Source organism: Ranitomeya imitator, chromosome 1, assembly GCF_032444005.1.
Source record: "Ranitomeya imitator isolate aRanImi1 chromosome 1, aRanImi1.pri, whole genome shotgun sequence".
NCBI lineage: Eukaryota > Metazoa > Chordata > Amphibia > Anura > Dendrobatidae > Ranitomeya > Ranitomeya imitator.
This window is the reverse complement of record NC_091282.1, coordinates 643,958,176-644,030,264: the sequence shown is the minus strand read 5'-3', so window position 1 is coordinate 644,030,264 and position 72,089 is coordinate 643,958,176. Positions and strand designations below refer to the sequence as shown.

The 72,089-nt window shown below is 45.3% G+C and overlaps 1 protein-coding gene across 4 annotated transcripts; it reads left to right on the top strand.

Moving 5' to 3' along the window:
- The first annotated feature begins 27,846 nt into the window (after positions 1-27,846).
- LOC138638506 (neuropeptide Y receptor type 4-2-like) lies at positions 27,847-52,304 on the top strand. 4 transcript variants are annotated; one of them, XM_069727883.1, is made up of 3 exons: positions 27,861-27,912; positions 28,767-28,915; positions 49,673-52,304. In XM_069727883.1, exon 3 carries the CDS (start codon positions 49,686-49,688, stop codon positions 50,790-50,792), a length of 1,107 nt encoding a protein of 368 aa, XP_069583984.1. In that variant the 5' UTR covers positions 27,861-27,912; positions 28,767-28,915; positions 49,673-49,685; the 3' UTR covers positions 50,793-52,304. The 4 variants fall into 4 exon arrangements, with proteins under 4 accessions (XP_069583976.1, XP_069583984.1, XP_069583993.1 ...); XM_069727875.1 differs by lacking the exon at positions 28,767-28,915 and having other exon boundaries at positions 27,847-27,912; XM_069727892.1 differs by lacking the exons at positions 27,861-27,912; positions 28,767-28,915 and adding an exon at positions 27,980-27,991.
- The last annotated feature ends 19,785 nt before the right edge of the window (positions 52,305-72,089 follow it).

The window sequence follows — 72,089 nt, the reverse complement described above, 5'->3', positions numbered from 1 at the left end:
CAGGCCACTGCTGGCCGTGTTCCCCTGGAACCAATTTAAAATTGCCTACAGCCATCTGTTATTATGTTAGGCCTTCGATGCCTGTCTGCGGTCACTCCTTCCACTAGGCCTCCACTGACCAGACCACTGCTGCCCGTGTTCCCCTGGAACCAATTTAAAATTGCCTACAGCCAGCCCAATTTTTTTATGTTAGGCCTTCGAAGCCTGTCTGCGGTCCGTTCTTTCTACTACTACTACACTGACCAGGCCACTGCTGCCCGTGTTCCCCTGGAACCAATTTAAAATTGCCTACAGCCATCTGTTATTATGTTAGGCCTTCGATGCCTGTCTGCGGTCACTCCTTCCACTAGGCCTCCACTGACCAGACCACTGCTGCCCGTGTTCCCCTGGAACCAATTTAAAATTGCCTACAGCCAGCCCAATTTTTTTATGTTAGGCCTTCGAAGCCTGTCTGCGGTCCGTTCTTTCTACTACTACTACACTGACCAGGCCACTGCTGCCCGTGTTCCCCTGGAACCAATTTAAAATTGCCTACAGCCAACCCAATTTTTTTATGTTAGGCCTTCGAAGCCTGTCTGCGGTCCGTTCTTTCTACTACTACTACACTGACCAGGCCACTGCTGCCCGTGTTCCCCTGGAACCAATTTAAAATTGCCTACAGCCATCTGTTATTATGTTAGGCCTTCGATGCCTGTCTGCGGTCACTCCTTCCACTAGGCCTCCACTGACCAGACCACTGCTGCCCGTGTTCCCCTGGAACCAATTTAAAATTGCCTACAGCCAGCCCAATTTTTTTAATGTTAGGCATTCGAAGCCTGTCTGCGGTCCGTTCTTTCAACTACTACTACACTGACCAGGCCACTGCTGCCCGTTTTCCCCTGGAACCAATTTAAAATTGCCTACAGCCATCTGTTATTATGTTAGGCCTTCGATGCCTGTCTGCGGTCACTCCTTCCACTAGGCCTCCACTGACCAGACCACTGCTGCCCGTGTTCCCCTGGAACCAATTTAAAATTGCCTACAGCCATCTGTTATTATGTTAGGCCTTCGATGCCTGTCTGTGGTCACTCCTTCCACTAGGCCTCCACTGACCAGACCACTGCTGCCCGTGTACCCCTGGAACCAATTTAAAATTGCCTACAGCTAGCCCAATTTTTTTATGTCAGGCCTTCGAAGCCTGTCTGCGGTCCGTTCTTTCTACTACTACTACACTGACCAGGCCACTGCTGGCCGTGTTCCCCTGGAACCAATTTAAAATTGCCTACAGCCATCTGTTATTATGTTAGGCCTTCGATGCCTGTCTGCGGTCACTCCTTCCACTAGGCCTCCAATGACCAGACCACTGCTGCCCGTGTTCCCCTGGAACCAATTTAAAATTGCCTACAGCCAGCCCAATTTTTTTATGTTAGGCCTTCGAAGCCTGTCTGCGGTCCGTTCTTTCTACTACTACTACACTGACCAGGCCACTGCTGCCCGTGTTCCCCTGGAACCAATTTAAAATTGCCTACAGCCATCTGTTATTATGTTAGGCCTTCGATGCCTGTCTGCGGTCACTCCTTCCACTAGGCCTCCACTGACCATACCACTGCTGCCCGTGTTCACCTGGAACCAATTTAAAATTGCCTACAGCCAGCCCAATTTTTTTATGTTAGGACTTCGAAGCCTGTCTGCGGTCCGTTCTTTCTACTACTACTACACTGACCAGGCCACTGCTGCCCGTGTTCCCCTGGAACCTATTTAAAATTGCCTACAGCCATCTGTTATTATGTTAGGCCTTCGATGCCTGTCTGCGGTCACTCCTTCCACTAGGCCTCCACTGACCAGACCACTGCTGCCCGTGTTCCCCTGGAACCAATTTAAAATTGCCTACAGCCAGCCCAATTTTTTTATGTTAGGCCTTCGAAGCCTGTCTGCGGTCCGTTCTTTCTACTACTACTACACTGACCAGGCCACTGCTGCCCGTGTTCCCCTGGAACCTATTTAAAATTGCCTACAGCCATCTGTTATTATGTTAGGCCTTCGATGCCTGTCTGCGGTCACTCCTTCCACTAGGCCTAAAATGACCAGACCACTGCTGCCCGTGTTCCCCTGGAACCAATTTAAAATTGCCTACAGCCAGCCCAATTTTTTTATGTTAGGCCTTCGAAGCCTGTCTGCGGTCCGTTCTTTCTACTACTACTACACTGACCAGGCCACTGCTGGCCGTGTTCCCCTGGAACCAATTTAAAATTGCCTACAGCCATCTGTTATTATGTTAGGCCTTCGATGCCTGTCTGCGGTCAGTCCTTCCACTAGGCCTCCACTGACCAGACCACTGCTGCCCGTGTTCCCCTGGAACCAATTTAAAATTCCCTACAGCCAGCCCAATTTTTTTATGTTAGGCCTTCGAAGCCTGTCTGCGGTCCGTTCTTTCTACTACTACTACACTGACCAGGCCACTGCTGCCCGTGTTCCCCTGGAACCAATTTAAAATTGCCTACAGCCATCTGTTATTATGTTAGGCCTTCGATGCCTGTCTGCGGTCACTCCTTCCACTAGGCCTCCACTGACCAGACCACTGCTGCCCGTGTTCCACCGGAACCAATTTAAAATTGCCTACAGCCATCTGTTATTATGTTAGGCCTTCGATGCCTGTCTGCGGTCACTCCTTCCACTAGGCCTCCACTGACCAGACCACTGCTGCCCGTGTTCCCCTGGAACCAATTTAAAATTCCCTACAGCCAGCCCAATTTTTTTATGTTAGGCCTTCGAAGCCTGTCTGCGGTCCGTTCTTTCTACTACTACTACACTGACCAGGCCACTGCTGCCCGTGTTCCCCTGGAACCAATTTAAAATTGCCTACAGCCATCTGTTATTATGTTAGGCCTTCGATGCCTGTCTGCGGTCACTCCTTCCACTAGGCCTCCACTGACCAGACCACTGCTGCCCGTGTTCCCCTGGAACCAATTTAAAATTGCCTACAGCCAGCCCAATTTTTTTAATGTTAGGCATTCGAAGCCTGTCTGCGGTCCGTTCTTTCAACTACTACTACACTGACCAGGCCACTGCTGCCCGTTTTCCCCTGGAACCAATTTAAAATTGCCTACAGCCATCTGTTATTATGTTAGGCCTTCGATGCCTGTCTGCGGTCACTCCTTCCACTAGGCCTCCACTGACCAGACCACTGCTGCCCGTGTTCCCCTGGAACCAATTTAAAATTGCCTACAGCCATCTGTTATTATGTTAGGCCTTCGATGCCTGTCTGTGGTCACTCCTTCCACTAGGCCTCCACTGACCAGACCACTGCTGCCCGTGTACCCCTGGAACCAATTTAAAATTGCCTACAGCTAGCCCAATTTTTTTATGTCAGGCCTTCGAAGCCTGTCTGCGGTCCGTTCTTTCTACTACTACTACACTGACCAGGCCACTGCTGGCCGTGTTCCCCTGGAACCAATTTAAAATTGCCTACAGCCATCTGTTATTATGTTAGGCCTTCGATGCCTGTCTGCGGTCACTCCTTCCACTAGGCCTCCAATGACCAGACCACTGCTGCCCGTGTTCCCCTGGAACCAATTTAAAATTGCCTACAGCCAGCCCAATTTTTTTATGTTAGGCCTTCGAAGCCTGTCTGCGGTCCGTTCTTTCTACTACTACTACACTGACCAGGCCACTGCTGCCCGTGTTCCCCTGGAACCAATTTAAAATTGCCTACAGCCATCTGTTATTATGTTAGGCCTTCGATGCCTGTCTGCGGTCACTCCTTCCACTAGGCCTCCACTGACCATACCACTGCTGCCCGTGTTCACCTGGAACCAATTTAAAATTGCCTACAGCCAGCCCAATTTTTTTATGTTAGGACTTCGAAGCCTGTCTGCGGTCCGTTCTTTCTACTACTACTACACTGACCAGGCCACTGCTGCCCGTGTTCCCCTGGAACCTATTTAAAATTGCCTACAGCCATCTGTTATTATGTTAGGCCTTCGATGCCTGTCTGCGGTCACTCCTTCCACTAGGCCTCCACTGACCAGACCACTGCTGCCCGTGTTCCCCTGGAACCAATTTAAAATTGCCTACAGCCAGCCCAATTTTTTTATGTTAGGCCTTCGAAGCCTGTCTGCGGTCCGTTCTTTCTACTACTACTACACTGACCAGGCCACTGCTGCCCGTGTTCCCCTGGAACCTATTTAAAATTGCCTACAGCCATCTGTTATTATGTTAGGCCTTCGATGCCTGTCTGCGGTCACTCCTTCCACTAGGCCTCCAATGACCAGACCACTGCTGCCCGTGTTCCCCTGGAACCAATTTAAAATTGCCTACAGCCAGCCCAATTTTTTTATGTTAGGCCTTCGAAGCCTGTCTGCGGTCCGTTCTTTCTACTACTACTACACTGACCAGGCCACTGCTGGCCGTGTTCCCCTGGAACCAATTTAAAATTGCCTACAGCCATCTGTTATTATGTTAGGCCTTCGATGCCTGTCTGCGGTCACTCCTTCCACTAGGCCTCCACTGACCAGACCACTGCTGCCCGTGTTCCCCTGGAACCAATTTAAAATTCCCTACAGCCAGCCCAATTTTTTTATGTTAGGCCTTCGAAGCCTGTCTGCGGTCCGTTCTTTCTACTACTACTACACTGACCAGGCCACTGCTGCCCATGTTCCCCTGGAACCAATTTAAAATTGCCTACAGCCATCTGTTATTATGTTAGGCCTTCGATGCCTGTCTGCGGTCACTCCTTCCACTAGGCCTCCACTGACCAGACCACTGCTGCCCGTGTTCCCCTGGAACCAATTTAAAATTGCCTACAGCCATCTGTTATTATGTTAGGCCTTCGATGCCTGTCTGCGGTCACTCCTTCCACTAGGCCTCCACTGACCAGACCACTGCTGCCCGTGTTCCCCTGGAACCAATTTAAAATTGCCTACAGCCAGCCCAATTTTTTTATGTCAGGCCTTCGAAGCCTGTCTGCGGTCCGTTCTTTCTACTACTACTACACTGACCAGGCCACTGCTGGCCGTGTTCCCCTGGAACCAATTTAAAATTGCCTACAGCCATCTGTTATTATGTTAGGCCTTCGATGCCTGTCTGCGGTCACTCCTTCCACTAGGCCTCCACTGACCAGACCACTGCTGCCCGTGTTCCCCTGGAACCAATTTAAAATTGCCTACAGCCAGCTCAATTTTTTTATGTTAGGCCTTCGAAGCCTGTCTGCGGTCCGTTCTTTCTACTACTACTACACTGACCAGGCCACTGCTGCCCGTGTTCCCCTGGAACCAATTTAAAATTGCCTACAGCCATCTGTTATTATGTTAGGCCTTCGATGCCTGTCTGCGGTCACTCCTTCCACTAGGCCTCCACTGACCAGACCACTGCTGCCCGTGTTCCCCTGGAACCAATTTAAAATTGCCTACAGCCAGCCCAATTTTTTTATGTTAGGCCTTCGAAGCCTGTCTGCGGTCCGTTCTTTCTACTACTACTACACTGACCAGGCCACTGCTGCCCGTGTTCCCCTGGAACCAATTTAAAATTGCCTACAGCCATCTGTTATTATGTTAGGCCTTCGATGCCTGTCTGCGGTCACTCCTTCCACTAGGCCTCCACTGACCAGACCACTGCTGCCCGTGTACCCCTGGAACCAATTTAAAATTGCCTAAAGCCAGCCCAATTTATTTATGTTAGGCCTTCGAAGCCTGTCTGCGGTCCGTTCTTTCTACTACTTCTACACTGACCAGGCCACTGCTGCCCGTGTTCCCCTGGAACCAATTTAAAATTGCCTACAGCCATCTGTTATTATGTTAGGCCTTCGATGCCTGTCTGCGGTCACTCCTTCCACTAGGTCTCCACTGACCAGACCACTGCTGCCCGTGATCCCCTGGAACCAATTTAAAATTGCCTACAGCCATCTGTTATTATGTTAGGCCTTCGATGCCTGTCTGCGGTCACTCCTTCCACTAGGCCTCCACTGACCAGACCACTGCTGCCCGTGTACCCCTGGAACCAATTTAAAATTGCCTACAGCCAGCCCAATTTTTTTATGTCAGGCCTCCGAAGCCTGTCTGCGGTCCGTTCTTTCTACTACTACTACACTGACCAGGCCACTGCTGCCCGTGTTCCCCTGGAATCAATTTAAAATTGCCTACAGCCATCTGTTATTATGTTAGGCCTTCGATGCCTGTCTGCGGTCACTCCTTCCACTAGGCCTCCACTGACCAGGCCACTGCTGCCCGTGTTCCCCTGGAACCAATTTAAAATTGCCTACAGCCATCTGTTATTATGTTAGGCCTTCGATGCCTGTCTGCGGTCACTCCTTCCACTAGGCCTCCACTGACCAGACCACTGCTGCCCGTGTTCCCCTGGAACCAATTTAAAATTGCCTACAGCCAGCCCAATTTTTTTATGTTAGGCCTTCGAAGCCTGTCTGCGGTCCGTTCTTTCTACTACTACTACACTGACCAGGCCACTGCTGCCCGTGTTCCCCTGGAACCAATTTAAAATTGCCTACAGCCATCTGTTATTATGTTAGGCCTTCGATGCCTGTCTGCGGTCACTCCTTCCACTAGGCCTCCACTGACCATACCACTGCTGCCCGTGTTCACCTGGAACCAATTTAAAATTGCCTACAGCCAGCCCAATTTTTTTATGTTAGGACTTCGAAGCCTGTCTGCGGTCCGTTCTTTCTACTACTACTACACTGACCAGGCCACTGCTGCCCGTGTTCCCCTGGAACCTATTTAAAATTGCCTACAGCCATCTGTTATTATGTTAGGCCTTCGATGCCTGTCTGCGGTCACTCCTTCCACTAGGCCTCCACTGACCAGACCACTGCTGCCCGTGTTCCCCTGGAACCAATTTAAAATTGCCTACAGCCAGCCCAATTTTTTTATGTTAGGCCTTCGAAGCCTGTCTGCGGTCCGTTCTTTCTACTACTACTACACTGACCAGGCCACTGCTGCCCGTGTTCCCCTGGAACCTATTTAAAATTGCCTACAGCCATCTGTTATTATGTTAGGCCTTCGATGCCTGTCTGCGGTCACTCCTTCCACTAGGCCTCCAATGACCAGACCACTGCTGCCCGTGTTCCCCTGGAACCAATTTAAAATTGCCTACAGCCAGCCCAATTTTTTTATGTTAGGCCTTCGAAGCCTGTCTGCGGTCCGTTCTTTCTACTACTACTACACTGACCAGGCCACTGCTGGCCGTGTTCCCCTGGAACCAATTTAAAATTGCCTACAGCCATCTGTTATTATGTTAGGCCTTCGATGCCTGTCTGCGGTCACTCCTTCCACTAGGCCTCCACTGACCAGACCACTGCTGCCCGTGTTCCCCTGGAACCAATTTAAAATTCCCTACAGCCAGCCCAATTTTTTTATGTTAGGCCTTCGAAGCCTGTCTGCGGTCCGTTCTTTCTACTACTACTACACTGACCAGGCCACTGCTGCCCGTGTTCCCCTGGAACCAATTTAAAATTGCCTACAGCCATCTGTTATTATGTTAGGCCTTCGATGCCTGTCTGCGGTCACTCCTTCCACTAGGCCTCCACTGACCAGACCACTGCTGGCCGTGTTCCCCTGGAACCAATTTAAAATTGCCTACAGCCATCTGTTATTATGTTAGGCCTTCGATGCCTGTCTGCGGTCACTCCTTCCACTAGGCCTCCACTGACCAGACCACTGCTGCCCGTGTTCCCCTGGAACCAATTTAAAATTGCCTACAGCCAGCCCAATTTTTTTATGTCAGGCCTTCGAAGCCTGTCTGCGGTCCGTTCTTTCTACTACTACTACACTGACCAGGCCACTGCTGGCCGTGTTCCCCTGGAACCAATTTAAAATTGCCTACAGCCATCTGTTATTATGTTAGGCCTTCGATGCCTGTCTGCGGTCACTCCTTCCACTAGGCCTCCACTGACCAGACCACTGCTGCCCGTGTTCCCCTGGAACCAATTTAAAATTGCCTACAGCCAGCTCAATTTTTTTATGTTAGGCCTTCGAAGCCTGTCTGCGGTCCGTTCTTTCTACTACTACTACACTGACCAGGCCACTGCTGCCCGTGTTCCCCTGGAACCAATTTAAAATTGCCTACAGCCATCTGTTATTATGTTAGGCCTTCGATGCCTGTCTGCGGTCACTCCTTCCACTAGGCCTCCACTGACCAGACCACTGCTGCCCGTGTTCCCCTGGAACCAATTTAAAATTGCCTACAGCCAGCCCAATTTTTTTATGTTAGGCCTTCGAAGCCTGTCTGCGGTCCGTTCTTTCTACTACTACTACACTGACCAGGCCACTGCTGCCCGTGTTCCCCTGGAACCAATTTAAAATTGCCTACAGCCATCTGTTATTATGTTAGGCCTTCGATGCCTGTCTGCGGTCACTCCTTCCACTAGGCCTCCACTGACCAGACCACTGCTGCCCGTGTACCCCTGGAACCAATTTAAAATTGCCTAAAGCCAGCCCAATTTATTTATGTTAGGCCTTCGAAGCCTGTCTGCGGTCCGTTCTTTCTACTACTTCTACACTGACCAGGCCACTGCTGCCCGTGTTCCCCTGGAACCAATTTAAAATTGCCTACAGCCATCTGTTATTATGTTAGGCCTTCGATGCCTGTCTGCGGTCACTCCTTCCACTAGGTCTCCACTGACCAGACCACTGCTGCCCGTGATCCCCTGGAACCAATTTAAAATTGCCTACAGCCATCTGTTATTATGTTAGGCCTTCGATGCCTGTCTGCGGTCACTCCTTCCACTAGGCCTCCACTGACCAGACCACTGCTGCCCGTGTACCCCTGGAACCAATTTAAAATTGCCTACAGCCAGCCCAATTTTTTTATGTCAGGCCTCCGAAGCCTGTCTGCGGTCCGTTCTTTCTACTACTACTACACTGACCAGGCCACTGCTGCCCGTGTTCCCCTGGAATCAATTTAAAATTGCCTACAGCCATCTGTTATTATGTTAGGCCTTCGATGCCTGTCTGCGGTCACTCCTTCCACTAGGCCTCCACTGACCAGGCCACTGCTGCCCGTGTTCCCCTGGAACCAATTTAAAATTGCCTACAGCCATCTGTTATTATGTTAGGCCTTCGATGCCTGTCTGCGGTCACTCCTTCCACTAGGCCTCCACTGACCAGACCACTGCTGCCCGTGTTCCCCTGGAACCAATTTAAAATTGCCTACAGCCAGCCCAATTTTTTTATGTTAGGCCTTCGAAGCCTGTCTGCGGTCCGTTCTTTCTACTACTACTACACTGACCAGGCCACTGCTGCCCGTGTTCCCCTGGAACCAATTTAAAATTGCCTACAGCCATCTGTTATTATGTTAGGCCTTCGATGCCTGTCTGCGGTCACTCCTTCCACTAGGCCTCCAATGACCAGACCACTGCTGCCCGTGTTCCCCTGGAACCAATTTAAAATTGCCTACAGCCAGCCCAATTTTTTTATGTTAGGCCTTCGAAGCCTGTCTGCGGTCCGTTCTTTCTACTACTACTACACTGACCAGGCCACTGCTGGCCGTGTTCCCCTGGAACCAATTTAAAATTGCCTACAGCCATCTGTTATTATGTTAGGCCTTCGATGCCTGTCTGCGGTCACTCCTTCCACTAGGCCTCCACTGACCAGACCACTGCTGCCCGTGTTCCCCTGGAACCAATTTAAAATTGCCTACAGCCAGCCCAATTTTTTTATGTTAGGCCTTCGAAGCCTGTCTGCGGTCCGTTCTTTCTACTACTACTACACTGACCAGGCCACTGCTGCCCGTGTTCCCCTGGAACCAATTTAAAATTGCCTACAGCCATCTGTTATTATGTTAGGCCTTCGATGCCTGTCTGCGGTCACTCCTTCCACTAGGCCTCCACTGACCAGACCACTGCTGCCCGTGTTCCCCTGGAACCAATTTAAAATTGCCTACAGCCATCTGTTATTATGTTAGGCCTTCGATGCCTGTCTGCGGTCACTCCTTCCACTAGGCCTCCACTGACCAGACCACTGCTGCCCGTGTTCCCCTGGAACCAATTTAAAATTGCCTACAGCCAGCCCAATTTTTTTATGTCAGGCCTTCGAAGCCTGTCTGCGGTCCGTTCTTTCTACTACTACTACACTGACCAGGCCACTGCTGGCCGTGTTCCCCTGGAACCAATTTAAAATTGCCTACAGCCATCTGTTATTATGTTAGGCCTTCGATGCCTGTCTGCGGTCACTCCTTCCACTAGGCCTCCAATGACCAGACCACTGCTGCCCGTGTTCCCCTGGAACCAATTTAAAATTGCCTACAGCCAGCCCAAATTTTTTATGTTAGGCCTTCGAAGCCTGTCTGCGGTCCGTTCTTTCTACTACTACTACACTGACCAGGCCACTGCTGCCCGTGTTTCCCTGGAACCAATTTAAAATTGCCTACAGCCATCTGTTATTATGTTAGGCCTTCGATGACTGTCTGCGGTCACTCCTTCCACTAGGCCTCCACTGACCATACCACTGCTGCCCGTGTTCCCCTGGAACCAATTTAAAATTGCCTACAGCCAGCCCAATTTTTTTATGTTAGGCCTTCGAAGCCTGTCTGCGGTCCGTTCTTTCTACTACTACTACACTGACCAGGCCACTGCTGCCCGTGTTCCCCTGGAACCTATTTAAAATTGCCTACAGCCATCTGTTATTATGTTAGGCCTTCGATGCCTGTCTGCGGTCACTCCTTCCACAAGGCCTCCACTGACCAGACCACTGCTGCCCGTGTTCCCCTGGAACCAATTTAAAATTGCCTACAGCCAGCCCAATTTTTTTATGTTAGGCCTTCGAAGCCTGTCTGCGGTCCGTTCTTTCTACTACTACTACACTGACCAGGCCACTGCTGCCCGTGTTCCCCTGGAACCAATTTAAAATTGCCTACAGCCATCTGTTATTATGTTAGGCCTTCGATGCCTGTCTGCGGTCACTCCTTCCACTAGGCCTCCACTGACCAGACCACTGCTGCCCGTGTTCCCCTGGAACCAATTTAAAATTGCCTACAGCCAGCCCAATTTTTTTATGTTAGGCCTTCGAAGCCTGTCTGCGGTCCGTTCTTTCTACTACTACTACACTGACCAGGCCACTGCTGCCCGTGTTCCCCTGGAACCAATTTAAAATTGCCTACAGCCATCTGTTATTATGTTAGGCCTTCGATACCTGTCTGCGGTCACTCCTTCCACTAGGCCTCCACTGACCAGACCACTGCTGCCCGTGTACCCCTGGAACCAATTTAAAATTGCCTACAGCCAGCCCAATTTATTTATGTTAGGCCTTCGAAGCCTGTCTGCGGTCCGTTCTTTCTACTACTACTACACTGACCAGGCCACTGCTGCCCGTGTTCCCCTGGAACCAATTTAAAATTGCCTACAGCCATCTGTTATTATGTTAGGCCTTCGATGCCTGTCTGCGGTCACTCCTTCCACTAGGTCTCCACTGACCAGACCACTGCTGCCCGTGATCCCCTGGAACCAATTTAAAATTGCCTACAGCCATCTGTTATTATGTTAGGCCTTCGATGCCTGTCTGCGGTCACTCCTTCCACTTGGCCTCCACTGACCAGACCACTGCTGCCCGTGTACCCCTGGAACCAATTTAAAATTGCCTACAGCCAGCCCAATTTTTTTATGTCAGGCCTCCGAAGCCTGTCTGCGGTCCGTTCTTTCTACTACTACTACACTGACCAGGCCACTGCTGCCCGTGTTCCCCTGGAACCAATTTAAAATTGCCTACAGCCATCTGTTATTATGTTAGGCCTTCGATGCCTGTCTGCGGTCACTCCTTCCACTAGGCCTCCACTGACCAGGCCACTGCTGCCCGTGTTCCCCTGGAACCAATTTAAAATTGCCTACAGCCATCTGTTATTATGTAAGGCCTTCGATGCCTGTCTGCGGTCACTCCTTCCACTAGGCCTCCACTGACCAGACCACTGCTGCCCGTGTTCCCCTGGAACCAATTTAAAATTGCCTACAGCCAGCCCAATTTTTTTATGTTAGGCCTTCGAAGCCTGTCTGCGGTCCGTTCTTTCTACTACTACTACACTGACCAGGCCACTGCTGCCCGTGTTCCCCTGGAACCAATTTAAAATTGCCTACAGCCATCTGTTATTATGTTAGGCCTTCGATGCCTGTCTGCGGTCACTCCTTCCACTAGGCCTCCAATGACCAGACCACTGCTGCCCGTGTTCCCCTGGAACCAATTTAAAATTGCCTACAGCCAGCCCAATTTTTTTATGTTAGGCCTTCGAAGCCTGTCTGCGGTCCGTTCTTTCTACTACTACTACACTGACCAGGCCACTGCTGGCCGTGTTCCCCTGGAACCAATTTAAAATTGCCTACAGCCATCTGTTATTATGTTAGGCCTTCGATGCCTGTCTGCGGTCCCTCCTTCCACTAGGCCTCCACTGACCAGACCACTGCTGCCCGTGTTCCCCTGGAACCAATTTAAAATTGCCTACAGCCAGCCCAATTTTTTTATGTTAGGCCTTCGAAGCCTGTCTGCGGTCCGTTCTTTCTACTACTACTACACTGACCAGGCCACTGCTGCCCGTGTTCCCCTGGAACCAATTTAAAATTGCCTACAGCCATCTGTTATTATGTTAGGCCTTCGATGCCTGTCTGCGGTCACTCCTTCCACTAGGCCTCCACTGACCAGACCACTGCTGCCCGTGTTCCCCTGGAACCAATTTAAAATTGCCTACAGCCATCTGTTATTATGTTAGGCCTTCGATGCCTCTCTGCGGTCACTCCTTCCACTAGGCCTCCACTGACCAGACCACTGCTGCCCGTGTTCCCCTGGAACCAATTTAAAATTGCCTACAGCCAGCCCAATTGTTTTATGTCAGGCCTTCGAAGCCTGTCTGCGGTCCGTTCTTTCTACTACTACTACACTGACCAGGCCACTGCTGGCCGTGTTCCCCTGGAACCAATTTAAAATTGCCTACAGCCATCTGTTATTATGTTAGGCCTTCGATGCCTGTCTGCGGTCACTCCTTCCACTAGGCCTCCAATGACCAGACCACTGCTGCCCGTGTTCCCCTGGAACCAATTTAAAATTGCCTACAGCCAGCCCAATTTTTTTATGTTAGGCCTTCGAAGCCTGTCTGCGGTCCGTTCTTTCTACTACTACTACACTGACCAGGCCACTGCTGGCCGTGTTCCCCTGGAACCAATTTAAAATTGCCTACAGCCATCTGTTATTATGTTAGGCCTTCGATGCCTGTCTGCGGTCACTCCTTCCACTAGGCCTCCACTGACCATACCACTGCTGCCCGTGTTCCCCTGGAACCAATTTAAAATTGCCTACAGCCAGCCCAATTTTTTTATGTTAGGCCTTCGAAGCCTGTCTGCGGTCCGTTCTTTCTACTACTACTACACTGACCAGGCCACTGCTGCCCGTGTTCCCCTGGAACCAATTTAAAATTGCCTACAGCCATCTGTTATTATGTTAGGCCTTCGATGCCTGTCTGCGGTCAGTCCTTCCACTAGGCCTCCACTGACCAGACCACTGCTGCCCGTGTTCCCCTGGAACCAATTTAAAATTGCCTACAGCCAGCCCAATTTTTTTATGTTAGGCCTTCGAAGCCTGTCTGCGGTCCGTTCTTTCTACTACTACTACACTGACCAGGCCACTGCTGCCCGTGTTCCCCTGGAACCAATTTAAAATTGCCTACAGCCATCGGTTATTATGTTAGGCCTTCGATGCCTGTCTGCGGTCACTCCTTCCACTGGGCCTCCACTGACCAGACCACTGCTGCCCGTGTTCCCCTGGAACCAATTTAAAATTGCCTACAGTCAGCCCAATTTTTTTATGTTAGGCCTTCGAAGCCTGTCTGCGGTCCGTTCTTTCTACTACTACTACACTAACCAGGCCACTGCTGCCCGTGTTCCCCTGGAACCAATTTAAAATTGCCTACAGCCATCTGTTATTATGTTAGGCCTTCGATGCCTGTCTGCGGTCACTCCTTCCACTAGGCCTCCACTGACCAGACCACTGCTGCCCGTGTACCCCTGGAACCAATTTAAAATTGCCTACAGCCAGCCCAATTTATTTATGTTAGGCCTTCGAAGCCTGTCTGCGGTCCGTTCTTTCTACTACTACTACACTGACCAGGCCACTGCTGCCCGTGTTCCCCTGGAACCAATTTAAAATTGCCTACAGCCATCTGTTATTATGTTAGGCCTTCGATGCCTGTCTGCGGTCACTCCTTCCACTAGGTCTCCACTGACCACACCACTGCTGCCCGTGATCCCCTGGAACCAATTTAAAATTGCCTGCAGCCATCTGTTATTATGTTAGGCCTTCGATGCCTGTCTGCGGTCACTCCTTCCACTAGGCCTCCACTGACCAGACCACTGCTGCCCGTGTACCCCTGGAACCAATTTAAAATTGCCTACAGCCAGCCCAATTTTTTTATGTCAGGCCTCCGAAGCCTGTCTGCGGTCCGTTCTTTCTACTACTACTACACTGACCAGGCCACTGCTGCCCGTGTTCCCCTGGAACCAATTTAAAATTGCCTACAGCCATCTGTTATTATGTTAGGCCTTCGATGCCTGTCTGCGGTCACTCCTTCCACTAGGCCTCCACTGACCAGGCCACTGCTGCCCGTGTTCCCCTGGAACCAATTTAAAATTGCCTACAGCCATCTGTTATTATATTAGGCCTTCGATGCCTGTCTGCGGTCACTCCTTCCACTAGGCCTCCACTGACCAGACCACTGCTGCCCGTGTTCCCCTGGAACCAATTTAAAATTGCCTACAGCCATCTGTTATTATGTTAGGCCTTCGATGCCTGTCTGCGGTCACTCCTTCCACTAGGCCTCCACTGACCAGACCACTGCTGCCCGTGTTCCCCTGGAACCAATTTAAAATTGCCTACAGCCATCTGTTATTATGTTAGGCCTTCGATGCCTGTCTGCGGTCACTCCTTCCACTAGGCCTCCACTGACCAGACCACTGCTGCCCGTGTTCCCCTGGAACCAATTTAAAATTGCCTACAGCCAGCCCAATTTTTTTATGTCAGGCCTTCGAAGCCTGTCTGCGGTCCGTTCTTTCTACTACTACTACACTGACCAGGCCACTGCTGGCCGTGTTCCCCTGGAACCAATTTAAAATTGCCTACAGCCATCTGTTATTATGTTAGGCCTTCGATGCCTGTCTGCGGTCACTCCTTCCACTAGGCCTCCAATGACCAGACCACTGCTGCCCGTGTTCCCCTGGAACCAATTTAAAATTGCCTACAGCCAGCCCAATTTTTTTATGTTAGGCCTTCGAAGCCTGTCTGCGGTCCGTTCTTTCTACTACTACTACACTGACCAGGCCACTGCTGCCCGTGTTCCCCTGGAACCAATTTAAAATTGCCTACAGCCATGTGTTATTATGTTAGGCCTTCGATGCCTGTCTGCGGTCACTCCTTCCACTAGGCCTCCACTGACCAGACCACTGCTGCCCGTGTTCCCCTGGAACCAATTTAAAATTGCCTACAGCCAGCCCAATTTTTTTATGTTAGGCCTTCGAAGCCTGTCTGCGGTCCATTCTTTCTACTACTACTACACTGACCAGGCCACTGCTGCCCGTGTTCCCCTGGAACCAATTTAAAATTGCCTACAACCATCTGTTATTATGTTAGGCCTTCGATGCCTGTCTGCGGTCACTCCTTCCACTAGGCCTCCACTGACCAGACCACTGCTGCCCGTGTTCCCCTGGAACCAATTTAAAATTGCCTACAGCCATCTGTTATTATGTTAGGCCTTCGATGCCTGTCTGCGGTCACTCCTTCCACTAGGCCTCCACTGACCAGACCACTGCTGCCCGTGTTCCCCTGGAACCAATTTAAAATTGCCTACAGCCAGCCCAATTTTTTTATGTCAGGCCTTCGAAGCCTGTCTGCGGTCCGTTCTTTCTACTACTACTACACTGACCAGGCCACTGCTGGCCGTGTTCCCCTGGAACCAATTTAAAATTGCCTACAGCCATCTGTTATTATGTTAGGCCTTCGATGCCTGTCTGCGGTCACTCCTTCCACTAGGCCTCCAATGACCAGACCACTGCTGCCCGTGTTCCCCTGGAACCAATTTAAAATTGCCTACAGCCAGCCCAATTTTTTTATGTTAGGCCTTCGAAGCCTGTCTGCGGTCCGTTCTTTCTACTACTACTACACTGACCAGGCCACTGCTGCCCGTGTTCCCCTGGAACCAATTTAAAATTGCCTACAGCCATGTGTTATTATGTTAGGCCTTCGATGCCTGTCTGCGGTCACTCCTTCCACTAGGCCTCCACTGACCAGACCACTGCTGCCCGTGTTCCCCTGGAACCAATTTAAAATTGCCTACAGCCAGCCCAATTTTTTTATGTTAGGCCTTCGAAGCCTGTCTGCGGTCCATTCTTTCTACTACTACTACACTGACCAGGCCACTGCTGCCCGTGTTCCCCTGGAACCAATTTAAAATTGCCTACAACCATCTGTTATTATGTTAGGCCTTCGATGCCTGTCTGCGGTCACTCCTTCCACTAGGCCTCCACTGACCAGACCACTGCTGCCCGTGTTCCCCTGGAACCAATTTAAAATTGCCTACAGCCATCTGTTATTATGTTAGGCCTTCGATGCCTGTCTGCGGTCACTCCTTCCACTAGGCCTCCACTGACCAGACCACTGCTGCCCGTGTTCCCCTGGAACCAATTTAAAATTGCCTACAGCCAGCCCAATTTTTTTATGTCAGGCCTTCGAAGCCTGTCTGCGGTCCGTTCTTTCTACTACTACTACACTGACCAGGCCACTGCTGCCCGTGTTCCCCTGGAACCAATTTAAAATTGCCTACAGCCATCTGTTATTATGTTAGGCCTTCGATGCCTGTCTGCGGTCACTCCTTCCACTAGGCCTCCAATGACCAGACCACTGCTGCCCGTGTTCCCCTGGAACCAATTTAAAATTGCCTACAGCCAGCCCAATTTTTTTATGTTAGGCCTTCGAAGCCTGTCTGCGGTCCGTTCTTTCTACTACTACTACTACACTGACCAGGCCACTGCTGCCCGTGTTCCCCTGGAACCAATTTAAAATTGCCTATAGCCAACCCAATTTTTTTATGTTAGGCCTTCGAAGCCTGTCTGCGGTCCGTTCTTTCTACTACTACTACACTGACCAGGCCACTGCTGCCCGTGTTCCCCTGGAACCAATTTAAAATTGCCTACAGCCATCTGTTATTATGTTAGGCCTTCGATGCCTGTCTGCGGTCACTCCTTCCACTAGGCCTCCAATGACCAGACCACTGCTGCCCGTGTTCCCCTGGAACCAATTTAAAATTGCCTACAGCCAGCCCAATTTTTTTATGTTAGGCCTTCGAAGCCTGTCTGCGGTCCGTTCTTTCTACTACTACTACACTGACCAGGCCACTGCTGGCCGTGTTCCCCTGGAACCAATTTAAAATTGCCTACAGCCATCTGTTATTATGTTAGGCCTTCGATGCCTGTCTGCGGTCACTCCTTCCACTAGGCCTCCAATGACCAGACCACTGCTGCCCGTGTTCCCCTGGAACCAATTTAAAATTGCCTACAGCCAGCCCAATTTTTTTATGTTAGGCCTTCGAAGCCTGTCTGCGGTCCGTTCTTTCTACTACTACTACACTGACCAGGCCACTGCTGCCCGTGTTCCCCTGGAACCAATTTAAAATTGCCTACAGCCATCTGTTATTATGTTAGGCCTTCGATGCCTGTCTGCGGTCACTCCTTCCACTAGGCCTCCACTGACCAGACCACTGCTGCCCGTGTACCCCTGGAACCAATTTAAAATTGCCTACAGCCAGCCCAATTTTTTTATGTTAGGCCTTCGAAGCTTGTCTGCGGTCCGTTCTTTCTACTACTACTACACTGACCAGGCCACTGCTGCCCGTGTTCCCCTGGAACCAATTTAAAATTGCCTACAGCCATCTGTTATTATGTTAGGCCTTCGATGCCTGTCTGCGGTCACTCCTTCCACTAGGCCTCCACTGACCAGACCACTGCTGCCCGTGTTCCCCTGGAACCAATTTAAATTGCCTACAGCCATCTGTTATTATGTTAGGCCTTCGATGCCTGTCTGCGGTCACTCCTTCCACTAGGCCTCCACTGACCAGACCACTGCTGCCCGTGTACCCCTGGAACCAATTTAAAATTGCCTACAGCCAGCCCAATTTTTTTATGTCAGGCCTTCGAAGCCTGTCTGCGGTCCGTTCTTTCTACTACTACTACACTGACCAGACCACTGCTGCCCGTGTTCCCCTGGAACCAATTTAAAATTGCCTACAGCCATCTGTTATTATGTTAGGCCTTCGATGCCTGTCTGCGGTCACTCCTTCCACTAGGCCTCCACTGACCAGACCACTGCTGCCCGTGTACCCCTGGAACCAATTTAAAATTGCCTACAGCCAGCCCAATTTTTTTATGTTAGGCCTTTGAAGCCTGTCTGCGGTCCGTTCTTTCTACTACTACTACACTGACCAGGCCACTGCTGCCCGTGTTCCCCTGGAACCAATTTAAAATTGCCTACAGCCATCTGTTATTATGTTAGGCCTTCGATGCCTGTCTGCGGTCACTCCTTCCACTAGGCCTCCACTGACCAGACCACTGCTGCCCGTGTTCCCCTGGAACCAATTTAAAATTGCCTACAGCCATCTGTTATTATGTTAGGCCTTCGATGCCTGTCTGCGGTCACTCCTTCCACTAGGCCTCCACTGACCAGACCACTGCTGCCCGTGTACCCCTGGAACCAATTTAAAATTGCCTACAGCCAGCCCAATTTTTTTATGTTAGGCCTTCGAAGCCTGTCTGCGGTCCGTTCTTTCTACTACTTCTACACTGACCAGGCCACTGCTGCCCGTGTTCCCCTGGAACCAATTATAAAGTGCCTACAGCCCAATTTTTTTATGTTAGGCCTTCGAAGCCTGTCTGCGGTCCTTCCTTCCAATAGTTCTCCACTGACCAGACCAATGCTGGCCGTGTACCCCTGGAACCCAGCTGAAAGTGCATGAAGCCTCCTTTTTTTCTTTGTTTTATATTTAGAAAGCCCAGATGAACTACGCAGTACGGGTCAAGCTACCCAGTCGACATTTTTTTTGCGAGAAAAGCCATTCCAGCCCTCCAGCGGCATGAAAAAGTCTGCATTGTCATAGCACTCAGGCAATCAAACAGTAGAAAGGTGCACCTGACAAGAGACGCATGGACCAGTAGGCATGTCCACAAAAAGTTACGTGTCCATTACGGCGCACTGGGTTAATGTGTTGGATGCATGGTCCACAGGGGACAGCCTACAAAGTCTGTCTGCAGTCCCTAATTCAAATTTTCCTCCGCTGACCACACCACTGCTGCCCGTGTACCCCTGGAACCAATTTTAAAGTGTCTACAACCTAATTTTGTTATGTTAGGCCTACTAGGCCTGTCTGCGGTCCCTCCTTCCAATACTCGTCCACTGACCAGACCACTGCTGCCCGTGGACCCCTGGAACCTATTTTTAATTGCATAGAGCATCCTTATTTTAATAGTAGGCGTACAAAGTCTGTCTGCGGTCCACTATTGAAATTGTCCTCCACTGCCCAGAGCAATGCTGCCTGTGTACCCCTGTAACTTTTTTAAGCTGCAGTGAGCCACATTTTTGGTTTAAGGCCTACTACCTGTGTCTGTCTGCGCCACTCAATTCAGCTATGTTCCTTTGAAAAAAGCTGAGCGTCAATAGTCTTGTTTTCAGCCTCTAGGAATTTTAAAACTGTATTGGGGGTACAACTTTGGTAGGGCCTACTAACGGTGTCTGCCGCCCCAAGGTGTGCCCCAGGTTTCGTCCACATTGCTTCGGTCTTCCGACTCTCGTTTAGTAGTTGTAGAAAACTACACTGCAATAGGCCTACAAATTGGGTATGGGGTGTAGAGAGATGGTGTGTTCCACTCCAAGGTGTTCCCCAGGTTTCCTCTCCATTGCTTCGATCTTCATGCTCTCGTTTAGTAGTTGTTGGAAACTACGCTGCATTAGGCCTACAAATTGGGTATGGGGTGTAGAGACGGTGTGTTCCACTCCAAGGTGTTCTCCAGGTTGCCTTTCCTGAGCTTCTATCTTCAGGCTCTTGTTAAATAGTGGTTAAAAGAAACAACTGCATTTGGCGTACTAGTTGGTTTGGGGCCTACTAACAGTGTCTGCCGCTCCTTGCTGTTCTCCTGGTTTCCTGTCCTGAAATTCCATTTTCAGGCTCTCGTTAAGTAGTTGTTAATGTTAGACTGCATTTGGCCTACTAGTTGGGTTGGGGCCTACTATCGGTGTCTGCCACTCCTTGCTATTCTCCTCCACTGAACAAAGCTGTGCCGCCTGTTTACTACGGTTGCCAATTTTGAACTGCATTTCGACTACTTACTGATTTGGGCCTACTCTCTGTGTCAGCCTCTGATTCCAGTTGTCCTCCACTGCAATGCCCCCTGGTTAGTCCTGTGTTACCAATTTTGAACTGCATTTAGCCCACTTTATTCTTTGGGCCTATATCTGTGTTTCCTCCTCATCCTGCCCATTGCCCAGCCAGTGATAGATGAGTCTGCTGGTACATTGACCCATAACGCAACATTCCCCGTGCACGCTACACAGCAAGATTGTGACCCTGCTGAAAGTCAGGTTCCTCTTCCCGCATACCATACCACCTTACACGGGGACAAAGAGGAAGGTGCAGATGAAAGTGCAGGTTCCTTCATCAGGTGGGGGGAGGAATACTAGTTGGTGACGTCACTGGCACAGGGCCTCTCATAGTACGCAAAAGTGTTGCTGCCGGTGGGAGGCGCCCCCGCCGTGCAAACACACCGCTGTACTTTGAGGGGCCCTGTGCCAGTGCCAATGCCAACTAGTGGGCCCCCCCTGCTTGCTCAGGATCACAGCACTTGCAAAGTTTAAATACTTACCTCTCCCTGCTCCACTGCCGTGACGTGTTCCAGATTTCCTGGGCCCACTAATTACTTGAACCAGCCCTACCCCCCACAACTTTAGCCAAATGACCCCCAATTTCAAATGCCTTCCAATTATTATAAGGTAAATTACGATTGACAAGCTTCAGTAACAAGAATGGATGTTTTTGCCATTAAAATGGGCAGTGTAGATGTTTTCCTGGCCTCCACTCACTGCCGACTATGCTCCCCCATTGACTTGCATTGGGTTTCGTGTTTCGGGCGATACCCGACTTTTTGCGATAATCGGCCGATTCCACTCGACTCGACTTCTAAGATAGTCGGGTTTCGCGAAACACGGCTCGACTCCAAAATGGTCAAGGTCGCTCAACCCTAGCTTCCACTCATTGTCTTTCTGCTCGGCTATTTATGCCTGGCTCTTCCCATCAGCCAGTGCCACTTGTCAATGGTTCCTGGTTGGATCCACATCTCTCTTGGATTTCCCTGATATCCTGACCAGTTCAGCAAAGATAAGTCCTTGCTTTGCTCGTCTCTGTCCACATGTTGTGGACTTATTCGTTCTGTGCATTCTATGTTTTGTCCAGCTTGTCAGTATGGATTAATTCAGTTAAGCTGGAAGCTCTGGGAAGCAGATTTACCCTCCACACCTTTAGTCAGGTGTGGAGATTTTTGTAAACTCTGTGTGGATTTTTGTAGTTTTTAATACTGACCGCACTGTATTCTATCCTGTCCTATCTATCTAGCTAGACTGGCCTCCTGTGCTACATCCTGGTTTCATCCTGTGTATGTCTTTTCCCTCTCCACTCACAGTCATTACTTGTGGGGGCTATCTATCCTTTGGGGATTTTCTCTGAGGCAAGATAGTTTTCCTGTTTCTATCTTTAGGGGTAGTTAGTTCTCAGGCTGTGACGAGGTACCTAGGGAGTGACAGGAGCATCCCACGGCTACTTCTAGTGTTGTCTTGAGCTTAGGGACTGTGGTCAGTACAGGTACCACCTCCTTCAGAGCTCGTCCCATGTTGCTCCTAAACCACCAGTTCATAACAGTAGAAGTGGCCAAAAATGAAATAAATGCATCTCAAACGAAGGAAAAAAAAATTCTGAGCCATTTTTTTGTCTGTGCTCTGTTTTGTCTTTTTTTTCCTCTTGATCTCTGGGTGGTTCAGGATTTATGCTCTGGCATGGATGTTCAGGGTTTGTTTTCTCGTGTGGATCAACTTGCTGCAAGAGTACAGAGTATCCAAGATTATGTTGTCCAGACTCCGGCTTTGGAGCCTAAAATTCCTACTCCTGATTTGTTTTTTGGGGACAGATCCAAGTTTTTGAACTTTAAAAATAACTGCAAATTGTTTTTTGCTTTGAAACCCCGTTCTTCTGGTGATCCCATTCAGCAAGTTAAAATCATCATATCCTTGCTGCGTGGTGACCCTCAGGACTGGGCATTCTCCCTTGAATCAGGGGATCCGGCATTGCTGAATGTAGACGCATTTTTTCAAGTGCTTGGATTATTGTATGACGAACCTAATTCTGTGGATCATGCAGAAAAAACCCTGTTGGCCCTGTGTCAAGGTGAGGAAGCGGCAGAATTATACTGCCAGAAATTTAGGAAATGGTCTGTGCTCACTAAATGGAATGAGGATGCTCTGGCTGCTATTTTCAGAAAGGTCTTTCTGAAGCCCTTAAAGATGTTATGGTGGGCTTCCCTACGCCTGCTGGTTTGAGCGAATCTATGTCTCTAGCCATTCAGATTGATCGGCGTCTGCGCGAGCGCAGAGTTGTGCACCATATGGCAGTGTCCTCTGAGCAGAGTCCTGAGCCTATGCAATGTGATAGGATTTTGACTAGAACAGAACGGCAGGAATTCAGACGTCAGAATAGGCTGTGTTTTTACTGTGGTGATTCTGCTCATGTTATTTCTGATTGCCCTAAGCGTACTAGGAGGGTCGCTAGGTCTGTTACCATCAGTACTGTACAGCCTAAATTTCTTTTATCTGTGACCCTGATTTGCTCATTGTCGTCCTTTTCTGTCATGGCATTTGTGGTTTCAGGCGCTGCCCTGAACTTAATGGACTTAGAATTCGCCAGGTGCTGTGGTTTTTCGTTGCAGCCTTTGCAGAGCCCTATTCCTTTGAGGGGCATTGATGCTACACCATTGGCCAAGGATAAACCTCAGTACTGGACGCAGATGACCATGTACATGGCTCCAGCACATCAGGAAGATTGCCGTTTTCCGGTGTTGCATAACCTGCATGATGTTGTTGTACTGGGTTTTCCATGGTTACAGGAACATAATTCGGTGCTGGATTGGAAAACTATGTCTGTGACTAGTTGGGGTTGTCAAGTGGTACATAGTGATGTTCCTTTGATGTCAATTTCCTCTTCCCCCTCTTCTGAGGTCCCTGAGTTTTTGTCGGATTTCCAGGATGTATTTGATGAGCCCAAGTCCAGTTCCCTTCCTCCACATAGGGACTGTGATTGTGCTATTAACTTGATTCCAGGTTGTAAGTTCCCTAAGGGCCGACTTTTCAATCTGTCTGTGCCAGAGCATGCCGCCATGCGGAGTTATGTTAAGGAATCTTTGGAGAAGGGGCATATTCGGCCGTCTTCGTCACCATTGGGAGCAGGTTTTTTTTTTGTTGCTAAGAAGGATGGCTCCTTGAGACCCTGTATAGATTATTGTCTTCTTAATAAGATCACGGTCAAATTCTAATACCCCTTGCCTTTGCTTTCTGATTTGTTTGCTCAGATTAAGGGGGCTAGTTGGTTTACTAAGATTGACCTTCGAGGGGCATATAATCTTGTTCGTATTAAGCAGGGGGACGAATGGAAAACTGCATTTAATACGCCCGAAGGCCATTTTGAATACCTCGTGATGCCATTCGGGCTCTCTAATGCTCCATCTGTGTTCCAATCTTTCATGCATGATATTTTCCGCAATTATCTTGATAAATTCATGGTTGTATATTTGGATGATATTTTGATTTTTTCCGATGATTGGGAGTCTCATGTGAAGCAGGTCAGGATGGTATTCCGGATCCTTCGTGATAATGCTTTATTTGTGAAGGGGTCTAAGTGCCTATTCGGAGTTCAGAAGGTCTCTTTTTTGGGTTTTATTTTTTCTCCCTCGTCTATGGAAATGGATCCTGTTAAGGTCCAAGCTATTCATGACTGGATTCAACCCACATCTGTGAAGAGCCTTCAAAAATTTTTGGGCTTTGCTAATTTCTATCGCCGTTTCATTGCCAACTTTTCCAGTGTGGTTAAGCCCCTTACTGATTTGACGAAGAAAGGCGCTGATGTGACGAATTGGTCCTCTGCGGCTGTTGAGGCCTTTCGGGAGCTTAAACGCCGATTTACTTCTGCCCCTGTGTTGCGTCAGCCAGATGTTTCTCTTCCTTTTCAGGTTGAGGTTGACGCTTCTGAGATTGGGGCAGGGGTCGTTTTGTCTCAGAGGGATTCTGATGGTTCTTTGATGAAACCGTGTGCTTTTTTTTTCCCAGAAAGTTTTCGCCTGCGGAACGCAATTATGATGTCAGCAATCGGGAGTTGTTGGCTATGAAGTGGGCGTTTGAGGAGTGGCGACATTGGCTTGAGGGAGCTAAGCACCGCATGGTGGTCTTGATTGATCATAAGAATCTGATTTACCTCGAGTCGGCCAAGCGGCTGAATCCTAGACAGGCTCAATGGTCCCTGTTTTTCTCCCGTTTTTATTTTGTGGTCTCGTATCTTCCGGGATCTAAGAATGTTAAGGCTGATGCCCTCTCTAGGAGTTTTTTGCCTGATTCTCTTGGAGTCCTTGAGCCGGTTGGCATTCTTAAGGAAGGGGTGATTCTTTCTGCCATCTCCCCTGATTTGAGGCGGGTGCTTCGGGAATTTCAGGCTGATAAGCCTGACCGCTGTCCAGTGGGGAAGCTGTTTGTTCCTGATAGATGGACAAGTAAGGTAATTTCTGAGGTTCATTGTTCAGTGTTGGCTGGTCATCCTGGGATTTTTGGTACCAGAGGTTTGGTTGCTAGGTCCTTTTGGTGGCCTTCCTTGTCGCGCGATGTGTGTGCTTTTGTGCAGTCCTGTGGGACTTGCGCCCGGGCCAAGCCTTGCTGTTCCCGCGCTAGTGGGTTGTTTTTGCCTTTGCCGGTCCCTGAGAGGCCCTGGACGCATATTTCCATGGATTTTATTTCAGATCTTCCTGTTTCCCAGAAGATGTCTGTTATCTGGGTTGTTTGTGACCGGTTCTCTAAAATGGTCCATCTGGTACCTTTGCCTATGTTGTCTTCCTCCTCAGATTTGGTTCCATTGTTTTTCAGCATGTGGTTCGTTTGCATGGCATTCCGGAGAATATTGTGTCTGACAGAGGTTCTCAGTTTGTCTCTAGGTTTTGGCGGGCCTTTTGTGCTAGGATGGGCATTGATTTGTCTTTTTCTTCGGCGTTTCATCCTCAGACTAATGGCCAAACTGAGCGAACTAATCAGACCTTGGAAACCTATTTGAGATGCTTTGTGTCTGCTGATCAGGATGATTGGTTGGCTTTCTTACCGTTGGCCGAGTTTGCCCTTAATAATAGGGCTAGTTCGGCTACTTTGGTTTCACCTTTCTTTTGTAATTTTGGTTTTCATCCTCGTTTTTCTTCGGGGCAGGTTGAGCCTTCTGATTGTCCTGGTGTGGATTCTGTGGTGGACAGGCTGCAGCAGATTTGGACTCATGTGGTGGACAATTTGACGTTGTCTCAGGAAAAGGCTCAACGTTTTGCTAACCGCCAACCGCCGTCGGTGTGTTGGTCCCCGGCTGTGGGGGATTTGGTTTGGTTGTCTTCTCGTCACGTTCCTATGAAGGTTTCTTCCCCTAAGTTTAAGCCTCGGTTTATTGGTCCTTATAAGATTTCTGAAATTATCAATCCGGTGTCTTTTCGTTTGGCTCTTCCAGCCTCTTTTGCCATTCATAATGTTTTCCATAGATCTTTGTTGCGGAGATATGTGGTGCCCGTTGTTCCCTCGGTTGATCCTCCTGCCCCGGTGTTGGTTGAGGGAGAGTTGGAATATGAGGTTGAGAAAATTTTGGATTCTCGTTTTTCGAGGTTGAGGCTTCAGTATCTTGTCAAGTGGAAGGGTTATGGCCAGGAGGATAATTCTTGGGTTGTTGCCTCCGATGTCCATGCCGCCGATTTGGTTCGTGCTTTTCACTTGGCTCGTCCTGATCGGCCTGGGGGCTCTGGTGAGGGTTCGGTGACCCCTCCTCAAGGGGGGGTACTGTTGTGAATTCCGCTCTTGGGCTCCCTCTGGTGGTTGTAAGTGGCACTTTTGTGAGTTCTGCTCTTGGGCTCCCTCCGGTGGTTTTAAGTGGAATGGCTGCTCCTTGGATTTAGCTGTCTGCAGCAGCTTCCACTGATTGTCTTTCTGCTCGGCTATTTTTGACTGGCTTTTCCCTTCAGCCAGTGCCACTTGTCAATGGTTCCTGGTTGGATCCACATCTCTCTTGGATTTCCCTGATATCCTGACCAGTTCAGCAAAGATAAGTCCTTGCTTTGCTCGTTTCTGTCCACATGTTGTGGACTTATTCGTTCTGTGCATTCTATGTTTTGTCCAGCTTTTCAGTATGGATTAATTCAGTTAAGCTGGAAGCTCTGGGAAGCAGATTTACCCTCCACACCTTTAGTCAGGTGTGGAGATTTTTGTAAACTCTGTGTGGATTTTTGTAGTTTTTAATACTGACCGCATAGTATTCTATCCTGTCCTATCTATCTAGTGTATGTCTTTTCCCTCTCCACTCACAGTCATTACTTGTGGGGGGCTATCTATCCTTTGGGGATTTTCTCTGAGGCAAGATAGTTTTCCTGTTTCTATCTTTAGGGGTAGTTAGTTCTCAGGCTGTGACGAGGTACCTAGGGAGTGACAGGAGCATCCCACGGCTACTTCTAGTGTTGTGTTGAGCTTAGGGACTGCGGTCAGTACAGGTACCACCTCCTTCAGAGCTCGTCCCATGTTGCTCCTAAACCACCAGTTCATAACAGAGGAATGAGTGTGGGCCTCTACACTGTATGGAGTGTCACTATACTGTATGGAGGGTCATCATACTCTATGGAGGGCTGTGTAGGCTCTATCATATTGTGTAGAGGGCAGTGTCAAGGTCATCATACTGTGTGTGGGGGATTATGGGAGCCATCATACTGTGCTGGGGTCTCTGTGTTAATATCATACATTGTGGGGGGTACTGTAGGGTCATCAATTAAAGGGCATCAATACGGGCTAAATTACTTTGAAGGGCTGCACATGCTTTTCCATAACAGAGCCAAATATATATATATATATATATATATATATATATATATATCTTTTTTTTTTGGGGGGGTGCTCCAATTAGGACTTCTGCTATGGTGTATGTGATTGCTACTGGGGGTCTTACATTTGTGACTGGGGGGTGGTCCTGTGGTAGTTGCTTGATACTGAGTATTTTTTGTCTATTGCAGTTATAAGGAGAGTGCGGTTAAGTAAGGTGGCTGTGAATTAGGTTGTCCTGACAAAACGATTTGACATTTTGGAGTACAAATTCTCCCAGAACTGTTGTACACTGCACGTGCGACTCTAAATCACAGGTGCACAATGGGATAAAGTGCACAGATCCTTGGGTTGTAGTAAGTTTGAAAGGTTTATGAACAAATAGTCACAGTATTATCAGGAACTGAGTGGATTAACATGCTGGTAGCTTGAACCAATATTTGACTTGTACATTGTATTCAATATCCTATACCTTCATCCTGCGGATCAATACAGTCAGTGCACCTGCTAGGAAATCCGGGAAAGGTACAGCCTGCCACCCACACATAGAATATCTAGTTATGCAGCAAGGTCAGATTTATCCTTATATGCTTGTACACACCAAGAATATGATACAGTGTGGCTCTCCACCAACAGAGAGAGCTGTGGGACCGTGGAGAAGGGAATGAGGGTGGTAGGACAACCAGCTCTACGCCCACTTGGACTCTATAAACAAACACACAAGCAAAGAGTCAGCACACAGCCCTCTCCAGATCTCTACTACTGAGGGATATTCTTCTGTAAGGTAAGGATTCCCAGGACATGACATCCATCTAGTACGCAACAACCGAGGGGCTCGTGGGACAAGAGGAGGCGCAGCGCCGGTGGGCAGTATGGAAGTTTCAGAAATACCTGTAACGATTAGAAGTGATGAACAACGTAATATAGCTATACATAGGGTGACATGGAAATATTATCTGGATATGTCCATTCAATTGTTTCAGATTTGCTAGGTGCTTGTATCATTACTGAGGTTTAATTATTTTAACCCCCTTAGTGACCAGGGCAAATTTTTCAAATCTGACCAGTGTCAATTTATGAGGCAATAACTTTGGAATGTTTCTACATATCCAAGTGATTCTGAGACCGTTTTTTCGTGACGCATTATATTTTGTGATAATGGTAAATTTACTTCGATAACATGTTTTTGCGTTCATTTGCAAAAATATCAAAAATTTTACAAATTTCAAAAAATTAGCCATTTTTAAACTTTGAATGATTATCCTTTTAATCGAGATCGCAACACACAAAACAGTTAATAACATTTCCCACATTTCTGCTTGACATCAGCACCGTCTGTAAAATATCCTTTTATTTTGCTAGGATGTTAGAAGCTCTAAAATTGTAGCAGTTATTTGTAGAATTTTAAAAAGCGTATTTTTTTTAGGGACCTGTTCAGTTTTGAAATGACTTTGGGGGGTCATGTATATTGGAAATCCCCAAAAGTGATACCAATCTAAAAATAGTGCCCCTCATCATATTCAGAACTGCTGTCAAGTAGTTTATTAACCCTTCAGGTGATTTTCAGGAATTCATACAAAGTGGTAGGATGGGAAAGAAAAATGTTATTTTTATTTTTACCACCTAACTTCTGAACAGGTCATTGAATTTTCCATGCCAACCATCAGGACCACACAATCATGATCTCATGGTGCCGATGGGATAAACAAGGAGCCGCCACACTCTGTTAACCATCTATATGCCGTAGTCACTATTGACAGCAGCATCTAAGGAGTTAAACTGCCACAGTTGGCGCCAACACCTATCTATCTATCTATCTATCTATCTATCTATCTATCTATCTATCTATCATCTTTTATCTATCTGTCTATTTATCTACTATTTATCTATCAATCATTAATCTACGTATTTATCTATCATCTATGTATCTATTTGTCTGTCCCATAGCTATATATCTTTCTATATACTGTATCTATCTATCCATCTATTATCTATCTATCTATCTAACATCTATCTGTCTCTTTATCTATTATTTATCTATCAATCATATATCTACGTATTTATCTCTTATTATCTATGTATCTATTTGTCTATCCCATATCTATTATCTATCTGTCTATCTATCATCTATCTATTAGTCTATTTATCTATCTGTCTATTTATCTATTATTTATCTATCAATCATATATCTACGTATTTATCTATTATCTATGTATCTATTTGTCTATCCCATATCTATATATCTATCTATATACCATATCTATCTATCTATATACACGGAGGACTGTGAGAACAAGGACAACCTACAAAATAGTCCTCCAAAAACAAGATCATATAAAAGTAATTTTTTATTGAGCAGTATTAAAACATGATTAAAAAAGGGATGACATTTGTACAAAAAGGACAATCAAACATTGGGCAGAAATATGCACAAGGTCCAACAGTAATAATATTCAATAATGAGCCATCATAGATAAATAGCACAATGCTAGAGAGTAAAACAAGTGATAGAGTGCATATGCATTTGGACCCATAGCAAAACAAAGATCAGGGTACAACTATTTCAGTAATGAAATACAGTATATAATGAGCACAGTTGCTTAGACATCCTATATGGAGATATTCCTCTGCACATCATAATCATATATGGACTAGAGTAAGAAAAGAGTATTTAAGCTAATGAAAAACCATATTTACCCACGATCCAGACTGCCACAACGTACCCCCTGACGCGCGTTTCGAGAATCTCTTCCTCAGAAGGGGTGCATGGAGGCACAACCAAGAAGATCATCCATTTAAACCCCCTTCATAATCTAAAGAGTAGCATCACCTGTAAATTGCCGCTGTCCGCAGTGAACCGGAAGTGTAAACCACCATTGTAAGGTCATAATAACCTATTATCGTGCGCATATTACCGAGCGGTGCCGATCTGAACCGGAAGTGTAAGCTGCCATTGTAAGGTCATAATAACCTATTATCGTGCGCATATTACCGAGGGGTGCTGATCTGAACCGGAAGTGTAAGCTGCCATTGTAAGGTCATAATAACCTATTATCGTGCGCATATTACCGAGCGGTGCTGATCTGAACCGGAAGTGTAAGCTGCCATTGTAAGGTCATAATAATCTATTATCGTGCGTATATTACCGAGCGGTGCCGATCTGAACCGGAAGTTTAAGCTGCCATTGTAAGGTCATAATAACCTATTATCGTGCGCATATTACCAAGCGGTGCCAGTCTGAATCGGAAGTGTAAGCCGCCATTGTAAGGTCATAATGACAAGCTATCGTGCGCATATTCCCGAGTGGCGCCAGTCGGAGATCACGTGACCACGCGCGTCACCAGTGCACACAACCCTTATCTGATTGGTTATTGGGGTGTCATGTGACCGCGCGCGTAAGCAGAGTATGATGGATACCTCCCTTATGAACGCCCCTTATCTCACGTCAGCCAAGTTAGGCTACAGGGAGACAGAAGCGCCCGTCAGAGGCAAGATAGATGAAGTGGATACCTCCACTCGTCATAAATTAGAAACATCCACAGTATGGTGTGCGATCTAGGACAACCCAGACCCCATCTTATTGGAATTCTATAAATGATCTTACCTATACATATAGAGGCCATGGAGTGTTGCATGCGGGCCCACATGCAACACTCACAAAACAAGGCACACAAATAGCCACAATTAAAGGCACACAAATAATCTAAAAATACCAAATATTTTTAAGAAAGAAAAATGAAAAAATAAAAATAAAAATGGAAAAATAAATACAAAAATAAAAATAAAAATATGCTGAAAATGAAAAATAAAAATAAATGAAAAAATAAAAAAAATAAAAAATAAAAATAAAAAACCTGAAAGGAAATAATCAAGATTAAATTATATAGAGGCGACTACTGCTATGGTCAAAAGAAAAATGACCACACGTGTTATGTGGAATTGAAAAAGTGCACAGTGCCGAGCTCAATTAAAGCTGACCCATATAAATGGCCAACAAGATTAAAAGTGCAAACGGTATATTTATTATTGCAACTAAAGTGCATATAATAGTGCGTGACAGATTGAAAAGTCTCAATGTGCAATGAGAACATAAGTGAGAAAAGAGATACATGTAAATAGCAAACAGGACTGGAGAATAAAGTGAAAAAACAGCAAACAATAGGTTTGCTGTTATAACCAAAGTGCATATGATCTACTATATAATTGTCTAAAGGTCACCTCCAAGTCAGAAGAACAGCGCTCCAGGAGCGCTGTTCTTCTGACTTGGAGTATCTACATTACCCAGGACATGGAACGGGCGCCCTAATAAGTGAGTGCTGTCAGCCACTTTTTTACTGTATATAAGGGTCACTTCCGTCTGTCTGTCTGTCTCGGATATTCATTGGCCTCTGTCTGTGATGGAAATCCAAGTCGCTGATTGGTCTCGCCAGCTGCCTGTCATGGCTGCCACGACCAATCAGTGATGGCCACAGTCCGAATAGTCCCTCCCTACTCCCCTGCAGTCATTGCCCGGCGCCTGCTCCATACTCCCTGCAGTCAGTGCCCGGCGCCCACTCCATACTCCCCGCAGTCAGTGCCCGGCGCCTGCTCCATACTCCCCGCAGTCAGCGCCCGCTGCATACTCCCCTCCGGTCACCACTCACACAGGGTTAATGCCAGCGGTAACGGACTGCGTTATGCCATGGGTAACTCACTCCGTTACCGCCGCTATTAACCCTGTGTGACCAAGTTTTTACTATTGATGCTGCCTATGCACCAGGGCACCATAGCAAAAGTTCTATTTGGGTCCCCACACCTCTAAAAATATATAAATGTATATGTCTCCATTAGAATTCAGTTGTGCTGGGCTCAACCATGTATATATCATATTAAATTATATGCCTGGTATCTATATCATCTGGTTTCTGATAAAGGAATATTCCCCAAATAAATCAAGCTATCCTCAATCCCGATGATAAGAATAGGACTCTGCAGCTCAGGCATGAATGGCTTGGAGGGGCGCATGCTTGACTTCTGCTCTATCCATTGACTACGGAACTGATGGAAATAGCCGAGCACAGCGCTTAGCAGCTCTATAGATAATGAAGAGAGCAGAGGCCAAGTATGCACAACTCTGCTCCATCCAGGACAAGTCTGCAGACCCCTGTTCTCAGAATCTCCCTTTAAATAACCCTTTAACCCCTTAACCCCCGAGGGTGGTTTGCACGGTAATGACTGGGCCAATTTTTACAATTCTGACTACTGTCCCTTTATGAGGTAATCACTCTGGAACGCTTCATCGGATCTTGGCGATTCTGATACTGTTTTCTCGTGACATATTGTACTTCATGTTGGTGGTAATATTTCTTTGATATAGCTTGCATTTATTTGTGTAAAAAACGGAAATTTGCAATTTTCAAATTTTGAATTTTTATGCCCTTAAAACAGAGAAAAATGTCACACAAAACAGTTAATAAATAACATTTCCCACATGTCTACTTTACATCAGCACAATTTTGGAAACAATTTTTTTTGTTAGGAAGTTATAAGGGTTAAAAGTTGATCAAAATTTTAAAAAACTTTTCTTTAGGGACCACCTCACATTTGAGGTCACTTTGAGGGGTCTATATGGCAGAAAATACACAAAAGTGACACCATTCTTAAAACTGCACCACTCAAGCTGATCAAAACCACATTCAAGAAGTTTAATAACCCTTCAGGTGCTTCACAGAAATTAATTGAATGTGAAAGGAATAAACATTTACCTTTTTTTCAAATGTAACTTTAGACAATTTTTTTTTTAATTTCACAAGGGTGACAGGAAAAAATTAAGCTCAAAAATTTATAATGCAATGTTTCCTGAACATGACAATACCCTATATATGGGGAAAAATCACTGTTTATGCGTATGGCAGAGTTTGGAAGAGAAGGAGCGCCGTTTGACTTTTTCAACGCAAAATTGGCTGGAATTGAGATCGGACTCCATGTTGCGTTTGGAGAGCCCTGATGTGCCTAAACAGTGGAAACCCCCCACCAGTGACCCCATTTTGTAAACTAAACCCCCCAAGGAACTTATTTAGATGTGTGGTGAGCACTTTGAACCCCTAAATTCTTCACAGAAGTTTATACCATAGAGCCGTGAAAATAAAAAATCATATTTTTTCCACAAAAATGATATTTTAGTCCCCAAATTTTTATTTTCCCAAGGGTAACAGGAGAATTTGGACCCCAAAAGTTGTTCTCAAAATTGTCCTGAGTACGCTGATACACCATAAGTTGGGGTAACCACTGTTTGGGTGCATGGCAGAGCTCGGAAGGGAATGAGCACCGTTTGACTTTTTCAAACCAAAATTGGCTGGAATTGAGATCGGATGCCATGTCATGTTTGGAGAGCCCCTGATGTGCCTAAACAGTGGAACCCCCTACAAGTGACCCCATTTTGGAAGCTAGACCCCCAAGGAACTTATCTAGATGTGCGGTGAGCACTTTGAACCAACAAGTGTTTCACTAAAGTTTATAACTCCCAGCCATGAAAATAAAAAAATTATTTTCTTTCCACAAAAATGATCTTTTAGTCCCCAATTTTTTTATTTTCTCAAGGGCAAAGGAGAAATTGGACCCCAAAAGTTGTTGTGCAATTTGTCCTGAGTACGCTGATACCCCATTTGTGGGGGGGGGGGAAACCACTGTTTGGGCACATGGCAGAGCTCGGATGGGAAGGAGCGCCGTTTGACTTTTTCAAACCAAAATTGTCTGGAATTGAGTTTGGATGCCATGTCCATTTGGAGAGCCCCTGATGTGCCTAAGCAGTCAAAACCCCCCAAAAGTGACCCTATTTTGGAAACTAGACTCCCCCAAGGAACTTATCTAGATGTGTGGTGAGAACTTTGAACCCCCAAGAGTTTCACTAAAGTTTATAACGCCCGGCCGTGAAAATAAAAAATCATATTTTCTACCACAAAAATGATGTTTTAGTCCCAATTTTTTTATTTTTCCAAGGGTAACAGGAGAAATTGGACCCCAAAAGTTTTTTCCAATTTGTCCTGAGTTCGCTGATACCCCATATGTGGGAGAAAACTACTGTTTGGGCACATGTCGGGGCTCGGAAGGGAAGTATTGATGTTTTGGAATGTAGACTTTGATGGATTGGTCTGTGGGCATCATGTTGCATTTGCAGAGCCCCTGATGTGCCTAAACAGTGGAAATGCCCCACAAGTGACCCCATTTTGGAAACTACACCCCCAAGGAACTTATCTAGATGTGCCTAAACAGTGGCAATGCCCAACAAGTGCCCCCTTTTTGGAGCTAATCTACTGTTTCCTTGTATGTGAATTTTTTAATGTAGTGGCATAAATGAGCAGTTGCAGGGTTAAAGTGCTGGGAGTGGTGCGGGACTGCTCCTGGAACTGAGTGACACATGTCAGCTGTCAGAATTAGCTGACTCCCTGCTGTAATTGCACACACACAGCCTCCGTGTGCAAAGAATCACAGGAACGTATTCATATGTCCCAGGTCAATAAGTACCAGTTCAAGGAGACCAAGGGCGCCGCTATCATGGGGCAAGTTGAGCCCTTTGCTTCAGGGGGCAGTCGTCACTGAAAGACAGGGGGCGGCAGAGCGGCGGTCAGAACACCTGGTGCCAACTCGCCATAATCCCTGACATCTGCTGTCACTAGAGCAGTGCGCGCGCTCCTGCTCACAACCCACGGTGTGCAAGATCAGCTGGTTATCCCTGCACCCGCAGAGCAGACCTCATATTGGCTGCTCTGTGCAAACAGGACCTGTGATGAGGTCACAGGAAGGGAGGAGTCACGGGTCACGTGATCGGGACCTCCATGGATTGCAGGACTTTGCTGTGCTGGTTGCAATGGTAAGTGTGTGTACGAGGTGTATGGAGCGGAGCCATGTATGTATGGGGTGTATGGAGTGGAGCCATGTATGTACAAGGTGTATGGAGCAGAGCCGTGTGTGTATGGAGCGGAGCCGTGTGTGTACGAGGTGTACGGAGCAGAGCTGAATGTGTATGAGGTGTATGGAGCAGAGCCATGTGTGTATGAGGTGTATGGAGTGGAGCCGTGTGTGTACGAGGTGTACGGAGCAGAGCTGAATGTGTATGAGGTGTATGAAGCGGAGCCGTGTGTGTACGAGGTGTATGGAGCGGAGCCGTGTGTGTACGAGGTGTATGGAGCGGAGCCATGTGTATGAGGTGTACGGAGCGGAGCCGTGTGTGTATGAAGTGTATGGAGTGGAGCCGTGTGTGTACGAGGTGTGTGGAGCGGAGCCGTGTGTATGAGGTGTATGGAGCAGAGCAGTGTGTATGGGGTGTATGGTAGCGGAGCCGTGTGTGTACGAGGTGTACGGAGCAGAGCTGAATATGTACAAGGTGTATGGAGCGGAGCCGTGTGTGTACGAGGTGTATGGAGCAGAGCCGTAAGTGTACGAGGTGTATGGAGCGGGGCCATGTGTATGAGGTGTATGGAGCGGAGCCGTGTGTGTTTGAGGTATATGGAGCAGAGCCGTGTGTGTATGAGGTGTATGGTAGCGGAGCCGTGTCTATACGAGGTGTATGGAGCGGAGCAGTGTGTGTATGAGGTGTATGGAGCGGAGCCGTGTGTGTACGGGGTGTATGGAGCGAAGCCATGTGTAGAGGTGTATGGAGCGGAGCCAGGTGTGTATGACGTGTATGGAGCGGAGCAGTGTGTGTACGAGGTGTACAGAGCGGAGCCGTGTGTGTACGAGGTGTACGGAGCAGAGCTGAATGTGTATGAGGTGTATGGAGCAGAGCCGTGTGTGTATGAGGTGTATGGAGTGGAGCCGTGTGTGTACGAGGTGTATGTAGCAGAGCTGAATGTGTATGAGGTGTATGGAACGGAGTCGTGTATGTACGAGGTGTATGGAGCGGAGCCGTGTGTGTACGAGGTGTATGGAGCGGAGCCATGTGTATGAGGTGTACGGAGTGGAGCCGTGTGTGTATGAAGTCTATGGAGTGGAGCCGTGTGTGTACGAGGTGTGTGGAGCGAAACCGTGTTTATGAGGTGTATGGAGCAGAGCAGTGTGTATGAGGTGTACGGAGCGGAGCTGAATATGTACAAGGTGTATGGAGCGGAGCCGTGTGTGTACGAGGTGTATGGAGCGGAGCCGTGTGTGTACGAGGTGTATGGAGCGGAGCCGTAAGTGTACGAGGTGTATGGGGCGGAGCCATGTGTATGAGGTGTATGGAGCGGAGCCGTGTGTGTTTGAGGCATATGGAGCAGAGCCGTGTGTGTATGAGGTGTATGGTAGCGGAGCCGTGTCTGTACGAGGTGTATGGAGCGGAGCAGTGTGTGTACGAGGTGTATGGAGCGAAGCCATGTGTAGAGGTGTATGGAGCGGAGCCAGGTGTGTATGACGTGTATGGAGCGGAGCAGTGTGTGTACGAGGTGTACAGAGCGGAGCCGTGTGTGTACGAGGTGTACGGAGCAGAGCTGAATGTGTATGAGGTGTATGGAGCAGAGCCGTGTGTGTATGAGGTGTATGGAGTGGAGCCGTGTGTATACGAGGTGTACGGAGCAGAGCTGAATGTGTATGAGGTGTATGGAACGGAGCCGTGTATGTATGAGGTGTATGGAGCGGAGCCGTGTGTGTACGAGGTGTATGGAGCGGAGCCATGTGTATGAGGTGTACGGAGCGGAGCCGTGTGTGTATGAAGTGTATGGAGTGGAGCCGTGTGTGTACGAGGTGTGTGGAGCGGAGCCGTGTTTATGAGGTGTATGGAGCAGAGCAGTGTGTATGGGGTGTATGGTAGCGGAGCCGTGTGTGTACGAGGTGTACGGAGTGGAGCTGAATATGTACAAGGTGTATGGAGCGGAGCCGTGTGTGTACGAGGTGTATGGAGCGGAGCCGTAAGTGTACGAGGTGTATGGAGCGGAGCCATGTGTATGAGGTGTATGGAGCGGAGCCGTGTGTGTTTGAGGTATATGGAGCAGAGCCGTGTGTGTATGAGGTGTATGGTAGCGGAGCCGTGTGTGTATGAGGTCGACGGAGTGGAGCTGAATGTGTACGAGGTGTATGGAGCGGAGCCGTGTGTGTACGAGGTGTATGGAGCGGAGCAGTGTGTGTATGAGGTGTATGGAGCGGAGCCGTGTGTGTACAAGGTGTATCGAGCGAAGCCATGTGTAGGGGTGTATGGAGCGGAGCCAGGTGTGTATGACGTGTACGGAGCGGAGCCGTGTGTGTACGAGGTGTATGGAGCGGAGCCGAATGTGTACGAGATGTACGGAGCGGAGCCGTGGTGTGTACGAGGTGTACGGAGCGGAGCTGGGTGTGTACGAGGTGTACGGAGCGGAGCCGTGTGTGTATGAGGTGTACGGAGAGGAGCCGGGTGTGTATGCAGTGTACGGAGCGAGCTGCATGTGTATGAGGTGTATGGAGCGGAGCCAGGTGTGTATGAGGTGTATGGAGCAGAGCCGGGTGTGTGCGAGGTGTATGGAGCGGAGCCGCGTGAGTACGGAGTGGAGCCGTGTGTGCAAGGTGTATGGAGCGCAGCCACGTGTGTAGGGGTAACTATGTGTGACCATTATATAGTACTAGATGGCAGCCCGATTCTAAAGAATCTGGAGTCTAGAATCCATATATACTTTATTTATTCAAATGTAAGAATAATACAATTAATAAATAATAGTAAGAAAGAACAAAAATAATAGGCAATATATGGAGAAAACACCAAACAAAAGTTCAAAATTGGTGTGAAAATGTCACTGAACCACTTCACAACTAAATATATATAGTTTTGGTAAATGGTATTATCATTTTTTTGACGAAATTCGGCAGGAGCTTGAAGAGCAACGTCACTGGGCCCGCCTCCACGCAGTAGAAACTTGCTGTGAGGTAAAAATTCAAAAATCACACCAAAATGGCGGGCGGAGTGTGTCACAGTACGGCACGTTTCTGATAGGTCGCTCGCAGCAGGCGGCAACCAATCAGACACTGGACACTGTTGACGTCACTTATCTCCGAACATTAGCTCCGGACATTAGCTCCGGACATTAGCTCCGGACATTAGCTCCGGACAAAGCCACGGAAGTTGGCACAAATTGCAGGAAGTAGTATTCTAGGCAATTATATATTAGATGGAGCATCATGTGGGCCCATTAAACAGTATGGAGCATTATGTGTGGCCATTATACAGTATGGAGCATTATGTGTGGCCATTATACAGTATGGAGCACTGTGTGGCCATTATACAGTATGGAGCATCATGTGTGGTCATTATACAGTATGGAGCATCATGTGTGGCCATTATATAGTATGGAGCACTTTGTGGCCATTATACAGTATGGAGCATCATATGTGGCCATTATACAGTATGGAGCATCATGTGTGGCCATTATACAGTATGGAGCATCATATGTGGCCATTATACAGTATAGAGCACTGTGTGGCCATTATACAGTATGGAGCATCATGTGGGGCTCATTATACTGTATGGAGCAATATATGGGGCTCATTATTCTGTATGGAGCATTGTGGTGCCCAGAATACTGTACTATAGAGGACTATACTGTCTGATTTATGACCTATTGTAGAATGTACAAGAGTTATCACTCATGTAATGTATGGGGGGACTGTATATGAGATGGGAGCCCTATACGGGGGCTGTACTGTATATGTGTTTGGAGGGGGGCGCCGTTTTGAAGTTCGCCTCAGGCAGCAGTGTGGCTAGGTTCACCCCTGACGGGGACGCATGGATACGTCTCGGGTGGTAAAAGGGGTTAAATATTTTTACAATTTTTTTTAACTTTTTCATTTTGTCCAAATATGAGACTTTGACTTTCACAGCTCTGATCGCAGTTACACAGCATAGCAATGCAGGAGCACTGCATTGCACTGCTCACGATCTAACTACGGTAATTTGCTAGAGCCTGGTGACCCAGATGTCGTCATGATGACATTGGGTCACGATGGCAATGATCGACCCCTCGCAATGACCACTGCTTGCCTTCTAAATGCTGCGACTGATATCGATCACAACATTTAGAGCATTAAACTGCCCACACCACTCCTGGCAATGAGTGCTGGCTGTCAGCTGAACACCTGGCGACAATCACTATCAAAATCGCCTGGATGTATTCATACATCTAAGGTCAGTAAGTACTTACCAACATAGACGTATCGATACGTTTAAGGTCATTAACGGGTAAAAAGTGCTCATTTCCAAATCTGCTCTGTTCTCCAAAGGGCTTCAGTTACTACTACAATAAGATCTATTATTATGTCTCTTTTTCTTCCGGGACATTCTTAACTAAGAACAAATTTTATTGAGCATCAATTTTCACTACGATTATAGTAATTAAGAATGTTATTACTCGACAATATTTATTCTTAGTTCGGAATGTTCCAGAAGAAAAAGAAGCTGCTAATAATATAACTAAAGAGGAGGTGCATTTTCACGTGTCACTGGTGTAGTGGTGTAATCTGCGAGTTTGTACAGAACACAAGGGAACATGTATTCCATGTTGATAACAGAATAACACAATTAATATAACCGGATTACTGTGTCAACAATCAATTCAGATGTATTACTCAATGAATGATAGCCGAGCTATTGCTACCTAATTGGTAGAAAACCCCGTCAGGCAAACACATCCAAACACTGATTCCCATCACATGTATAGTCTTCTTCATCAACCGGGCGGCCGGAAAATAGACATGAAGTGCGACTCACATAAAAATTACACAAACATTTGTTTAAGACAAAGCCAATGTAAATGGGTAACGCTCTCGTTCCAAATGTCTGGAAGCCTTACCGTCTTTGAACTCCATGATATATGTTGGGTGGGGAGCAGATGTGTGTGGAGAGAAACTAAAATACAGCAATATTCATTTTTCTTCAAGAGGTATATGTAAAGGCGTTTCTCAGGTACACGTATCATTGCATAGTTTGATATTAGCAAGTCAATTATTAGTAACATAGTAACATAGTAACATAGTTAGTAAGGCCGAAAAAAGACATTTGGCCATCCAGTTCAGCCTATATTCCATCATAATAAATACCCAGATCTACGTCCTTCTACAGAACCTAATAATTGTATGATACAATATTGTTCTGCTCCAGGAAGACATCCAGGCCTCTCTTGAACCCCTCGACTGAGTTCGCCATCACCACCTCCTCAGGCAATTATTATTACCTAATTTATGTTGAAGAAACAGAAACATTAGGCACGTTACAGTACAAGCTCAGAGTTTAAACGCTTCAGATCTAACACTGTACGAGTCCCACCTACATCTCCAAACTATATGTAACTGGTAATATTAATAATACCTCAGTTGAGAAAGTCTGTATGCATCGAAGAGTTCCATATGTCCCATACATTATTAAACTTCTGAGGACATCCTCTGTTATCCTCTATTATGATGCAATGTTTTCTCATACGGTATGTGATTATTGTGTTTACGAAATCAACGAAGACCCTTAACGTGGGGGGAGAATTACACATCCATCGTGTAGCAGTCAATTTCCTGGCAAGAAATAAAGTTTCCCTTAGAAAGATTCTGGTATGATGACTCCATATTTGTAGCCCAAATAAAGATATGTTTGTTGGGGCTGGCAGAACGCACAGAGTAAATAGTGAGATGATATTTTGTGCGTTCGCAGCCCGGGGTCCACCGTGCAGGAGAGAACCTGCTGCTGGCAAATGGCGACACTACATGGCAGTAGAAGCGAACTCTGTTACATCACAGAGTCGCCTATAAAGAAAGTCCTGTGTCCTGTTTAGCTCACAGGAGTACACAGCAACTGCCAAGCAGATAGCAGTTTGTGGTCACGCAGTCAAAGAGGCAAACATACAATCTCCTCACTAGAGGAGCTGGTATTCTAGTGGCTTATTTCACCCGGGGCCATGAATGCCAACACACAATCTCCTCACCGGAGGTGCCGGTATTCTAGTGGCTTATTTCACCCGGGGCCCTGAATACACACATGAATGACCACACTGGCACAAAACTCATGACATGAATTGATTCTAGCACATGGCCGTGTGGTCATGCGAACCTTTTATAGCTGCAGCAAGTACAGGACCTTCCCAGAAGGACCAATGGAAGGCTGCCACATAAGTTGAGCACCTTCAGGACCTTCCTAGAGGACCAATGGGATTTGCTGCAGTATCTAAGCATGTGACCCTTGACCTCCAATGAGAGATCTTACCCTGGGCATGATCAGAAGGGGAAAAGTAGGACTTAGTCCCAAAAACGTCTGCTCACCGCTGCTCAGTACTAGCTACAATGGCAGAAGCTGGAAAGGCAGCAGTAACCCTTTGCACAGAGTCAGACTGAGTGAGACGCTGGGACTGACGTCTCCGCTGAGCAGGCTCCACTGCGGCAGGAGAACAATGGGAGACCACAGTGGAGATGGCCTGAGATTCCCCCTGTGCAGAGACGGGAACTCGACCCCTAACAATGTTAGGATCTAGTGGGTCGGAAATGGATATCAAAGAAGATAGGAAGGTGACCATACTATGCCAGGAGAGAATAGTTGGACAAGCCCAAACCATGTGCCAGAAATCTGCATGTAAGGTATGACATTGTTATCGTTCCAAAAAATGGTAATTTACCCATCCGGTACAACTTGGATGGGTTAGGCAGGATTGGTGAATTATATATACTTGAGTCATTTTATTGTTGACTGAAGGGGAGACATAAAGGGGGGGATTTCAAGATCACTTCCCAGTCCTCTCCATTAATAATGGAGAGCAATCTTAATTGAAGATATCTAAAACAAAATTGTGATCTCGGCATACCATACTTATTCTTCACCTTTTGTAGGCTTTATTTTTTAACGTGTTTTCTGGGCTGAGAAAAAAATTAATCCAATGTAACTGCAGACGGCTCAATCGTGACAATGTGCGGTTATATGACCACATGAATGCATTTATTATCCCTGAAAAATATTGCAATTACAAATGTTTTCTTATACACATATTTATTTAAAAAGCAGAGAGAAAAAGGAAAATTAGACCAAATTTTATGCAAAAGCCGCAAATGGTCCAGATAAAGTGTTGGCACCCTCAACTTAATATTTGGTTGCACACCCTTTGGAATAAATAACTGCAATCAATCGCATCCTATAACCATCAACAAGCTTCTTACTCTCAACTGGAATTTTGGACCTCTTCTTTTGCATACTGCTCCAGATCTCATTTGAAGGGTGCCTCCTCCCAACAGCAATTTTAAGATCTCTCTCTGCAGGTGTTGACTGTATGAATACATATAAAGGGCAAATGGAGTAACAGATATCACCCACCAGTTTATACAATAATATATTTTTTTATTTAGATTATTATTGAAAAAAATTTATAAAATGATAAGATGTCAAAATGGAGGGTATCAAGGCAAAAAGGAAGGATATTGTCATCATAGCAAAAAATTGGATTACATCAATAAATAAATAAATCATACTCTAAACATATAACAGCAATAGTGTTTTTCCAAAAACACATGATTAAACGCATACCCCAAATTTGATTCTTACATGATTTGTTGTTCTAAATTGAATAACAACAAGAACTTTGGAGAGATATTATTGCATGATGAATAATGTGCTGACTCCCTGAAAAATAGTCACATATAACAGTAAGACCCGGCTCACATTTATCCTGAGCTCTATGCTGAGTGCTCACATCCTGGTTTCTGTGTAAATCTCTAAAATGTGTGATTCAGATGGAACCCCAGGTGCAAGATTCTTCATAATGAGGCAGATGGAGACACTGTAGATGCTCTCTGGCTTATGATCCAGCTGTGTCCATCTTTTTAAGCTTGCATAAAAGCATGATCAACGACAGTTTTACTCAGCTTTGAAAAGAAGGACAACGCTAAACAGAGGTCAGACACAATCCAGAGTAACTCTGCTGTCACATTAAAGATACATCATTCAGAGATTTACATGGAAACCCCGATGTAAGTGCTCATCATAGATCACAAGATAAACGTCATCAATAAAGTTATTACATCAAAATGTAATGTTCCCCAAAAAAACTCAATCCATAAAAAAAACAAGTTCCCACTATGGTCCGTCATTTGTCAATATAAATATAGGTGGTTTTCACATTACTGGTAGCGCAAAGGCTCTTGGTTCCTCACCCCCAAAAGAAATTCAGAGAATTTTGCACTCCCAAATCAAAATGCCACCCTCCTTTCTGAGCCCCACTGTGTGCCTAAACCACATTTAGCAACCACATGTTTGGCATTTCATTAGCAATGAGAGTCCATTTAATTTACTGGTGCATGTCTCCAGAAGCACAAGCTGGGCATAATGTCCTGGGCACAACAATGTACTGTGTACTACAATGCACAAGCACTACAATGGCCTGTTTCTGGAAATCACCCATGGAGTCAAAATCGTCACTACACCTGTAAATAAATTCCCAGAGGGTGTGTAATTTTCAAATAGGGGTCAACTTGAGGGGAAAATTCTGCTCTTCTGGCATTTAGGTGCTCTGTATATGGAGTCCGCAAACTATTCTATGAAAACTTGTTCTCCAAAAGTCAAATGGTGCTCCTTCCCTCCCGAGTCTCGCTGTGTTTCTAAGCAGTATTGTATAGCCACATATGGAGTATTTCAAAGTTTAGCAGAAATTCTGTGACAAATTTTGATGCCATTTTTACCCATTTTCCCTTGTGAATATGTAAAACTAGATGGTGGCCCGATTCTAACGCATCGGGTATTCTAGAGTATGTATGTATATAGCAGCCACATAGTATGTAGCACAGGCCACGTAGTATACTGTATAGGAGCCATGTAGTATATAGCAGTCAAATACGATGTGGCCTGTGCTATGTACCATGTGGCTGCTATATATAAACAGACATAGATATTGTAGAATACCCGATGCGTTTATACAGGCCACGCAATATATAACAGTGGCCACACAGCATATAACACAGCCACGTACTATATAACACAGCCCACGCAATATATAGCAGCCACGCAGTATATAACACAGGCAAGGTAGTATATAACACAGGCCACATAATATATAACACAGGCCACGCAGTATATAACACTGGCCACGTAATATATAGCACAGGCCACGCAGTATATAGCAGCCACGTAGTATATAACACTGCCCACGCAGGTTATAGCAGCCACGTAGTATACAACACTGCCCACGCAGTATATAACAGTGGCCACATAATATATAGCACAGCCCACGCAGTACATAACACAGCCCACATAGTATATAACACTGCCTTTGTAGTATATAGCAGCCACGCGGTATCTAAATCAGCCCATGTAGTATACAGCAGTGTGGGGACCATATTCCTGTTAAACAAAATAATTAAAATAAAAAATAGTTATATACTCACCCCCTGTGAGCCACTGGAGCTCCGGCGATACGCGCGCAGCTGCCGCCATCTTCTGTTCCCAGGATGCATTGCGAAATTACCCAGATGACTTAGAGGTCTCGCGAGACCACTAAGTCTTCTGGGTAATTTTGCAATGCATCGCTGGGAACGGAAGATGGCGGCAGGCGCGAGCGCATCGTCAGACGACGGAGGGTGAGAATAACAGGTTTTTTGTTTTTTTAATTATTTTTAACATTAGATCTTTTTACTATTGATGCCGCATAGGCAGCGTCAATAGTAAAAAGTTGGGGATACACAGGGTTAATAGCAGCGGTTACGGAGTGCGTTACCCGCGTCATATCGCGGTCCGTTACCGCCGGCATTAACCCTGTGTGAGCGGTGACTGGAGGGGAGTATGCGGGTGCCGGGCACTGCGGGGAATAACGAGCGGCCAATTTCTTCCGGACTGTGCCCGTCGCTGATTGGTCGTGGCTGTTTTGCCGCGACCAATCAGCGACTTGGATTTCCATGACAGACAGAGGCCGTGACCAATGAATATCCGTGACAGACAGACAGAAAGACAGACAGACGGAAGAGACCCTTAGACAATTATATAGTAGATCTGGGGCTAAAACAAATTTGTTGTGGTAAAAATGTACTTATTTTTTCTTCACCGCCCAATCATGTAAAATTCTGTGACACACCTGTGGTGTCAATATGATCACTGCACCCCTAGATGAATTAATTGAGATGTCTAGTTCCATAAATAGGGTCACCTATGTGGGTTTTTGCTTTTCTGGCACCTCAGGAGCTCTTCTAGTGGGTCATGGCACCCATAAACCATAATCACAAAATCTACACTGCAATATGACGCTCCTTCCCTTCTGAGCTTTCAATTGTGCCTTAAAAGTATTTCCCAATTACTTGTAGGCTATTGGCGCACTCAAGAGAAATTGCAAAACAACCTGTGCAGTCCATTTTTTCCTATTAGCCATTATGAAAATTACAAATTTGAGGCTAAACATAATTTTAGTGGTAAAAATTAAATTATTCCTTCTTCACCGCCCAATGGCATAAAATTCTGTGAGGAGCATGTGGTGTAAACATGCACACTGTACCCCTAGATGAATTTATTGGCAGGGGTGTAGCTTTTAAAATTGGATTACTTAAAGGGGGTTCCACTGTTCTGGCACCTCAGGGCCTCTGCCAATGTGACATGGCACCCTCAAACTACTCCAAAATTTGAACTCCAATATCGTGCTTCTACCCTTCTGAGCTTTGCACTGTGCTGCAAAAGCAGTTTTCAACCACATGTCGAGTATTGGTTTACTCAGGAGAAATTGCGTAACAAATTGTACTGTTCCTTTTCTGCTATTATTCTTTTTGAAAATTTAAAAAATGAGGCCAAAGCAACACTTTAGTGGAAAAAATAGTAATTTTCCATTTACTCAGCCCAATGTTTTACAATTCTGTGAATCACCCGCTAAAAATGCTCCCTACACCTCTAGATAAATTTCTCAAGAGGTGTAGTTTCCAAAATGGGGTCATTTGTGGGGGTTTCTGTTGTTTTGGCATGTTAGGGTATCTTCAAATGTGAGATGGCATTCGTAATCTATTTCAGCCAAAATTGTGCTCCAGAATTCAATTGGTGCTCCATCTTTTCTGAGACCTGCCATGTGTACAATAAGTAGTTTTCCACCACATATGGGGTATCAGCATACTCAAGAGAAATTTCACAACAAATTGTATTGGCCCATTTTTTTCCGATACCCTTAAGAAAATAAAAAAATTGGGGCTGAAGCAACATTTTTTTTTTTTCATTTTACGGCTCAATGTTATAAAATTCTGTGAAGCATCTGTCAGTTCAAGGTACTCACCCCAACTCTAAATAAACTAAGTAGGTAGTGTAGTTTCCAAAATGTGGTCACTTGTGGGGTATTTCCATTGTTTAGGCACATCAGGATCTCTGCAAATGCGACATGGCGTCCGCTCTCTATTTTAGCCAATTTTGCGTTACAATAGTAAAATGGTGCTCCTTCTCTTCCGAGCCCTGCCTTGTGCTCAAACAGTAGTTTTTCACCACAAATGAAGTACTAAGGAGAAATTGCATAACACATTGTATGGTCTATTTTCTCCGTTACCCTGGTGAATATGAAAACATTGGGGAAAAAAACAACATTTTATGTGGGAAAAATGTATTTTTTCATTTTCACGTCTTAATGTTATAAACTTTTGTGAAGTACCTGTGGGTTTAAGTTGCTCATAGCACCTCTAAGTAAATTCTTTGAGGGGAGTAGTTTCTAAAATGGAGTCACTTGTAGGGGATTTCCATTGTTTAGGCACATCAGAGGCTCTGTGTACTCAGAAGAAATTTCACAGCAAATTATACGGTCCATTTTCTCTTGTTACCTTTGTGAAAATGAAAAATTTGGGGCTAAAGCAACATTTTTGTGGAAAAAAGTAAAATGTTCAGTGGTTTCTTCCATGGTATTTTAATTCCTGTGATGCATCTGAAATGTTGAACTTCTATAATGTAGTTTTGACCACTTTGAGAGGTGCAGTTTTTTTTATATTGGGGTCACTTTTTCGTATTTTTTGTCATATATGTCTCTCAAAGTCACTTCAAATGCGATGTGGTCCCTAAAAAAAGTGGTTTTGTAAATTTTCTTAGAAAAATGAAAAATTGCTTGTAAACTTTGAAACCTTCTAACTTCTTTACAAAAAAATGTTAAAAAATTATGCTGATGTTAATTACACATGTGGCAAATATCATTTAATAACTAGTTTGTGTGATATAACTTTTGTGAAACTTATTTGTGAAAATATCTGAATTTTGGAGAAAATTTAGAAAATTTCACATTTTCGACCTTTTTAAACCAGATAGGTTTAAGGGCACAAAAAATAAAAGTTCGAAAATGTGAAATTTTCTAAATTTTCTCCAAAATTCAGATATTTTCACAAATTAACACAAAAACCATTGAACTAAAGTTACCACTAACGTAAAGTACAATGTGTCATGAAAGTATCTTATATTAGTATATTTCACACTGGTGCTTGGAGTTCTGTTTTTTCTGTTTGGTCATAAGAACAAAAACCCATGACAGGCACAAATACCAGATGAACCCAATTTGTCTCTGTTAAGGTTTCTTGCATTTTTACTCAAAAAGGGTGCTTAAAAGGGAACATACTCTTTAAAGGGGTTGTCCTATTTGGGACATTTATGGTATCCCTGACAGCTTGTAATTGTACCCTATTCTGTAGATAGATACTGAAGAAATCCTGATGCTATACTACCAATATCCCAGGTGAGATTACCAATTTTAATGTATGCAGAAAAGTTACCAGGGTGGCATGATTGATTAAAGCACAATGTTTTAAGAAAATAATAAAAAATTGGTTTATTACCAAAATCTCACATCCCATTCCCAGAATCCTGAGCATGTGGGGATCATTTTTTGACCCATGAGCAACTTACAAGACTGTTGAATGACACTCAAGCTAACTTTCTGAAAATCCTGGGCTTGTGGAAAACAAATGCTCTTCCACATTTGTCAAGGAACAGTCTAACCTTTGGGCAATTATGTACTACTAGATGGTAGCCCGATTCTAACGCATCGGGTATTCTAGAATATGTATGTAGTTTATTTATGAAGATTTTAGAATAATACATTGAATACACAGGATTTGGCCGGACTGCGCCTGCCGCTGATTGTTCGTGGCTGGCCACGTAGTATATGGCATAGCCATGTAGTATAGCACAGCCACGTAGTACATAGCACAGCCACGTAGTATATTGCACAGCCATGTAGTATATAGCACAGCTCACAGAGTGTATAACAGCCCACATACCATATAACACAGCCACGTAGTATATAACAGCCCACGCATGCAGTATATAACACAGCCCACGTAGTGTGTAACACAGCCCACGTAGTTTATAACACAGCCCACATAGTGTATAACACAGGCCACGTAGTATATAACAGCCCACGTAGTGTATAACACAGCCCACATAGTATATAGCCAGCCCACATAGTATATAGCACAGCCCACGTAGTATATAGCACAGCCACGTAGTATATTGCACAGCCCCATAGTATATTGCACAGCCACATAGTATATTGCACAGCCACGTAGTATATTGCGCAGCCCACGTAGTATATTGCAGAGGCCACGTAGTATATAACACCCCACGTAGTATATTGCACAGCCCACGTAGTATATTGCACAGGCCACGTAGTATATTGCACAGCCACATAGTATATTGCACAGCCCACGTAGTATATAACACACCCCACGTAGTATATTGCACAGCCCACGTAGTATATTGCACAGCCCACATATTATATAGCAACGTGGGCATCATATCCCTGTTAAAAAAAATTAAAATAAAAAATAGTTATATACTCACCTTCCGTTGGCCCCCAGATCCAGGCGAAGCGTTTACCGATGCTCCTCACGCGCTCCGGTCCAAAGAGTGCATTGCGGTCTCGCGAGATGATGACGTAGTGGTCTCGCGAGACAGCTACGTCATCATCTCGCGAGATCGCCATGCATGGAGCGGTCACTTGAGCGTCGCGATGAGCGGTAAAGGGCTGTTCTGGATTTGAGGGGCCGACAGACGGTGAGTATATAACTATTTTTTTTAAATTATTTTTAACATTAGATCTTTTTACTATTGATGCTGCATAGGTAGCATCAATAGTAAAAAGTTGGTCACACAGGGTTAATAGCAGCATTAACAGAGTGCGTTACACCACGGCATAACACGGTCCGTTAACGCTGCCATTAACCCTGCGTGAGCGATGACTGGAGGGGAGTATGGAGCGGGCACTGACTGCGGGGAGTAAGGAGCGGCCATTTTGCCACCGGACTGTGCCCATCGCTGATTGGTCGTGGCTGTTTTGCCGCAACCAATCAGCGGCTTGGGATTTCCGTTACAGACAGACAGAAAGACGGAAGTGACCCTTAGACAATTATATAGTAGATAACACACCATATCTGTATCAACTCCTGGTTCCATTTTTCTCATTTTCCATGTGCTCCTCTCTTATCCCCCACTCCTCTTATCTTCGTGTTGATGTTAAATGCCATTGTTCTCTTCTATGATCACTGTAAAACATCATAAATAAATTTACAAATATAAATTACGAAGGGTGTGTGCTGATAAAAACTTAATAACATATTTGACAGAGAAAATCTGATTGATTACTGTATAGCTAACTCTTTTTTCTATTTTTATACAGTCCTCAAGACAAGATGAACCACAGCATATTTTTTGACAAACTGTCTAATGATCTGCTTTTCCAAAATTCAATCATGAATAACTGTAGACATTCCCCAGATATAACTCCATTTGTTGGGACTTCATACAGTCTGCTGATATTTTTCTGCTTGCTTGGGAACAGCTCTCTAATATATGTGATCTGCCGGAGAAAGGAGAAGGGAAATGTTACACACATTCTCATTGCCAACTTGGCTTTCTCTGATATATTAGTTGGGATTTTTTGCTTGCCCTTCACAGTCGTCTACACTATTATGGATTATTGGATGTTTGGCCGGTGTTTGTGCAAGATTACCAATTTTATTGGATGTGCATCCGTTACTGTGTCTGTCATGATCTTAGTACTAATTGCCTTAGAAAGACACCAACTTATTCTACATCCCACAGGTTGGAAGCCCAATGTTTCTCAAGCATACACAGCTGTTCTTCTTGTCTGGGGACTGGCCTCACTTTTAGCTCTGCCATTGGTCTATGCAGTAGACTTAAAGGATGGTCCTCACAAAAATATTTCAAAGGTGCTAGACTTCCTTGTTGACAAGTCTGTTTGTGCGGAGTATTGGACATCAGGTCAACAAAGGATGGCTTACACATTGACATTGCTACTCCTGCAATATGTGATACCCCTCTGTTTTATAATCTGTTGCTACCTTCGCATATCGGTTCATCTGCGTCAAAGGGAGGGTCTATTTGGAAGGAGCTACAACCATATGAGAAAAGTGAATCTTATGTTAGCATCAATGCTTGGAGCGTTTGCAGTATGCTACTTGCCACTTCAAATGTTTAACATTATTGTAGAATGGAACCATCACTTGATTTCTGTTTGCTACCATAATCTTATCTTCTCATTGTGTCACCTGCTTGCCATGATTTCTACTTGCATCAACCCAATCATATATGGCCTACTGAACAGCAATGTAAAACAGGAAATAAAGATCTTGGTCCAGAAATGCAAAGGCCAGAGAAAAAAGGAGCCTGATATATTGGATGAATCTGAAAAACATCCATTGTCCATCAAACACTTTACAGTTGGCAATATTTTGCCTGGGTCATCAAGTTCAGAGCACAAACTGGAAGCAATTTGAGAGAGGAGAGAAAACTAAGACTTCTCTTGAAAACTTTTCAACATAGCTCAAAGTGAATAGTAGACTTGTGTTTTGTGTGTGTGTTGTTGTATAAAACCTAGCACAAAGTACAGGTCATATTTACTTTAGAGGCGAACTATGGGGATCTTGAAAAGTCAGTAAAGTCACTGTCCAGCATTGGTTGGTTCCATGTGCTACAGAGTGATGAACATCTGTGTAGCATAAACCTCTTTTGAAGAACATTCTTGTAACAAATAAGGTGTTTGGACATTGGAGTAAAGGATTGAACATAGAGGCAATAACAAGGGTTGCACAAGTGTTGAAACCCAAATAGTGAACACCCAACACCATAATGAGGAACAGAGGTCCCTTTTTCATATGTACTATGGGGCCTGCCTTCTCACCACTTTGCAAAATCCAAAAAATATACCCTGGTCTAAGACAGCTAGTTTGTTTAATTTGAAGTGTCTTTTCCTCAACCAAAGAACGTTTAGATAATTGTTGGTTTTGTAATACGAAGCTGGTAGGAGATATTGTGAATATCCTGTAGTATGGTTACAAAAACACCTGTCGCTCAACATCTACAGTGCATTAACGCAGTGAGAATGCTGGGAATAAAGGGACTTTGGAGCTAAAGCTGTCATTCCGAAATCGCTGAGGTTTTCTTTCACCACCCATGAAGACAAATATTTGAGGATTTGAAATTAAACTACGGGAATGTAAGCAAGTACAGTATATGGCAAGGAACATCAGTAATGTCACTTGAACGCTAGAGCATGAAGTATAATTTGAACATTGAAATTACACATTCTAGTTTTTTAAGTAAAATACCGTTTTCATCAGCATGTACAAATTATTGTGTTCTTACATTTCATATTTATAAGACTTTATTTGTGTGTTGTATCATTTCCTATGAGAAGATTAGCTATGACATGTCATCTGCCTATATAATTTATGTAGGTCTATCTTCAGGTGAGCTTGACCATCAAATCACATTGTTTAATGTCATCTGGCTGATAACATGGTTCTTTGAATTGAGTATTCAATCTAGTTTTTCTTACAAATAGAGGTAATTTTATGGGCAGATCAATTCTATGGCATCATTTGCTAAGTCATTGTTGAATAATGGCATTTGTATGCAATTACTCATAAAGACCGCCTTTTTGAGAAGACCAGCCCTGACCTAGACAAGATTTGTCTCTGCATGGCTTTTATATTTCCTGATACCCTACAGATATTGATACTTTTTTTTATGAAGAACCTTGTGAATTAAAAACTTCTGCAAAATTTTGCAAGGGGACACAGAGGTTTTATTTACCGCCTTCCAGTTGTTTTTCTTCCTTGCATGTGAATATGAATACCATGAATTGTCCAGAAAGTTATATATTCTAGTAATTGTAACTATACATTTTTGTCAAAGTTCAATTGTTTTCTGCTTCAAAATGAAAGTATATGCTTTCCTTTGTCAAGATGTATTGGTTTGATTTATTTCTGCCAGCCATGCTATTAAAAGTTTTCACCAATATATCAACAGTAATTTTCATGATACAACCCAGCACTAAATCTACATTATGGCCAGAGGCGTAGCTAGGGTTTTGATTCAGAGGGCGCGAAGCTTCTGAGTGGCCCCTAACCAGGTAACCTTCATTACAACTGAGTGACGCACCCTAATAGCGGAGGAGAACCTCAGCAGATGACCGCACTGTTGCTGGAAATAATCTCTATACAAACAGTAACATTGATATTACCGCCATATGGTCAGTGGTAAATACCAGCCCTGCAGAACATATAAGAGATCACAGCACAGTTACAGATGGTGACTTACCGCTGACATTCTTTCAGACCGACACAACTTCTTCCACCCAGGACTCATCTGCAGAGAATACAACAAAGACACATTTAACTTCTCATATTTTCAGGACGTCACCATCTATTCCCAACCTGCACAAACTTATCATCCTACTAGTACCCCAATGCTGCTGTATGTGTCCCTATTACTGCACCTGCACCCAGGGGCGGATTATCAGAGGGTCAATCTGGGCGGTAGCCCAGGGCCCAGTGGTGTGGGGGGGCCCTGGGCTACTACCGCACAGATTGCCCACCGGCCGCCGCCATCATTCAGAATCATTCATGCCCCCTGACTGACTGTGTACTGGCCACGTATGTGATATCATTATGTGCCCCACTGCCCAGGCCCTAGTCCCCAGACCCGGCCGGTGGGCAGAGAGAGGGGGCCCGCATCTGCTCACCGGGCCCCTACCGGCCGGCGCTGCGGGGGTTTCCTATTGACGTGCGGGCGCGGGCCCGCACGTCAATAGTTAACAACAACAACAGCCGCCAGCCAATTGGAGGCTGGCAGCTGAAGTCGGCCGCAGGCGCAGTGCACACATCGCCGGGCCGGCGAGTGTATGCTGCTGAAGGGAGCTCGCCGGCGCCGCTGGAGCGCCTGGTCAGGTGAGGAGAACTTTTTTTTTTTCTTTTTTGGTTTTTGTTTTGCTAACCTAAGTAACGGCATTACGGGCCGGCAATAATGCTGGAGCTGGACAGTCAGTCAGTGACACACTGGGTCTGGGACTCTGGGGCAGTTGGCAGATGATTGCTATTTGCTGGGAGACTGGAGAGTGAGACACTGGGGGGCAATGCTGGACTCGACACTGGTGGCAATGCTGGACACACTGGGAGCAATGCTTGAGACACTGGGGCAAATGCTGGACACACTGGGGGCAAATGCTGGAGCTACTGGGGCTGGGGCAATGCTGGAGACACTGGGGGCAAAGCTGGAGACACTGGGGGCAAATGCTGGAGCTACTGGGGCTGGGGCAATGCTGGACACACTGGGGGCAATGCTGGAGACACTGGGGGGGCAATGCTGGACACACTGGGGGGGCAATGCTGGAGCTACTGGGGCTGGGGCAATGCTGGACACACAGGGGGAATGCTGGGCCTGGACACACTGGGGGCAATGCTGGAGACACTGGGGGCAAAGCTTGAGACACTGGGGGCAAAGCTGGAGACACTGGGGGCAATTCTGGAGACACTGGGGCTGGGGCAATGCTGGACATACTGGGGGCAATGCTGGAAACACTGGGGCAATGCTGGAGACACTGGGGCTGGGGCAATGCTGGAGACACTGGGGCAATGCTGGAGCTACTGGGGGCAATGCTTGAGCTACTGGGGGCAATGCTGGAGACACTGGGCAATGCTGGAGCTACTGGGGGCAATGCTGGAGCTATTGGGGGCAATGCTGGAGCTACTGGGGGCAATGCTGGAGACACGGGCAATGCTGGAGACACTGGGGGCAAAGCTGGAGACACTGGGGGCAATGCTGGACACACTGGGGGCAATGCTGGACACACTGGGGGCAATCCTGGAGACACTGGGGCAATGCTGGAGACACTGGGGGGGGGGGCAATGCTGGAGCTACAGGGGCTGGGGCAATGCTGGAGACACTGGGGCAATGCTGGAGCTACTGGGGGCAATGCTGGAGACACTGGGGCAATGCTGGAGACACTGGGGAAATGCTGGAGACACTGGGGCAGATTGATGAACACACTGGTGGTAACATGCTGGACACACTGGGGTCTGGGGGTAATATGCTTGACACACTGGGGCAGATTGCTGGACGCAATGTCTGGGGGCAATGCTGGACACACTGGGGCAATATGCTGGACATACTGGGGGTGGGACTGGAGGCATGGGCAGAATGTAGATACGGGGCATGATTGGAGACACGGGGCAGAATGAAAGACATGGGGCAGGATTGGATCATGGGGCAGGATGGGGAAATCATATGGGGTAGAAAGAATGGATACTCATGACTGAGATCATATTGCGAGGAGCCAGGAATGAGACACACGGGGCCAGGATGGGGAATATTATTACCATAGGGGCTAATTAAGGGATATTATTACTGCAGTGATGTATTTATTTTATTTTTTGTAATATACTGTTTTAAATTGGGGGGCGGTCCTGTTACTGTGCAGAGTGACACTATATCGCCTTTTTTTCTTCATGTGGTGTAATGTAGAAGTTTTGAAAAAATTAAGTAATGTGTTCTGTAAGCGGAGCTTGAGATAACTGTGTTATTTCCTGCAGAAACGAGTCCTGGCTAGAATAAATGATGGCGGTCTGTGCTGGATGAAAGATGAAGGACTTCACCTAGAGACGTCACTGGTGAGTCAGTGTTACCTATACACTGACACTATACACTGTAAACTATATACAAAGGTCCTGTGTACAATGTCACCAGTGATCACTGTATTACCTCTACACTATATACAGAGCTCCTGTGTATAATGTCACCGGTGATCACTATATTACCTCTACACAGACACTGCATATTAATTACAGATCTCCTGTGAATACTGGCACTTATGGTGATAGTATTGTGTTTTTGTTTTTTTTTATTACTGATCGGTATTGTAGTATTCAGTCACTATGTGGTGGTAATACAGTTAGGTCCATATATATTTGGACAGAGACAACATTTTTCTAATTTTGGTTATAGACATTACCACAAAGAATTTTAAACAAAGCAATTCAGATGCAGTTGAAGATCAGACTTTCAGCTTTCATTTGAGGATATCCACATTAAAATTGGATGAAGGGTTTAGGAGTTTCAGCTCCTTAACATGTGCCACCCTGTTTTTAAAGGGACCAAAAGTAATTGGACAGATTCAATAATTTTAAATAAAATGTTCATTTTTAGTACTTGGTTGAAAACCCATGTTGGCAATGGCTGCCTGAAGTCTTGAACTCATGGACATCGCCAGACGCTGTTTTTCCTCCTTTTTGATGCTCTGCCAGGCCTTCACTGCGCTGGTTTTCAGTTGCTGTTTGTTTGTGGGCCTTTCTGTCTGAAGTTTAGTCTTTAACAAGTGAAATGCATGCTCAATTGGGTTGAGATCAGGTGACTGACTTGGCCATTCAAGAATATTCCACTTCTTTGCTTTAATAAACTCCTGGGTTGCTTTGGCTTTATGTTTTGGGTCATTGTCCATCTGTATGAAATGAGACCGATCAGTTTTGCTGCATTTGGCTGGATCTGAGCACACAGTATGGCTCTGAAGACCTCAGAATTCATCCGGCTGCTTCTGTCCTGTGTCACATCATCAATAAACACTAGTGACCCAGTGCCACTGGCAGCCATGCATGCCCAAGCCATCACACTGCCTCCGCCGTGTTTTACAGATGATGTGGTATGCTTTGGATCATGAGCTGTACCACGCCTTCACCATACTTTTCTCTTTCCATCATTCTGGTAGAGGTTGATCTTGGTTTCATCTGTCCAAAGAATGTTCTTCCAGAACTGTGCTGGCTTTTTTAGGTGTTTTTTAGCAAAGTCCAGTCTAGCCTTTTTATTCTTGATGCTTATGAGTGGCTTGCACCGTGCAGTGAACCCTCTGTATTTACTTTCATGCAGTCTTCTCTTTATGGTAGATTTGGATATTGATACGCCGACCTCCTGGAGAGTGTTGTTCACTTGGTTGGCTGTTGTGAAGGGGATTCTCTTCACCATGGAGATTATTCTGCGATTATCCACCACTGTTGTCTTCTGTGGGCGCCCAGGTCTTTTTGCATTGATGAGTTCACCAGTGCTTTCTTTCTTTCTCAGGATGTACCAAACTGTAGATTTCGCCACTCCTAATATTGTAGCAATTTCTCGGATGGGTTTTCTCTGTTTCGCAGCGTAAGGATGACTTGTTTCACCTGCATGGAGAGCTCCTTTGACCGCATGTTTACTTCACAGCAAAACCTTCCAAATGCAAGCACCACACCTCAAATCAACTCCAGGCCTTTTATCTGCTTAATTGAGAAAGACGTAACGAAGGGATTGCCCACACCTGTCCATGAAATAGCATTGGAGTCAATTGTCCAATTACTTTTGGTCCCTTTAAAAACAGGGTGGCACATGTTAAGGAGCTGAAACTTCTAAACCCTTCATACAATTTTAATGTGGATACCCTCAAATGAAAGATGAAAGTCTGAACTTCAACTGCATCTGAATTGTTTTGTTAAAAATTCATTGTGGTAATGTCGATAACCAAAATTAGAAAAATGTTGTCTCTGTCCAAATATATATGGTCCTAACTGTATGTGGTCTGGAAATGGTGTTGTGGTATTTGTCCCTTGTATGTGCTATTTGGTCACCAAGTGGTGGTAATATGTGGTCTTGACATGGTGCGGTGGTATTTGTTCCTTGTATGTGATATTATTTGATCACTGTGGTTGTAATTTGTGGTCTGGTCATGGTGCGGTGGTATTTGTTCCTTGTATGTGATATTATTGGTCAAAATATACCTAAATTGTATTGTTGATTTTAACAAATATTTAATAGGTTACAGTAGAGTAGGGCCCGGCCATTTTTCTGGAATAATCTGGTTCGGGTATATCATGACTCCCGTCACATGACCTCCCTCACATGACCCCCGTCACATGACACCCGTCACATGACCCCCGTCACATGACCCCTGTCACATGACCGGGGGGGGGCCCACAGTGTCTGAACAGCCCGGGGCCCTGGCTACCCTTAATCCACCCCTGCCTGCACCTGCTGTGTGCTTCTCTGTGCCCTCTAAATTCTAAAGCGCCCCTCTAGAATATAGTAATGTCGGGTGCAAGTGTCCTAGAAAACAGTGCCCATATTTTGCTCCCTAGAAAGTAATAATGCGCCCCTTTGATAGTGTGCCCCTTTGATAGTCACAGTAACCTGTGTTCCCCTATAAGAATAAGTGCCCACTTAACCTCTATGCACAGCATGATGCTCTTTTATACATAACATGATGCCTCCTCACTGTAATGTACCCCCACACAGTATACTGACCCCTTAGTAGCCCCCAAAGTGCTTGATGGCCCCAACACTTTGTGATGGCCCCCTAGATAGCCTCCATCTATCTATATAATCGTCTAAGGGGTACTTCCGTTTGTCTGTCTGTTTGTCTGTCTATAACAGAAATCCCGCATCGCTGATTGGTCGCAGCCGGCAGGCCGCAACCAATCAGCGACAGGCTTAGTCAAGCCGTGAATTGGCCCCTCCCTACTCCCCTCCAGTCAGTGCCAGTGTGTCGCCCCATCCCGGACCAACTTTTTACTATTGATGCTGCCTATGCAGCATCAATTGTAAAAAGATATAATGTTAAAAATAATAAAAAAAATAAAAAAAGCATGCTATTCTCACCTTCCGTCGCCTCCGCAGCTTTGCCGCTCCTCCCGATGCTCTCGGCAGCTTCCGTTCCCAGAGATGCATTGCGAAATTACCCAGATGACTTAGCAGTCTCGTGAGACTGCTAAGTCATCTGGGTAATTTTGCAATGCATCACTGGGAACGGAAGCTGCCGGCCGCATTGCGAGGAGCAGGACAGCTTTGGTGGACGACGGAAGGTGAGTATATAACTATTTTTTATTTTAATTCTTTTTTTCACAGGGATATGGTGCCCAAACTGCTGTATACTACGTGGGCCGTGTTATATACTACGTGACTGCTATATACTATGTGGCTGTCTGTGTTATGTACTACGTGGCTGCTATATATTACGTCGCTGTGCTATATACTACATGGGCTGTGTTATTGTGATATTGCCGTGGCATTTAATCATGCTTCGGTGATTAGTCATGCCCAGGCAACCATGACCAATCAGCAAAACGCAGTCCGGCCATGAATTGGTGCGGGATTTCAACTACGCTTCGCTGATTGGTTGCGCCCGGCTGGCTGCGACCATTCAGCGATATTGGCATTGAATTTAACGTACATACATATATATTCTAGAATACCCGATGGATTGCAATCGGGCCATCATCTAGTATAGTATAGTCCTATAGTATAGTATGTGCCAAATAGTCCTCAATATAGTATAATACATTCCCCATAGGCCTGTATAGTATAATCTATTCCCCATAGGCCTGCATAGTATACTGCACTCCCCATAGGCCTGTATAGTATAATGCACTCCCCATTGGCCTGTATAGTATAGTGCACTCCCCATTGGCCTGTATAGTATAACGCACTCCCTATAGGCCTGTATAGTATAATGCATTCCCCATAGGCCTGTACAGTATAATGCATCCCCATAGGCCTGTACAGTATAATGCACCCCCATAGGCAGCCAGTACAGTATAATGCTCATTGCTCCCTAATAATAATGCTAAGAGTGAGTGATTCTGAAGATTTTTAATGGAGACAATACCAATAAAACTTCCCTTCCTTCATTTGCCATGGACAACAGGTCACTGTTTGTTATGGTTTTGATCAATGAGGCCAGTTGTTTTGATCTCTCATTGCTTTGAGTATTGCTATAAACCACTCATGGGACCGTTCAGTTTACATTGCACTCAGCGTTCTATTTCCAGTTACGGGGATGGTTCATTTCCTGCTATTTTAAACCATGAGAAGAGTCACTAAGTTTCCAAAACCACATAAGTCTCATTGGACAATGATCATGTAACTTCATAAATTGCTTCCAGATGAATTTACACACACTGTTAGCTCTGCTGCTTCTCAGGACGGAGTTGTTGGGAGATGAAGAGGAAGTTAGAGAGATAAGTATACATAAAATAATATTGTTAGTGCCTACCATAAAGAAGAGATCTTTATTTTTATTAGTTGAAGATAACATATACCTAGATAGAGGGAGTCGAACTGTTGCATAGTACATAATGTGATGCCAAGGGCCATATTATAGAATGGCTAAAAAGGGCATTTGCCCAGGTTCCTCTTCCATGATGGGGCCTCTATCATCGTTTTCTCTCCAGCTCTTTAATGGACTTCTACCAATAACATGGGATTTTCACATGGAGGATTGATCCTACAAATATGTAAAGCTTTTAGTATATGGCAGCAGATGAAATTATGTAGTTTTTACTCATATCTTCACGCTTCTAAACAAGTAAGTAAAGGGGGCTACCCAGGGTCCAGTATTTCAACTACCACAGTGGGAGGTTGACACGTTGTTTTTGGTAGCACTTATCTTCTGGTTGGTTGGAAAAAGAATTAAGCTTGGTCAGAAGATAACAGTGTGGCCATCATAAAAATTACAGGTGTTCCTCTGTATTTTTAATAACCTGCCAGGAAAAACTCACAGCTGGGGGCTGCAACCCTCAGCTGTCAGGTTCAGCAAGGCTAGTTATCAAGAATAGAGGGATCCCCACACCGTATTTTTAAATTATTTAAATAACTAATTTAAAAAACGGCATGGAGTCCCCCATTTTTGACAACCAGCCTTGCTAAAGCAGACAGCTGGAGGTTGGTATTCTCAGGCTGGTAAGGGGCCATGGATATTGACCCCCGAGCCTAAAAATAGCAGCCCCCCCAGAAGAGGCGCATCTATTAGGCACAAGAAGCCCATGGCTTAGTAGCTTTGCCCGGCTCTTCCCACTTGCCCTGTAGCGGTGGCAAGTGGGGTTCATATTTGTGGAGTTGATGTCTCCTTTGTATTGTCAGGTGACATCAAGCCAACGGGTTAGCAATGGAGGAGCGTCTATAAGGCACCTATCCATTACTGTTCCTATAGTTATATGGTAAATATAGACACAGCCAGAATAAAGTCTTTTATTAGAGATAAAACAAACAGTTTTCCATTTTTATTTAAAAATAACAAACACAGTAATACTTGCCTAATGCCTAATTCCACTGAATCCCTCGTCTTCTGTAAGAAAAAAAAACCAACCATATCCCGCACCTCTCCGTCGTTCTGTCCCATGCTGTAATCCATATCTGGGGGAAGAATAGTTTTCAACCTGGATGGGGCCAAGATGCGACCGTCCAAGCTGAGAACCACTGGTGAGTGAGCTGCTGTGAGCACATAAAGGTTACTGCCGGTCAGTGAGGCTGCGTTCCCAGTTGGGCTGAACTGTGGTGACCTCAGCTCCATGGGAATTAGTCAGCCATGAGGTCACCACAGATCAAGCTCAGTGAGTTCAGAACAGATTACCGTGAGAATTTCTCACGGTGATCTGATGTAAAGACACTGAGCTTCAACTGTGGTTACCTCATCACTGACTTTTTCCCACGGTGCTGAGGTCACCACAGTTCAGCCTAGCTGGGAATGCAGCCTCACTGACCAGCGCTAACCACGATGATGTCACTGCTGGTCAATGATGCTGCGCTTGCAGCAGCTCATTCACCAGTGGTTCTCAGCCTGGAAGGTCGCATCTTGATACCATCCAGGTTGGAAAATATTCATCCCCCAGATATGGATTATGGCATGGGACAGAACAACGGAGAGGTGAGGGATATGGTTGTTTTTTATATTCTGACAGAAGACAAGGGATTCAGTGGAATTATGCATTAGGCGAGTGTAGCTGTGTTTGTTATTTTTAAATAAAAATGGAAATTGTCTCTTCAGAGAGGAAGAGGACTAGAACTCTAGTGCCACCTATTGGAAGTAGCAATCCTAACAGTCAATGTCAACCCTTTAACAAGCATTGTCACATAACTTAGGATAAAAGCTAAACCAGAATCTCAATTTGCAGACACTGTATTTCAGGGTACTGCCCCTCGTCAGTGCAAAGTGTGAGATCTGATTTGGCTGTGTGAGAGGCGTCTGCCGGGATCCAAGAAGTACCGTTTCTCCTTGTGGAGTAAGCATGCCGAGATGAGGAAACTTAAAGCCACAATGCTCCTCTGGGAAATATGCAAATTGTCTCTTCAGAGAGGAAGAGAACTAGAACTCAATTGCCACCTAGTGGAAGTAGTAATCCTAACACTTCTTGAATCCTAAATAAAAATGGAAAAGTCTGTTTGGTTTTAGTTTTAATGAAGGACTTTATTCTGGCTGTGTCTTGTTTTACAATCCAATTACAGGATTAGTAATGGAGAGTTGTCTTATAGACACCTCTCCATTACTAACCCGTGGGCTTGATGTCACCTGACAATACAAAGGTAACATCAACACCACAAATATGAACCCTACTTGCCATCGCTACAGGGCAAGTGGGAAGAGCCAGGCAAAGCACCAGAATTGGCGCTTTTCTTTTCTGGGTGGCTGCAGGCTGCTGTTTTTAGGCCAGGGGGGTCAATATCCATGGCCCCTTACTAGCCTGAAGATACCAGCCCCCAGCTGTTTGCTTTAGCAAGGCTGGTTTTCAAAAAATGGGGGGACCCCATGCCGTTTTTAAAAAATATTTATTTAAATAATTTAAAAAACAGCGTGTGGACCCCTCTATTCTTGGAAACTAGCCTTGCTGAAGTTGACAGCTGAGGGTTGCGGCCCCCAGCTGTGAGTTTTGCCTGGCTGATTATAAAAAATACAAGGAAACCTGTATTTAGTTATTTATAGCGCAGGCGGCGGGTGATGAATATTCCCATCAGCCGCTCCTGCTGTCACTGTTACTAGTGGCAGCAGGTGTCGGATGATGGGAGTAATAGTCCCAAAAGCTGCCGCCTGCTGCCATTGTTCTCACTTGAATACAACTCTCATCATTCCCCCCTGCTTGTGCTGAACGCCGGCAGAGTAGAGGAGAATGATGAGGGTCGTCTTCAGCACCCGGCGCCGGGAAACAACGCTTACTGTGCCACTGATTTCCTGGCATTCCTGTTGTGCAGTACTGATGTGACACATGGGCGGCTCACGGTTGCCACATGTGTGAGACACATATTACACACACGGACACATGGACACTGACATCTCCGGTACCGATTTGACGCTAACGAGAGCGCTGTGGGAAAATTATCAGATAGGTTAAGTGAGTTCACTGGTTCACTTTCTAAGGGTACCAGGAGCTTGAGAACTTTCTTACGCTTGTGGTGCCATCAGACAGGTCCTACCAGTTCACCGGGAAACACGGGGCATTGGCAGCAGATGTTGCTCAGTGTCTCTGCTGGATGACAGGCTGTATGGTCGCATCATACAACCATGCAGCCTGCCATCTACATGTAGCAGAGCTAGGCCCTTTTGCGGGACAAATGGATTATTATCTTCTCTGTAGAAAGATATGGTTTAATAAAAATTTTATAAAGGAGTCTGTGTCATTCTTTCAATTAAAGGACTTTTTTTCTGGGTGTGTGTGCTTTTATACAATATGACTATGGGTTAGTAATGGGGGAGTCTTATTGACGCCTCTCCATTACTAACATCAGGGCTTATGTCACCTGACAATACAAAGGTGACATCAACCCCCCGGACTATCACCCCACTTGCCACCACTACAGAGCAAGTGGGAAGAGTGAGACTAAGTGCCAGAATTGGCAAATCTTATAGATGCGCCTTTTATGGGGCAGCTGAGAGCTGATGTTTTTAGCCTGGGGGCTGAGTATCCATGGCCCCTTTCTAGGCTATTAATACCAGTCCACAGCTGTCTGCATAGCCTTTGCTGTTTATTAGCATTAATGCGCATGCGCAGCAGCACTATGTCCCGGAAGTATTTTGCTGTGTTCCGGGACATAGTGCGGCTGCGCATCCGCACTAATATTTTTCGGCTTTGCCCGCAGTTGGGCAAAGCATACTGCACGTGCGCAAGGCAAGATTGCATTGCGCACGCTTGAACTACAGAGGAAACAGACTCATATTCAAGATAATATTGCGGCCAGCGGGAAAGGAAGGGGTGCATGAAAGGAGAGAAAACACCGCCCATCGGACTGGACAGAGAGCCCGCCAAATTCAGGTGACAGAGTCCCTTCAATAGCCTGGGAAGCTCCATGGGTATTATCCCCATACCAGGCTATAAATATCAGCACCCAGCCATCGACTTTCCGTATGCTGGTTAAGAAAATTACGCGCTAGCCCATGCCATTTTTTTCAGAAAAATAATATTTTAATAAATACATGTGCAGTAAGCTGCACACACTGTAGTAATTATATATGTCACAGCCAGCTATATATCTATCTATTTTATGTGTATTTACTGTATCCAATCCATCTATTCTATCCTGTTGGCTCTAGCTGTTATTTTACAGTACACGGTTGTTGAATTGCTGGTTTTTCTTCCATCTATCTATTTAATATATATATATATATATATATATATATATATATATGTGTGTGTGTGTGTGTGACTGACATCTACAGCTCTGACAAAAATTAAGAGAGCACAACATGAAAACCCTGTCATGGGCAGCCGAACCTCCAGACCTGAACCCCATTGAAAACCTCTTCAATGTAATCAAGAAGATGATGGATAGTCACAAGCCATGAAACAAAGAAGAACTGCTTAAATTTTTGTGCCAGAAGCAGTGTGAAAGACTGGTGGAAAGCATGCCAAGACGCATGAAAGCTGTGATTAAAAATCATGGTTATTCCACAAAATATTGATTTCTGAACACCTCCTGGGTTAAAACATACCGTATATACTCGAGTATCAGCCGACTCGTATATAATCCAATCCCCCTAATTTTGCCACAAAAAAACTGGGAAAACTTATGACTCGAATATAAGCCTAGGGTGGGAAATGGAACTTCGGAGACATGTTGTCAGAAGTTTATAGAATAATAGAACAATTTACATTTTAGTTAAAAATATACCTATAAAGAGAAAAATCAGACAAACTGAACATTTTGCAGTGGTCTCTTAATTTTTGCCAGAGTTGTATATATGTACCTATTCTATGTGTATTTACTGTATGTAATCTGTCTGTTCTATCCTGTCGGGTCCTGTGGGCGGCAGATGAATTGCTGACTTTTCATCTATCGCGCGGTGTGAGTCAGGCATGCAGGCATCTTCTCTATACTGTTACCATTTAGTTTTATCTGTTTCCCATCCATTTCAGATTTTTTCTCTTGCCCCCAAACCTGTTTGATGGGTCCAGCAGAAAAATATTCGGCTTTCCTATTGACTTGCATTGGATTCGTTATTCGGTACTAATACACGGATATTAGAAATTATTCATGCTGATTTTCACGAATCCGAATATTTACTATTTGCTCATCACTAGTAATAATAGCTCTCCAAGATACGCCACTTCCTGAGCTGGTGTGCGAGTACAGTGGCCTGTGGGAGATGCAAACCCAACGCATTTCAGAACAATGATATTTTCTTTCATCAAGATATTATGTACACAGCTATTTGACTCCATATGTGACAGACTAATTCATGCACATTAGGATATTACCTTTTTTGTAAGGCATAAACTCTATATGTTTTATACTATACTTCTTTATATATTTTTTAATTATACATAATGGCTCCATTTATCTTGGCCTACAGAGAAGACTATACATGATGGAGTTATCTCTCCAATGTTCCTTGAGTTTGCAGGAAACAATATTCATTTCCGAAACCTGTAGAAAGTGCAGCGCTTATATTTGGCACTAGTACTGTTATATGTATACTATATGAAAGTATTGTTTAGGTGTTTCGAGATGGAATTATTCTAAAACCGTTCATTTTTCAACCCAAATATATTTCCAACAAAATGTCTTAACCAAAGGACCAGACAATTTTCACGATGAAGGAAGATGAAAAAGGCACTTGATGAAAAAACAAAACAATGAATACCAAAAACTATTTTACTATTTTAGTATGAATACAGTATTCCGATTCCTTATTTAGTCATCCTATAAATCCCACCGGCCTATTTAAATAATTATTAAAATGGTTTATTAATAGAAAGAGACTTGTTCTTCAGCCTACAGTATATTTCGTTTTTCATAAATGTTTCATCCTGATAATGTTTAGCAAACTTCAGTCCTCTCCAAACATCCTAAAACAAAGTTATTCCTTCTCATGTGAACTTCTAGTAAATGATTGAAGAGACGTTCAATCTGAACCAGGAGGAAAGTGTAAAGGTGCAGCCATATCTTCATTTCATGTGACCAATGGCTCCTATAAATCAGGGAAAATGACAAGACGAGAACACAAATTGAATTTGTTGGTAATTCTGCATTGAGAATTCTATGCTGGCAAAGAACATGTTTTCATAGGCAGCTAACGTAATCCCAAATTTACCTAATTAATGGCAGCTCACACATATGCATAGTGGTGAACCCATCTTACAATGAACCCTGAGCCAATTTCCAACCCTATGTTTGCTAACCCAGGTTATTGCTATCCAATAGCAAAGGCCTGGGGCACAACCTCCATGAGCACGACAGCAGCCATATGGTATAACGAGTAACTACTGAAACCCCAAAGAGCATGAGATCTGTAAGGGTGAACTATTTGTGACAACCTGGCAGCAATTAGGGCTTACACGGACAGACTTTGTGCAAGCTCCTCCCAGATGTACCTTGACCTTCACTGGTTAATCACTACATGGGTATCTGCATTTACAATTGGGACCCCTGGGTTGCATCCACAGAGTAGCTGCTAGCTGATGAAACGAGCTGGAAGAGGTGGGAAGATTAGCTCAATCAAAAACAGAGAAGACAGGTACTCAATAAAATTAGGAAACAGGGAAAAGGTGAGGAAGATAGCGGAGGTCAGAATAAAGTGGACGGAGTCAGAATCATCAAGCGCACGGCTACAGGTTCATCAATGGATATCAAATAATCTGGGTCAGATAGCAGGGTAACACAGGGGAATGAAACCAGGGTCAGTTTATATCATAACTTCACCTCCCAGCAACATGCCATTATTATAAGTAGGATGTGGTACTGCCCCACTGCTGATTACTCTTACTTAGCTGATGGACAGCACCGAAACCCATTCTGTTTGACTGTGTAGCACTGGTCCTAACCAGACCACTAACTCTGGCTGTGGAGAGCATGCCCTGCACGGAGCTTTTGGCCATTATGTCTTCTCATTCACCAGCTCCACTGGCAGAATGAATAGCGGCACCTGATGAAGCAGATGCTGCTGAAACAAGCCCGGGTAGGGATGGGACAAAAACAAGGATAGCATTTCCAGCAGAGTCCAATCCATGTATTTTAGGTAGACAGGGCTTCTTACATAGGGTGGAATGGCTACTTACAGATTGCATGAAAAATAAAAAAGAAGTAGCAATATACACTGTGTGCAGAATTATTAGGCAAGTTGTATTTTGATCACATGATACTTTTTATACGTCGTCCTACTCCAAGCTGTTCAGGCTTGAGAGCCAACTACCAATTAAGTAAATCAGGTGATGTGCATCTCTGTAATGAAGAGGGGTGTTGTCGAATGACATCAAAACCCTATATAAGGTGTGCTGAATTATTAGGCAACTTCCTTTCCTTTGGCAAAATGTGTCAGTGGAGAGATTTGATGGGCTCTGAAAAGTCCAAAATTGTGAGATGTCTTGCAGAGGAATACAGCAGTCTTGAAATTGCCAAACTTTTGAAGCGTGATCACCGGAAAAACAAGCGTTTTACGGCAAATAACCAACAGGGTCGCAAGAAGCGTGTTGGGTAAAAAAGACGCAAAATAGCTGCCCGTGAATTGAGGAAAATCAAGCGTGAAGATGCCAAGATGCCATTTGCCACCAGTTTTGCCATATTTCAGAGCTGCAACGTTACTGGAGTAACAAAAAGCACAAGGTGTGCGATACTCAGGGACATGGCCAAGGTAAGGAAGGCTGAAAAACGACCACCTTTGAACAAGAAACATTAGATAAAATGATAAAACATCAAGACTGGGCCAAGAAATATCTTAAATCTGACTTTTCAAAGGTTTTATGGACTGATGAAATGAGAGTGACTCTTGATGGGCCAGAGGCTGGATCAGTAAAGGGCAGAGAGCTCCACTCCGACTCAGACGCCAGCAAGGTGGAGGTGGGGTACTGGTATGGGCTGGTATCATCAAAGATGAACTTGTGGGACCTTTTCGGCTTGAGGATGGAGTGAAGCTCAACTCCCAGACCTACTGCCAGTTTCTGGAAGACAACTTCTTCAAGCAGTGGTACAGGAAGAAGTCTGTATCGTTCAATTAAAAACATGATTTTCATGCAGGACAATGCTCCATCACATGCCTCCAACTACTCCACAGCGTGGGTAGCCAGTAAAGGTCTCAAAGAAGAAAAAATAATGACATGGCCCCCTTGTTCACCTGATCTGAACCCCATAGAGAACCTGTGGTCCCTCATAAAATGTGAGATTTACAGGGAGGGAAAACAGTATACCTCTCGGAACAGTGTCTGGGAGGCTGTGGTGGCTGCTGCACGCAATGTTGATCGCAAACAGATCAAGCAACTGACAGAATCTATGGATGGAAGGCTGCAGAGTGTCATCATAAAGAAAGGTGGCTATATTGGTCACTAATTTTGGGGGGTTTTGTTTTTGCATGTCAGAAATGTTTATTTCTAAATGTTGTGCAGTTATATTGGTTTACCTGGTGAAAATAAACAAGTGAGATGGGAATATATTTTGTTTTTATCAAGTTGCCTAATAATTCTGCACAGTGATAGTTACCTGCACAAACAGATATCCTCCTAAGATAGCCAAATCTAAAAATAACCCACTCCAACTTCCAAAAATATTAAGCTTTGATATTTATGAGTCTTTTGGGTTGATTGAGAACATAGTTGTTGATCAATAATAAAAATAATCCTCTAAAATACAACTTGCCTAATAATTCTGCACACAGTGTACAGGTCCTTCTCAAAAAATTAGCATATAGTGTTAAATTTCATTATTTACCATAATGTAATGATTACAATTAAACTTTCATATATTATAGATTCATTATCCACCAACTGAAATTTGTCAGGTCTTTTATTGTTTTAATACTGATGATTTTGGCATACAACTCCTGATAACCCAAAAAACCTGTCTCAATAAATTAGCATATTTCACCCATCCAATCAAATAAAAGTGTTTTTTAATAACAAACAAAAAAACCATCAAATAATAATGTTGTTATGCACTCAATACTTGGTCGGGAATCCTTTGGCAGAAATGACTGCTTCAATGCGGCGTGGCATGGAGGCAATCAGCCTGTGACACTGCTGAGATGTTATGGAGGCCCAGGATGCTTCAATAGCGGCCTTAAGCTCATCCAGAGTGTTGGGTCTTGCGTCTCTCAACTTTCTCTTCACAATATCCCACAGATTCTCTATGGGGTTCAGGTCAGGAGAGTTGGCAGGCCAATTGAGCACAGTAATACCATGGTCAGTAAACCATTTACCAGTGGTTTTGGCACTGTGAGCAGGTGCCAGGTCGTGCTGAAAAATGAAATCTTCATCTCCATAAAGCATTTCAGCCGATGGAAGCATGAAGTGCTCCAAAATCTCCTGATAGCTAGCTGCATTGACCCTGCCCTTGATGAAACACAGTGGACCAACACCAGCAGCTGACATGGCACCCCACACCATCACTGACTGTGGGTACTTGACACTGGACTTCAGGCATTTTGGCATTTCCTTCTCCCCAGTCTTCCTCCAGACTCTGGCACCTTGATTTCCAAATGACATGCAAAATTTGCTTTCATCAGAAAAAAGTACTTGGGACCACTTAGCAACAGTCCAGTGCTGCTTCTCTGTAGCCCAGGTCAGGCGCCTCTGCCGCTGTTTATGGTTCAAAAGTGGCTTTACCTGGGGAATACGGCACCTGTAGCCCATTTCCTGCACACGCCTGTGCACGGTGGCTCTGGATGTTTCCACACCAGACTCAGTCCACTGCTTCCTCAGGTTCCCCAAGGTCTGGAATCGGTCCTTCTCCACAATCTTCCTCATGGTCCGGTCTCCTCTTCTCGTTGTACAGCGTTTTCTGCCACATTGTTTCCTTCCAACAGACTTACCATTGAGGTGCCTTGATACAGCACTCTGGGAACAGCCTATTTGTTGAGAAATTTCTTTCTGGGTCTTACCCTCTTGCTTGAGGGTGTCAATGATGGCCTTCTTGACATCTGTCAGGTCGCTAGTCTTACCCATGATGGGGGTTTTGAGTAATGAACCAGGCAGGGAGTTTATAAAAGCCTCAGGTATCTTTTGCATGTGTTTAGAGTTAATTAGTTGATTCAGAAGATTAGGGTAATAGGTCGTTTAGAGAACCTTTTCTTGATATGCTAATTTATTGAGACAGGTTTTTTGGGTTATCAGGAGTTGTATGCCAAAATCATCAGTATTCAAACAATAAAAGACCTGACAAATTTCAGTTGGTGGATAATGAATCTATAATATATGAAAGTTTAATTGTAATCATTACATTATGGTAAATAATGAAATTTAACACTATATGCTAATTTTTTGAGAAGGACCTGTACATGGTGACTTCAAAATAATTCATTTAGTGGCCATAAACCTAGTGCTTCACAAAGTGACCCTACTGGGGATGTAAATGCAATTAAAAGGGATGTGTGTTTTAAAGGGTAGCAGAGGCACTTAAGCCTCTCTTTAAATCTGCCATTACCCCTCACCATTAAAAGGAATCTGTCACCAGCTTTTTACTACCCCGAGAACAGCATGATGTAGGGTCAGAGACACTAATTTCAGCAATGTATCTTTTAATTGGCTGCTTGCTGTAGTTTTGATCAGTTCTCTGATAGTTCAGCTCTATATAACCCAACCCACACTACTGATTGGCTGCTTTCTGTGTACAGTACGCATGGGCTGAAAGCTGCCAATCAGTGGAGGGGGCGAGGTTATACAGAGCTCATGAAAATATTGGACTACATGACAGCAAGTTTACTAGTCCTCTAGTGATAATCTCATGCTAATAAAACATTGATTTTATCCAAACTACCACAAGCAGCCCAGTAAGTGTCACATCACTGGAATCAGGGTCTCTGTCTCTACTTTATACTGATCTCAGATTATGAGGCAAAAACCTGGTGACAGATTACCTTTAAGGTGAATAATGGGTAGATAAGTTTGTCACCATTTTTAAAGCATGTTAGCTAGTGAAGTCATTAAAAGTTTCATTTTTCTATTTATTACTTGACATTTTCGTCATGTTCAGCACCCGCTCTCAGTAGCAGACATGGAATAAGTCAGATGAGAGCTGTGCAAGCAGCTTTTTGATCAATAAATTGTGTTGTGTATAGCAGTAACCTTCAATACAGCACCTTTCTGGTCTGAACAAACACCAGAGACTGGATGTCTAATGAAGTCACGGGAACATATGCCATCATTTAACATGTCATTTTCTTAATGAAAGACAGTCTTCATGTACTAGAACCTCTGTTATTAATGAAGGCCTGCAGTAATTTCATGGTGGCTAGTATGAGGTTTATTATTATTTATTGCAACAAGGAATTGTACAGCCAGTGGTCAGGTCCCGGCTGTCTATGCCCTTGTATAAATGTCTGAAATATTTTTTATTAATCATTTCTGTCTTCCTCATGTATATAACCTGGAATCAAAGAGCACTAGTCCGGGTATACAATGGAGCAAGCAGTAGTTTTTCTGCATGTATTGGTCCTGGTAATCATGTGGTCACTGGAATGGCTGTCGTGTGTTCAGCAACAAAACACAACTGAATGGGCCCCTAACCTATGTAACCATGTTTATGGCTATGGAGGTGCACCATAATTATACATTGGGTACATTAGGCACTTCAGCAGATAACAATGCTGTCCCTGATTAAAATCACTATACAATGACTAAGTGACTGGTGGTAGATGTCACGACTCCTGGGTATACTGCTGTGCACCGCAGCAAGAGAGCTGAGAGCAGAGCGGCGGAGAACTCTCCGGGTATCAAACGGGACCTGAACCACATGACAGGGTAGGAGGAGGTCGAGGGCGGCGCCAGACGCCGGGGTGCAGGGAAGACGATATACACTGGAGAGTAGTTAAACGTGCCAAGATCAAAACCAGGAGATAACGAGGTAACCAAGGGGTGAGGCGGAGGGATAGTGAGAAAGGGAGCCAAAGGTCAGAAAACCAGAAGAACAAACAAGCAGAGTAAAGCACGGAGAGCAAAGCAAACAAATGCAAACCAAGCACACACTCAAGGGGTCAGGCACACAGACTAAACGAAAGTATAGCTGACAGGGAATCCTAGTCTGGAGTGTGTATAAATACCCCTCCCAGATCCAAAGTGAGGCCAGCAATATTAACCCTGAGAGAGCAGGACATGAACCATGTCCTATACCATGACAGTAGATATACAGCTGAAACTAGAACTTTACATAATGTAAGATTGCTCTTACTGAGTGTATTGGGGGACACTCGATCCGGTCCTAGTCCCAGGACCTCCAACACACCAGCATGTGCTCTTCAGGACTCCTACTCCCAGGAAATCCAACACATATTGTGCATTTCAGGAAGCCTACTCCCAGGTCTTCCAACACAGGTTGCTCAGGGTGTACTGATGTATGTCCACCCCAGGAACCCTTATTGGGTTCCTGGGGTGGACATACATCAGTATGTAAACCAGTTACCGATGGTGATATCTTTGGGCATTTTTTGCATTAGGCGGATATATACAAGTCGTTTATGCATATATGGTTATTTCTTAGGGGATACTCCATACAGAATCTTGGTAGGTGGCATATTGAGGGGATTTTCATTC

Excerpts from the sequence above, each read along its gene's own strand:
- LOC138638506 (XM_069727867.1), top strand. The coding sequence starts at position 47,709 with ATGCTATACTACCAATATCCCAG. Across the intron at positions 47,732-49,672 it reads CTATACTACCAATATCCCAG|TCCTCAAGACAAGATGAACC; the intron begins GTGAGATTACCA and ends ATTTTTATACAG.